This window comes from Ipomoea nil, unplaced genomic scaffold, assembly GCF_001879475.1.
Source record: "Ipomoea nil cultivar Tokyo-kokei standard unplaced genomic scaffold, Asagao_1.1 scaffold2975, whole genome shotgun sequence".
Lineage (NCBI taxonomy): Eukaryota > Viridiplantae > Streptophyta > Magnoliopsida > Solanales > Convolvulaceae > Ipomoea > Ipomoea nil.
In genome coordinates, this window is record NW_017619403.1 from 1,667,904 (window position 1) to 1,734,282 (window position 66,379).

Consider the following 66,379-nt stretch of genomic DNA (forward strand, 5'->3'; position numbering starts at 1 on the left):
ATCCATAATCATTAACCGAATACAAGCATGGCTCGCAGGCCGACTAACTAAGCTAATACTACTAAGCCAGGAACCGCAGCTCCTTTTATCGCGCTCTCGGTCCACTAATCAGTACCTGAAAAACATGCGGTATCACAACCGTTAGCGAATAATGCTAAGCAACCCACTTCCACACATTGAATATAATACATATAGATATAAGAAATCACTTTGAGACTTGGGAATACATAATATAGTCCTAAACGACTCTCGCTTTAAAACCAGGAATCAGGCTCAAGGCACACCAATAGACTCGACACGACAAGGCACATAAAGACACAGCATGCATCAAGATCACAAAGCAAGACAACAATAAGACTCGACAACAATAAGTAACACAAACATGTCCATGTTCCAACCTTATACCAAGTTCCAACCTTTACGCCTCTCCAACCTTATAACAGTTCCAACATGTACGTCCAGGCCACCCTACACACCACATCCTTATCCCTCCGAGGCACCGCATGCCCCCCGCCTACAAAACCTCCTACATAACCGTCGAACTCATAGCATCCGCGATGCCTTTAAATCACACACTGGTACCGTAGTACCATCACACACAAGCACGCGCAATGCATCAACCACCAATCATAGTTCTTACCACCAATCTCATATCTCATATCTTTTCTTTTCATCATAGATAACAACACATAAGCAAGACTCGTCAATGACTCCACAATGGGATAATCGGGAAGGGCACATCATGCACATTGACTCTCAACAACAAGCGCCCTCAAGGCGACCATAAGACACATAAAGACCACTTTAGACCATATTCTGGCACCACACAATACGAGTATGGACCACATGCAAAGACACGACTCACAATTCACATTTCGGCACAAAAGACATCATACTTGACCTGAAAACATTAACGAAGACACCATGGGTACGGGGTTTGACCCACGGAGACCGAACGAATCGCACCGGCCCGTACCCGCGAGGGTTACGGCGGGAAGGACAACCTCCCGCCGGCGGCGGTCCACGGTTCCAGCTAGAACACTTCCCACTTCCGGCGGGTGATTGAGTGGGGGTTCGTCCCCCCACCGACTACCCGCTGGAACATGTTCCTTGGCCAATTTTCCATCCCGTGAATTTCTCCAATTCCACCTAAAATCAAGTCCCAACACGCCCAAATACATATCAACAATTGTAGGGACTCGAACACATAGAATAAGCCAAGAAACAACACAATCGATCCCTAAACGCAAACTCTAAACATGCCAAGACTCAAGGATAAACACATAATGGTTCAAGAGTATCAAGAACCTCAAGAACATCAAGAAACAAATCATACAAAGACCTAATGACAAGCCCTAAACCTTGAATAACACCCGAACATGCATAAACCCACCCAAGAACGCCAAGAACGTTACCAATAACAAGATTCACAATATAAATCCTAAGGACAAGCTCTAAACATAATTAATTTCAAGAACATGCCAATATCTCCATGAATTATTACCACAAAAGACATCCATCTGTTTTGAGAATATACAGTATTAGTAGTCCAAGTTCAGAGAATAATTGTGTTGTAGTTTTTGAAGCAATTCATAGCAGGGTGAAGAAATGGATGGAGACGCATCATCCAACGACATATCCTATCAGGTTTATTTATATTATTATATGTTTTATGTTTTATTGTATGTATTTATTTTAAAATAAATATTTAAAAAAATGACTTCCGGAAAATGTTTTCCGAGTTTTTAGTGTTTGGCAAGAGGAGAGATAATGAGGTCAATGGAAAATGATACATTAGTCAAACGAAAATAGGTATGTTTTGGGGGAAAATGACTTCCCCTTGTTTTGGGGGAAAATGACTTCCACATGTCCGTTACGGGAGGGGCTATATGTGCACCGTTTTGATAATTGAGGGGCAACATTTACACCACTCATAATTCAGGGGTGACATTGATAATTGGCATATTATAGAGGGGTATTTTTTACAATTTTCCCTATATATATATATATATATATATATATATATATATATATATATATATATATATATATAGTGAAAGGTTCCCGTGCGGTTGAATGCTTCCCGTGCGGATGTGCGGTGGATTAATATGCGTGAGATTTGTACTCAATGTGCGTGAGTGTTGTTCTTAATATGCCTGAGATTTGTACTTAATGTGCGTGAATGTGTAAAATGCAGCAAAAAATATTGATGTCAGCTTCTTCTCCATCCCCAGTAGCCATTTCCTCCTCCCTGATGATGATGATGCGGAGGCGAGCTATGGTGGTTAAAAATTATGGGAATAATACAACAGAAATCCATACTTAGCTGCTGTGCAAATTTTACTGTGTGTGCGTCATTTATATAAACATTCAACTGCACTGAAGGTAGCTGATAATCCAGAATCCATGGCCAAATTGAAGGATGAAGTAACAAGAAGCTTGGGCGTTAATGTGCGTGAGTTTCTGTTCTGCTTCCTTCTGAACTCGTAATTCTGAAATACGCACGCACATTAAGTACAAATCTCACGCACATTAAACATAATACTCAGGCACATTAAGTACAAAACTTACGCATATTAACATGACGCGCATTAAGTACAAATCTCAGGCACATTGAGTACAAATCTCACGCACATTAAGTATAAACCTCACGCACATTAATCCACCGCACATCCGCACGGGAAGCAACAAATGCACCTGATCCCTTCACTATATATATATATATATATATATATATATATATATATATATATGTATATATAGGCGGGTTCAGGTGCGGCAGTGTCTTACGGTGCGACAACACCAATAGTTCACCAAATATGCACCATCAACGTTAGGAAATACACCACACAAAACAGAGTAAACAGAGCCCTGCATCACCAAACACACACCATTTGGTGTGAGTAAAAACACCATACACTGTTCGGAAATACACCATTGGGGGTGGTGAGTTATATGGTGTGTTTTTTTGAGTCTGTGGTGTATTTTGTGATGTTTTATTACATTTCATTGGGGTGTGTTTTTATTACACTGTTGGTGCATATTGTTAACACTGTTGATGTATTCTGAAATTTGACCGCACCGTAAGACCCCGCCGCATATGAGCACTCTTATATATATATATATATATATATATATATATATATATATATATATATATATATATATAAATATATATATATATATATATATATATATATATATACATACTACATGCAGTACGTAATATATAGACTATATATATCAAAAGAGTGCTATTCACAAAATAATTTTATCAAAAGTATCAAACAATTAAAATTTTGAAGTATTCAATTCTTTTCATTTTTCTACTCATTTTCTGAAAAACGAACCAAACATACAAAGACAGTTTTTCACTAGTGTCTGTTGTAGAAGGCAATAGGCGTCTATCGTACAATAGACGCCTATGAACCAGACGCTAAAAGTTACCACTTTAGGCTGACGCCTAAAGTCAACTATAGGCGTCTGTCCTTTGTCTTGAACTGACGCCTTCTTCGTTTTTAAGAAAAAAAATTATACTTAGGCGTCAGTTCTAGGCAGCATTAAATTCAATGCAGTTGTTGTTGTTGCGGTGTTCGGATAATATTGTAAAAGTCTGGAATCCAGTGTTGCAAAAGGTGCAGACATTATTGCCGAAGTCCTTGTCTTTATCTTCCCTTTCCCTGCACTCCAATTTTTATCAGCCTTCTTCCTGTTATTTGATGTGTGATGATAAACCTTATTTTTTTCCCATTATTCACAAGCAGAAGTAGGCTGAAATATAAAAAAAAATGTAATCAAATGATCAGTTCGTCCTTTTAAAAAAGAAAAAAAGATTATAGATAGAAATCATAAAAATTTTAGATCGAACAATACAGGGGAGGAAGATCAATCATATTATTTAATAATATGTTGCGTGAATTACCGTTTTGAGTAGAGGTGACCCTGGATTCTGTTTCGTGTTTAGTTGATTCTAAACTAGTTTAGTATTGGGTCGACTTTATCTTCTCTCAACTCACGACCAATTTAGGATAGATCAGACTTGGACTCACATTAGCCCTATATTAGGTAGTCTAGTCTTTCCTTATGATCAGAGACCAATAAAAATAATTTTCACCATTTAAATTGCCAAAAAGGTTTGAAAGTAGTGATTAAAAAAAAAATCAGTAGAAAATGAATTAATATCAATTGACAATTTAGAATTTTTCATAAACATATTATTTGTAAATATTGTAAAATTTCAGATTTCCCCAATATTGGTTTAGCAAGTATGAGAAATTGACAAAAAGATAAGGTGGGTACAACTATATATTAAACTACAAACTACAAATATCTTCCATCTTATATATCTCATAATATCCAAACGTTTAAACCAACAAAAAATGGCAACCTTCTTTGGATCCCCAACACTTGTACCTCGCCCAGCTACAAGAACCAACCACCTCTCCTCATCCTCACAGCCGCCGCCGTCTCAGCCACCAAACCAAGCCTCACCACCGCAAGCTCCTCCTCCTCAGCCGCCGCAACAACTGAGCTCAGCTTCTGCAGAGCCACCATTGGCGGCCAAGCCAGAGCAATTAAAGCCTAGCAGCAAGCCTCAACGCTCAACAACTGTGGAATCCACCGATTGGATTGCCTCTAGCTTGACTAGGAGGTTTGGGCTCGGCGCCGGCCTTGCTTGGGCCGGATTCTTGGCCTTTGGAGTCATTTCTGAGCAGATCAAGACTAGACTTGAAGTGTCTCAACAAGAAGCAAATACTAGGTATATATAGTATGTATACACAAAAAGAATTTTAATCTAATCTAAGAATATATATATAGTGAAGATTTTAATGTATGGCAGTTGGATTTGATCTTCTTCTGGATTTGTGATGTTTCTTGTTTAATTTATGTGTTGATGGCTTTGAGGCACTCTAACTGTTTGATTATTTTTCTCAGAGACGTTGAGAAGGAAGAAGAAGTGGTCTTGCCTAATGGCATAAGGTACACTTCTTTTACAATATAATGCAATTATAATTATAGGATTTTTCGTCCAATCATGTATAGTATACTTAATTGTACTCATACTATTTTTTGTATAATGATATATGTTGATAGTATCATATAGAATAAAAATAATACTCCGCGTATGTAATTGTACTCTATACTATTAACATTAGCACCCAATTAATGAAAGCAACATCATGAGGAGAAAGTTTGGAGGTAAAAATCAGGAGGGAAAAGGAGTATTTTCCATATATGTATTACCACAAACAGCCAATTTCCTATGGCCCTGTTTGGTAAATGGCCGTTAGCTGTTAGCTGATTCTGTTAATTAGAGAGTATAACTAGTTGATAACATTAGCTGTTGTAGAAAAGTGTTTGGTAAATTAACTGTTAGCTGATAGCTGTTTGATATAATTTCTTTTCTAAAAAAACTAATTTAAAAAGTTGTTTGGAGTAGTTTTTTTAATTTTAGCATTTTGGAGTTACAAAAAGCTAATTAACCAAACACTTACAATATTTTAACTAAATCAAACAATTAATAGTGATTAAAAAAGCCAAAATTGGTCTATAGGCCAATTTTTTACCAAACAGGACTATAATATACCTTTCTACGCACTTACCAAATATATCGGTACGTATGGAAATTAAATTTTATTTGAAAATTCGTCGGTATTCCAATTTAGCGAGATTAGTCCAGCTAATAACTTTAGACATATGAAAATTCATCGCTAATGATCTTTTTGACAAAATTTAACTGGTTTCTGACATATCAAAGTAGGTTAGAAATATGTTTTTTTTTTTTTTTTTTTTGGGGGGTAGGGAATTAGGAATGATCACTAGTAAGAGCTTAGTAGTAACTTTGGATTATTAGTCTTTATATTTCTTGCCTAGTCTTTATATATGCTTGTGTAATTATTTAAAATGTTTGTATTGTAATAATGGCAATTAAGGTACTATGAATTAAGAGTGGGTGGTGGCGCAATACCCCGGCCGGGGGACTTGGTGGTGGTTGATATCAAGGGAAGTGTGGAGGGCAGTGGAGAAGTTTTTATAGACACATTTGGTGGTGAGAAGAAACCTCTTGCCCTAGTAATGGGGTCAAGACCTTATAGCAAGGGCATTTGTGAAGGCATAGAATATGTTCTTAGAAGTATGAAGGCAGGAGGGAAGAGGAGAGTGATCATTCCTCCAAATCTAGGGTTTGGGGAAGAAGGGGCAGATTTGGGACCAGGACTTGAGATTCCACCATCTGCAACCCTTGAATATGTTATTCAACTTGATAAAGTTTCCATTGCTCCAGCTTGAATTTTTTTCATTTTCATTTTCATTTTCTTGGAAATATACTACATACTAACAAGTTTAATTTTATGGTAAGTCCAATATTTTTCAGTATTAAATTCTCTCTTATTATTAAGTTGATAGATGGAACTTTTCTATCTGTAAATATGCCATTCAGATCACTTTCTGTCTCAATTTAATCCCAAGTTTTGATTTATATACCACCCAAAATTGTATATATAGTCATTTGGAATGAATAACAAGTTCATTTGATGTTTACATATTCACTCCAACATTAATGCTGACATTAGTTTGTGACATGCTATGCCCATTTTATAAAATGAATTGTATATTGTATATTGTATATGTTACATATAATAAAGCTATATGGTTGGGAAGTAATTAATGTTACAATTAATTACCAACATTATTATTATTACTAGCTATAAATATAAAATAGCCACAACATCTTTTACTATATAAAAAAAAAAAAAAAAACACAACATTTGAAAAATAAAATAGCTATTTTTTTTCTCGCCCATAACAAAGGATTACATTTATTGAATTAATGGAGTTATTAAATGTTATGATATTAGGATTAAGGATTCCGATTCCCGATTAATAGAAAATATGAAACGATGCAATATTAATTAAATCTCTGGCTTTACCATGAAAGTCTATTTGATATGCTTTTGTTATTCATGATGGTCCTTGGGATTACAATATTAATTAAATTTTCGATGAAAGCCTATTCGATATCTGAAAAATGCAATTAATGCAAGCCTCTACATATAATTTTTCTCCCTCTCAAATGCTTCAAGAAAATGGCAGAAGCGAGAAGGGATGAAGAAAGCAAATGTTGCGGGCCGTGGGTCAATTATTGAACTTCAGAATAAAAAAAAATCATTTAAGCCATAAATAAAAATTTAAATATATATAAATGTATATATCGTATGTGTCTTTAATATTTTTCTGGATGTCTAAACTTAGGACTTTTAAAAAAAAATACATTTGAATTATCTCCACAAAAGTGGTCTTGGACTTATAAAATGACATTTGAGTTTATGAAATGCCATGTGCATAAAGAATATATTATATAATCATATAAAAAAAATGTGTTCAATTAGAGTTTAAATTTACTCATACAAAATTTGAAATTTGCTTTCTAAATGTAATTATCTTAGTTATTATTCGTATTGTGAAAATTATAATATAGATGAAATACAATTAAGAATAAATCAATGTAATTATGTAAATTCTCTCTATAAGTTTATTTGAATATATACATAATTAGAGATTATATTAACCATACAAAAATTTAATTATAATTTTGTATTCTATAAAAATAATAAATATTTGACCAATGGAAGCTCAAAAATATTATTATATTAAACAATTTAAAATATTTTTAATTTTTCTATTTTTTATTTATATTTATAATAACATAATTTTTTTCCCCGTGAATCTCACGGGTGAATTACTAGTTGTTGGTTATATCATGGGCTTAATTATTCGATGGCTCAAAGAGCAAATTATACCATGGATCAAGTCTACCTTGCATTATAGACTCTCACTCAAAATGACGTTCAGATTATGAAAATACTTGGGTGAATATGATGTATGGTTTCATAAAAGTGTTGATTCATATTAATATGTTTTGATCCCAGATTACTTGGTATTATTTTTTTTGTTGGATCACGAGATGTCTTAAGCAGGTCCTAACTGTACTCAAATTAATCTCTATTCACATGGGGCGGTCCAATTAAGGGGCAAAGTAGTGGTCAATTAGTTTTTCCATGCAAGATGGGGTTTGAACTCCCGATCTCTTTCAATGGATGAGAGTGCACGGTCACTCACGCCAACCAAGTGGGTTATCCTAGATTAATTTTTATTAACAATAATTTTATTAGTAAAAATTCAATAGTATTTTATAATGATATATTTTTAATTATTTAAATACAAATTTTTTTGATAGTCAACTAGAACCATACAATGAGACTAATTCTATTCATATTTTTCAAGATGCGAAAAACCTACATATCTTGACATGTCATTCACACTCCATATGTGTATTGAGATTAATTTAATAAAGTTACATTTTGTTTTAAGTATTTAATTAATTGTTTTTATATCACAATATTTGTAAAATATTACAAAATGAAGATAGATGGTGGCATAACACTATGACTAACGAGGGAAAATGACTCATTGAATGGGTTTTTTTAACAGTTCTTTAACAGTTGGGACTTGGGAGGTGGGTTTTTTTTTTTTTTTTTTTTCTAAAAATTTTTTCTGCTGCAAATTCAAGATTTTTGTAGGACACAAAGGAAAAAGTATAACAAGTTGTAGGTGTGCGTTGGGGCAACTGGACGTGTAATTAGCATTGGCAGTTTTTTTTTTTTTTTTTTTTTTTTACTTTTTGTATTTTTTCTTTTCTTTTGAGAGTTTGTTCATATACAAAAGTCAAAAATAAGGAGGGGTTTTTTAACTGCGGGGGAGTGGGGTGTTTTTTTTTTTTTTTTTTTTTTTTTTTTCAAATTTATTCTTCTACAAATGCAAAGTTTTGTGGAACCCATTATATTAAAAAAAAAGTGTAAGGTAATAGGAGGATTTTACACAGATTTTAAGAAAAAAATGATAAGGTGAAGGAGAAAAGAAAGAGTAGAAAGAGGAATAGAATTGTTATGTTATTTAGGAGATTTTATTCGTGGTGGGGCCCATTGTATTAAATAAACAATTACAGCCAAGGCTACGTGAAGGCCAAGTAGCGCCCAGTCTGGCGCGTGCACTAGCGGGGTGTGTTAATTAAAGCTGTGACTGTTTGTTTGTTTTTTTTTCCTTTTTTTATTTTCACATCATTTTCTCTTTCCTAATCATACATGTAAAATTCTCTCAAAATCTTCACACTATTAAGGATGCCCTAACAAGCTCCTACATGCCTATAATTAAACTTGATAATTTTTTTTTTAAAATACTCATAATTTTTTACAAAATAAAATCTGTTTTATACTTTGTAAATTATTTTCAGTTCAAAGCTCCATCATTCGAGTTCAATCTTGAACCATCCCTTTAGAATGGTGAAAGAGGTGCATCCCACCATAAGTAGAAGAAAAGAAAATTATAATCTTATCCTAAAATTAAGAGGAAATAAGAAGATATTTCATATTTCACACCAAATTCGGTCGGTCCATAAAATTATGGCAAGAGGTAATTGAAGTTGGAAGAAGATGATGGCCATGGGAGCCGTTTCTCATTTCTTGGCACTCACTGCCATTGTTACTGTAAGCACTCTTTTTGCTCTATCCTATATGGCATGCGACCCGACCCGACTTCTGTTATGGGTTTGTTTACTGTAATTGATAAGTGTTGGTTCTATTTCTTGTTGTTGCAGGTTGCTTATCAATTGTTGTTCTTCATAATCACAGCGATTCTCAAGTTCGATAAACTCACTGACTTTGCAGGTAAACTCATACTATTACTTATCCTTTACTTGTTTGGTTTCTTTCTTAGCTTGCTGTTGAATCAGACTATATCTCAAGTTCTGAGCTATATTTGGTGGATTCCTATTTCCTAATGCATAAGTTATAAATTTCTTCTTCTCCAATATGTATTTATGTATATATATATATTAGTATATTTGACAAATTCTGTCCTTAAAGCTCAACTTTTTGGTGGTTAAGCCTATTACTTTTTTGACGAGCTCTAAGCAACATGGATCATAGTTTCTTTTATCGGATAGAGGTGGGATTTGAACCCATGACCTCTTGTATGGGGTTGGCTCTGGTACTAAATTGAATGAATGTTGTGTCACAACTAAAAGTTGAAGCTGATAGTTAGATTGCACATTTATGTGTATATATGGTCAAACAGTTAGTTCTGAATTTCTGCCAATTATTAGTGAAAACTAGGTTGATATTCGGCTTGCTTTTGTTTTGGTGTAAATGTTGGACTCAATGCAGATATGTCAAACATGTCTTTTGGACCTGTCAAACAAATATGGTGTCTTGATTTATTTCTGCTTTTGTGGCCATAAGTTATTCGGTGATACTTTATAATAAGATCACGACTTTCGTATCATTGTTTATCTGCTTTCGTCCTTCTACTTTAACAGGAACCACAAATTTCATCCTACTTTCAATATTAACCTTAGTTCTTAAGGGTTCTTGGCATTTTCGACAGGTAAGCATTTCATTTGAATCTTCAATTCCCTCAATTGACTTTCCAAACTTAAACTAATATTTTCTTTAAACTTGGTATAAAGTATAAATCAGCATCTAGCAATTCTCAATTTACAATTACCCCAGATTACTCTTTCAGGTGATTTTATCTGTGCTGGTAGTAATATGGGGTCTTCGGCTGGGACTGTTTCTTTTAATGAGGTAAGATAGTGATATTTTGAAATTTTAGCATAACTTGCAACTGATGCTAAATAGGTTTTTGGTCTTTGCTTCTTCTGAAGGATATTGCAGTGGGGAGAGGACCGACGTTTTGATGGAAAGCGTGATCAGTTAGGGAGATTGGCAATATTTTGGACATTTCAGGTTCTATTGAGTATTTCCCCAATGTGAAACTAAAACATGTAAATATCAGCTGGTTAAAAAATGACCGGTAGTGTGATACTGAAAAAAATTGTTTTATTCTTGCAGGCCATCTGGGTGTGGACTGTTAGTTTACCTGTGACAGTCATTAATGCAAGCGACAATCAACCGTCTCTTCATGCTGGAGAAATTATTGGTTGGATTATGTGGTCCCTTGGAATTTTAGTCGAGATTATCGCTGATCAGCAAAAGTTGAAATTTAAAAGTTCGCAAGAAAACAGAAGAAAATGGTGTAATGTTGGACTTTGGAAGTACTCTCGTCATCCTAACTACTTCGGTGAGGTTAGGCCATACATTATCTTTTATTTACTACTTAATGTAAATCTGTTTTAACCATTCCTCTATTATGCTGCTATGATGAAGGGTAAATCTACAATTTCCCTTTTGGTTTCTTCTTTCTGCTATAACTTCTAACGACCAGGTAGAGAATTGTTACGAGTCCCACATCGAAAAAAAATATAAGAGACCATATAGGTTTATAAGGTCATGGTTAGACTAATTAATTGATTGGATTCAATTTTTTAGTGTGGTTAATCTGTTTTATCCATGCCACTATGTAACTCGATTTACATTTTTCCCTCCATAACATTAAGCATAGAATGTTGCTTCTTGTAATATACCTTATTACATGTTCTCAGATCATTCTCTGGTGGGGAATTTTTGTGGCTTCTACCCCAGTGCTAGAGGGTGCTGAATGGTTAGTCGTGTTTGGACCAGTTTTTCTTACGCTGCTACTGCTTTTTGTTAGCGGCTTACCATTGCTTGAGGTACCACTATTGGCTTTTGTTGTTGTATTTAAAGCGTTACATATATATCACAATCACACTCGTGAAGACCGAAGACGTGAACTCATTGTTATTGTCACACAGGAATCAGCAGACAAGAAGTTTGGGAACGTTGCTGCTTACCTCTCATATAAAAGAACAACAAGGTGACCATAGTTATAATAATTCTTTACTCGCCTCATAATTAGTGGAAACTTGAAATATAAGTGCCAAAAAAACAATTTTCAGCCCACTCGTTCTGCTGCCTCCGGGAGTATATGGGAATCTGCCCCAGTGGTTCAAAACATCTGTCCTTTTCGAGTTTCCTTTGTACAACAACAATCTCTCCAAGAAGAGCTAAGTTGATAAAGGTTTGTTCAAATAAAGACGACGTCTATTCCTTCCCATACTTGTTCATTTTTCCACTATCTGCAATTGTTGTCAAACTGGGCATGTTTACATGGGTTCTATCTTCAACTAACCAACCCTTTACAATATTGCAAATATTGATATATTGACCTACTATATATATATATATATATATATATATATATATATATATATATATATATAATCATAATTAGGTGATAACCAACCTTAACTTGCGAACATGCGAACTTCTGTGTGGCTGTGTGGTTTGCGCCTTTGCCGACTGCGTAGCTTTACATAGAAGCAGAGAGTTAATATAGTGTACACTCTCCTTAAATTCTTGTCACTTCTCTAATACCTTAATTTTATTGAAAAAATCTTCATTTTCTAACCACTAAAATGAGATCATAAAACAAGAGTTGTGGGAAAAAAAAAAAGTAAAAATGGTAATAACTCCTACCAAACAAAGAGGCTAACCTATTTCTCTATCATACCCTGATTTTTCCAAGGAACTCTTTGGTCCCCATCCTCTATCAAAACTTCAATTCATAATAAGGCCAATGTGTTGTGGCATTTTGCATCCCTGTTCAAAAGGGATATGAGAGTAAGGGCGTGTTTGGTTTGCTGGAAAATATTTTTTATGAAAAATGTTTTCTTAAAAGTGAAGAAAAATAGTGTTTTATATTGTTTGGTTGGATAAAAAATATTTTTCATTGGAAAAAGTTTTCTTAGGTATTTTGTTTTCCATAGAAAATTAGTATGACAATTTTGCCCTTACCATATTTTATTATTATTATTATTATTATTATTATTATTATTATTATTATTATTATTATTATTATTATTATTATTATTATTGTGTAGGGTTATATTTGTCATTATACCCATTATTTTACCATTCTAAATCCAACCAAAGTACCAAACAATAAAATTCATATCCTTAGTAATTTCTTTTCCACCACCCAACCAATAGAATTCATTTTCTTGAAATTTATTTTTAATGAAATTTCAATTTCATTCCTCTCCAAATAAGAGTCTCAAAATGGATTGGAGCACTTGAACTATCTTATAAGGTGGGTATGGACTTACGAAAAATAAAATGGCAAATTATGCCCTGGACCCGTGTCCAGATTGAATTGTGGACACGGGCCCAAAACGACGTCGTTTTTTAAAAAAAAAAAACGCGTCATTTAGTTAAAAAAAAAAAAATCGCGTGCGTTTTGTCGTTAACGGCGTTATTTTTTTTTGGATTATGAATGTACAGTTATGCCGTTATGAATATACAGTTATGCAATTATGAAATTATGAACACAGAGCTCTAACATTATGAACTTACAATTATGAACATATATAGTGATAAAATTATGACCATGAAGCTTTAAAATTGTGAATATAGAGCTTCGAAGATTATGAATGTACAGTTATGGAGTTATGAATGTACAATTATAGAGTTATGAATCTACAGTTATGGAGTTATGAATGTACAATTATAGAGTTATGAATCTACAGTTATGGAGTTATGAATCTACAGTTATGAGATTATGAATCTACAGTATGGAATTATGAATGTACAGTTATTGATCGAATTATGAACAAAGAGCTCTAACATTATGAACTTAGAATTATGAACATATAGTGATAAAATTATGAACATAGAGCTCTAAAATTGTGAACATAGAGCTTCGAAAATTATGAATGTACAATTATGGAGTTATGAATGTACAGTTATGGAGTTATGAATGTACAGTTATGGAGTTATGAACGTACAGTTATGGAGTTATGAATGTATAGTTATTAACATATATTAATAAAATTATGAACATATACTCTTACAATGAAGCGGTCTGAAATTAAAAAAAAAAAAAAAAAAAAAGGAGATAACAGTGCTTAACGGCACTGTTACCCGTGTCCAGCAAGTATGCTGGACACGGGTCCAACGCATAACGATTGAAATAAAATGTTGACTTGTGAAAAAATGGATTTTGCAAGCTCAACTCATGTGGCTTCATGGACAGTGGGCCAAAATTAATTTGTTTTCTTAAAATATGAAATGTTGTAGGTACATTATTGTATTCATTCATAATTTCATATACCTTTCAAATCACATCATATAATGTATTATATTATATATTATTCGAGTTAATTTCAACAATGGTCTTCCGATTATGTTGATTTTTCACAATTGATCTCCAACTTTTAATTTGGGCAATTTAGACCACCGACTTCAAATTCTTTCTAATGTTGGTCCTTCCGTCAGATGAAGGTTAAGTGGACGTCAATTTGAGAGGTAAAAACGTCCTTTCAAGTATTGAGTGTATATATATTTCCTCTTTAATCAGTTCAGGAAATTATAAATTGCAAGAGAGCAAAGGCCAGAGGTCGCCGGGTCTCCTGGTTGCTGCCTTCACCGGAGGTCGCCGCCGCTACCGAGCCTTGTCGCTGGAAGAAGTCTCTCTCTCTATCTATCACCGCCAACTGGTAAAAACACGAAACCTCTTATGGAATCTTGGTCTTAAAACACAGTCCTAAAATGAAGTCAAATTTAGTTCCTTTTGTCAAATCAGACTCTGTCGAACTGGGTTTTGGCTATGGTTGAAAATTTGGCTTCCGGAATTTTCTGTTTCTTCTTGCGACCGGAGATATCTTGCGATGGTGGATGAATTTTTCTGCTCTTGCCGCACAACCCCCTGTGAATCTATGGTTCTGCTACTATAACTTGCAGCAGTGTTGCAAAAATCGCGCCTAGGCGCTAAGCGGTCGGCTTCCTAGGCGTTCTAGGCGCCTGCCTAGGCGTTCTAGGCGGTCCCCAGGCGCCTAGAGAGCGCCTAGCGATTTTTTCAACATTGACTTGCAGGGTGATTAGCGGCAATGGTGAAAAAGTAGGGAGAAGAAAACAATGGTGAAAAGTGAACAATTGGGATGGAGATTTGTGTATCCCTATGAATCTATAATCTACTGCCACTGGGTAAAAATCCCACTGTATTTACTGTAATTTTTTTGAAATCTGGTGTTTTACAAGGGGGATTGCCGAGTATACAAGACAAGAGAGGTCTCACCTTTAGAAACTAGGTTTACAGATTATTGGCAATTTACGGTTCAACCAAGTAGATTCTCGTAACCACAAGATTCCAAACGATGTCTCCGGCGACGTTCTTAGCCAAACGCTCTTTAGTCCTTGTCCTCGGCCGAGTCTTTTTTCAGTCCTTGTCCCAATGATGTCTCCGTTGACGTTCTTAGCCAAATTTTGGTTCAACGAGTCCAACTCGAACTTTCCGAGCCTGAACGGGTGGAACCCATAATTTAAGGTCCTGAGCTGGCGCTTACTTCCATAAATCCTTGGTTTGACCTCCCGTAGTGGTCCTTGCTTTTAAGAAAGCTTTAGGGGCCAATTTCTCGAACTTTCCGAGCCTGAACGGATGGAACCCATAATTTAAGGTCCTGAGCCGGCGCTTTGGTCGAAGAACAAAGCCTAAACATAATGGATCTGAGTAGTTGAAATGACTACTTTACCCTTTAATTTAAGGTCCTGATACGGTATTCAAGCCAAGACCCTAACTCCACCATAAAAGCTAGGACTCTTCCCTCCGCTAGGCTGGCACCGGATGAGTGCCCTTTGAACTTTATCAAGCACCCGGTAGCCCTCTTCCAGGTAGCCCTTTTCCACCACACTCTGACCTCTCAATGAGGTTTGGCCCCGACTTAAGTGCCACTCCACAATCTCTTGTGGAGCCGATGTGGGATCGTATCACGTTCACTTAACTTTCATCTAACGAAAGGACCAACATTGAAAGAATTCAAAAGTCAAGTGTCTAAATTATCCAAATTAAAAGTCGAGGACCAATTGTGGAAGATTAATATAGTCAGAAGACCATTGCTGGAATTAACTCTATATTATTCATGGTGTATGATAAAAATTAGTATTTTTTTTAGTACTATTGACTCTGTTACAATGTAGTAGTATCATAACCTCCCATTTGGGTGAGTCACTTCATGCCACTAGATCACAAAGTCATTGGCATGATAAAAATTAGGAGTTAATTCCAGCAATAGTCCTCCGACTATTGTGAATTTTCAAATTTGATCCTTATCTTTTAATTTGGACAAAATAAACCCTTGGCTATCAGAATTGTTCCACCCATTGGTCCTTCTCTTAACTAAGAGTTAGATAGACGTTAGTGAAGGGCTAAAAAGGTCATTTTCTCTACTGAGTTTCTTCTTCCTGATCTCTTGGGCTTTCCTGGATACTTGTAGTAGCAGATCAGAGCCGCAGAGTGATCTGCAGCAAGAGTTTGCAAGTCACGTTGAGGAACTCCAAAAGAATTTGCAAGGAGCCCACAAATCATCTCATTTTCAAATGCATGGATTGTGTCTTGATCAAAAACTTCATTGGAGCCCCAAAACTGCACAATTTTCTGTAGTCGTGACTGGTTTTCTTCCTTGTTTTGAGGATTATGGTAAATCCTTGATGTACGTACATTTATTGCTACCTATATATACTATATCAACATTTCATTAAGTTTTACCAAACTAACAGTAAACTAAACTTTTTTTTAAAAGCCACACTGTGTTTCTGCATATATCTATCCTTGTTGTTTTCAAAATATACATTAGTGTATCATCATATCTGAATTGCAAGGCCAAATTTTGGATTGTGCAAGCTGCGGGCCCAGCTCAATATTTAGTTTTTACTTAGCTAGTTTAGAAATAAAAACTAAAAGTTTTCAATTAAACTTAAAAAGGCTCCATGAAGAAATGGTAGGAATGTGCGTTTATTATATTTTAACTTGGAGGTCAAAGTTTTGAAACTTGCATGCTGCTTCGACTTTGGAGTTTGGACATCTCCTTATTTTTTTAAATCTTTTTGCATTGCGAGTTTGCGTACATTATTATTATTATTATTATTATTATTATTATTATTATTATTATTATTATTATTTATTTATTTATTTCATAATATGTCTTTTGGCTTTTTCTTTTAGCAAAATAACATTTTCCCACATTATTATTAGAAAAAATTAGGATATTTGTTTTAAAGATTGTGAGTTTAGTAGGGCCTCATTTATTTACTAGAACATGACTATAAAAATCTAAAACCTGACCCTGCTGAATTGCATAACTAAAGTTTTTGGAAAGAATTACAAAGTTGTCTGCCGATGCACAAACCATGTTTCCTACCGCATATTTACATCTCCGATTTGATGTTTCCTACAGCATATCTTCAAATTGGTACTTCAATTACTTCATTTGCTCTCACGTGCATGTGCCTTCTACAGATCCACGTGATTTAATTTGGGTCTAGCTGATATCCACTGCTCGTGCGGCAGCGGCAAGTGGTCACCTGTGTTGGAGTTGTAAAACCCTCCGGTCGAGAAATGGATATACATTAGGGGGGCTCTGATCTAGCGGAAGCAGCTTTGGCCGTCCACAACAGCATGGAAAACTGTGAAATCGAAGATTGTCTGCAACGTCACTGCCGTGTAGGTTTTCGCGAAACCACTTCCAGTTGCTTTCTCAAACCAAGATATCAGTAAGTGCATTTGCTGATGATATTGTCTATACCTCTACTCTACCTACAAAAATTATGAAATTTAAATGATCAAGATTGGAATGAATTTGACTTTTTTGAGTGACGAGGATGATTTGAATGTTTACGAGCTTAGTGCTGCAGTTTTTGCTGCTACTCTCGACTTTGGTTTGTCCCACGTCGGTGACTCGAAGGAGTCTCGGCGATACTTTGGCTTGGGAATCAGCACCTTTGGGTGATTCAACGTCAGCTTTTATTCCTTTGCTGACATTAACTACCTCCTTAAGGAGCTCGTATGCTACCTTCAAATACTTGGAACTAAAAATCTTGCTTTGAGCGCCATTCACGCCATTGAAACGAATGGGAAGAAGATATCCATTATATGAATAGACACTTTTACCCTAGCTTTTAACACCTAACTAACGCTAGGTTCACAGGAGGACTAATGGTGAAACGATTTTGATAGTCAATGGTTTAATTCGTCCAAATTAAAAAACAATGACTAAATTTGAAAAATTACTATAGTCAGAGGGCCATTACTGGAATTAACTCAAAAAATTAATATTTTTTTTTTTGAAAGTGGCTGGCATGGCATTTATTCAAAATATTCCGAAATAGAGTCGGGAGGAACATAGTCCGAATACATAGTAGTAGCGTGAATAAAAGCAGAAGAAGCTAAACTATGAGCTAAATAGTTCTCTAATCTAGGAATAAAAATTACTGGGCAATAATCAAAAGAGACGATGCGTGCTCTATAGGCATCAACGGCATAGCCAACATAAGTTCGGAGTGAGGTAGTTGCGTTTGACAGGTATTGCTTTAACGTTAAAAAATCTGTGAATAATTTTATCGATTGTTCCCCACGACCCCATAGCCAAGACAAGGCTTCTTTGCATGCAAGTGCTTCGGCCATAAGCGGAGAAAGACAGTCCGGCAAGAGTGCACTGAATGCCGATATATATCCCCCCTCTTCGTCGATCAGGACCGCCCCCACCGTGGCTTTTCCGGTGGTTGGCATAAAACCAACGTCGAAATAGCATTTTCGTGCTGGCTCGTGGTGATCTGGCGGCACTGACTCGGCTTCGACAAGGGTTGTTTGCTGCTGTACGGGCGTCGTGGTAACGGCAGAGTGGTGCGCCCCAGGGGCCGTCGGTCCATGCAGGTTGTGCCGACACGGATGGACCTGACTCCATGCATGCACCACGGCATTGGCCGAAGCAACCACCTTTTGCGGCCACGGCAGGTACGCATCCCATACCGCTCCGTTTCTGGTTCTCCAAATATAGTATAAGATTGCAGCTGCGTGAATAATCTGGTCAGTGTCTAAAATATTTAATAGATCACTAAACCAAGTATAAAAAATATGTGTTGTAATCATGGGGATTGGAAGGTGAGATTGAGCCCAAATGGAACTAGCATAATTGCATGTTACTAAAGCATGCATTGTATCTTCATTCATAATCCCACACACGGCACATGTAGGTTGAATTTTCACTCTCTTTATAATCAAATTTGCTGTGGTAGGGAGAATATCATTCAAAGCTTTCCACAAAAATGTTTTCTATTTGGGGGGATTTTGAGCTTCCATAAACTCACCCAGTTATCAAACACAGTTGCAGTGTTATCATAATTTCCAACAATGTGCCTGTAGCCACTTTTCACAGTATAATTACCTCCCTGATCCCCATGCCAATACCACATGTCCTCATAGTCCGGTGATACTGGTATTTTGGATATACGAGCTACACCGGGTTAAAAATATCCGCCAGAATATTCTGATCCCAGGTTTGTATTTCCTTATCTATCAGTCCCATAACAGTTGCATCGTTCAAATAAGGGGGCTTTTCTGTGTGGATCATTGGGTCCTGCTGGTCTTGGAGCCATAGGTGATCCTAAATAAGAGTTGTTTCTCCATTCCCAATTCTGCGCCTGACACCACCACAAACCATATCCTGTGCCGCCATAATACTGCGCCAGCAGAAACTGGAATTATTTCCCATACTAGCATTATAAAAGGTCCCTTTTGGGTAGTACCTTGCCTTATAAACCCTTGAGACCAAAGAGTCAGGTTTACCTAGCATTGCTATGTTGAAAGCATGTAACTCCTTAAAACCCAAACCTCCATACTTCTTTGGTATACACAATCTGTCCCAGGCCTTCCAATGGATACCCCGATCATTTCCAGTTCCCCACCAATACCGGTTCATTGTCCGCTCAATTGCTGTGCAAATCCCCACAGGTAATAAGAAAACACTCATTGAGAAGGTAGGCATAGTTTGGGCCACACTTTTCAATAAGGCTTCTTTGCCAGCTTGTGACAACAATTTTTTATTCCATGACACTATCCTCAATATATGAAAAAGTTGCCTTCTTATTTCTCCCTATGAAAGAGGGGAGACGCAAATATTTCCCAATGAAAGAGGGGAGACGCAAATATTTCGCAAAATTGGGAGCCTGGGCAACTCCCAGAATCTGTGCCACATTATCTTTGTCCTCCTCCTGCGTGTTTTTGCTATAGCATATACTAGACTTGTGGTAATTCACCACCTGCCCAGAAAAATTTTCATATCGTGCTAAACACTGTTTTATCACATCTGCCTCCTGAATATTTACTTTAAAGAACAATAAACTGTCATCCGCAAAAAAACAGATGAGAGATAGGGGGTGCACCTCTCGCAACTCTACACCCATGTATCAGTCCTTGTGTCTGTGCCTGCTGTAGTAGTACAGAAAGTCCCTTTGCACAAATAATAAAAAGATATGGGGACAAGGGGTCGCCTTGTCTCAGCCCACGGGTCGGGATGATAGGCGTGCTTCTAGAGCCATTCAACTTTATATTGTAAGACACAGTAGTTACACACATCATAATTAGATCCACCCATCTATTATCAAAACCCAATGCTATTAACATACTACGCAAGAAGGGCCACTCCATGCGGTCATATACCTTTGCCATATCCAACTTTAAGGCACCCCACCCAACTACACCACACTGCTTTTTGTTTAAATAATGGTCAACCTCTGCAGCAATTAGAATATTATCTGTAATCAATCTGTCAGGTATAAAGACACTCTGTGTATCAGAAATTATTTCATCCATTAATGGCTTCATCCTGACTGTAATCATTTTACCCATAACCCTGTATATCACATTACTCAAAGTTATGGGTCTAAAATTTGAGACTAGCTCAAAAAATTAATATGATTCTTCGTATTCCTCAAAAAATACATATATATCTTAACTTTATTTTTTGAATATTATATCTTAATTAAATGAAGCGAACTTCATTATTAAAAATCCAAATTCTGGGCTTTCATGTAAAAAACGAATACAAACTGTGATTATTAAAAAAAACCATTACCATTAAAAATATAGTTTGTATAAGTTAAAAATTATATATATTTTTTAATTTATACGTTCAATTATAAAATGACATGCAATATAATCATCTTATTTTTCTATTTCTTACTTTTTAAAATATGCACTTTTTTCCATTTCAAAATAAGCGCATAAAAAATCGATATTAAAGAATTTTCATTCTTTAGAGTAACCTCATTAGATGTGGATTTTATTTGATTTTTGCAAAGATGACTAGGAGAGAGAACTTAGAACGCGGAGAGAAGGGAAATGACTAAAAAAGAAAAAAAAAGCAAAGGAACTAAGGCGCCTAGTTGGTGCATGCAATGCACGCGCTTGCTGGGCGCGCATGAGTTACGTAACATTGAGCCCCAAAAATCAATTTTTACAAGGCAACTTCAACCTTCTCTCCACTCTCTAATCTCTTCCACATGAGCAAAAATGCTACAAAAATCTCCCAAAAATGACAAATGAGGAGTCTCTTAATTATGGAATTTTTAATTTAATTTAGGAATAAGGGTCAAATGGGCCATCGAATTGCACCCAATAATGCAATTAGGTCACCGAACTTTAAAAAGCAACAATTAGCTCCCTGAACTAACTAATTCTATTCAATTAGTCCAATTTGTAGGTTTTGAAGGTTGTTAGCAGGTCACCCCTAATTTATAATATTTTAAAAAAATTATTATTTAAAATAATTATTTTAAAAAAAAAAAAAAAAGAAGAAGATATCGTCTCCGGCCATGGAGACGAAGACGGAGAAGGTTTCTTCGTCTCCGTCTCCATGGCCGGAGACGAAGAAACCTTCTTCGTCTCCGGCGTGTCGATCTGTTTTTTTTTTTTTTTTTTAATTATTAATATTAAATAATTATTTTAAATAATAATTAAAAAAAATTTTTGAAAAGGGGTGACCTGCTAACAACTTGGAAACCTATAAATTAGACTAATTGAATAGAATTCGTTAGTTCAGGGACCCAATTGTAGCTTTTTAAAGTTCGGTGGCCTAATTGCATTATTGAGTGCAGTTCGATGGCCTATTTGACCCTTATTCCTTTAATTTAATTTTATGGTCTACAGTGGATCGCTATTTATGGTAAAAATACTCAAAAAAAAAGTTTTGAACAGAAGTCAAAATACTCAAATATGTATTCATATCAAAAGACAGAAGTGAGGCTGTTATTATTGCAAGTCTCAAAGGAAAATTCTATTCACACCACCTATTTTGCTATTTGCACCACCTATATAATAGGTCAAATAACTTTATAGGTGGTACAAATAGCAAAGTGCTATTTGACCACCATTAATAAATGTGGTCAAAAAGTAATATTTATTATTATTTTTTAAAATCAACATTAAAAAAAATAAAGAGAGAAAAAAGAAGGAGATCCGTCACCTTCTCTGGTGAGAAGGCGACGGACTGCCTTCTCACCGAAGAAGGCGACCCAGGTAGATTTCTACCGGGTTGCCTTCTCCGGCGAGAAGGCAGCCCACAGTGGGTTGCCTTCTCCGGTAAGAAGGCGACCCACTGGGTTGCCTTCTCACCGGAGAAGGCAGCCCAGTTACCTTCTCCGGTGAGAAGGCAGTCCGTCGCCTTCTCACCGGAGAAGGCGACGTTTCATTTTTTTTTTTAATTAAATTTTGAATTAATTAATTATTACTTGAATCTAATAAATGCAGTTTTATTATGGTGGTGCAAATAGCATTTTGACCACTCATTAGGCTATTTGCGCCACCTATGTATTTATTATAAATTATCATTTTTTTTATATTTTCAATGTACTTTATACCCCATTTTAATCAAAGAGTGGTGCAAATAGCAACACTCGTCTCAAACGGGGACAAAATGAGCTGCTGCTCTTCATGTGAATTGAAATTCACCCACTTTTATCACTTCTACAATTTTACCAAGGAAAAAGATTAAAGCGACCGAATAGTGTAATTAGGTTCATAATTAAAAAAAAAAAAATTCAATCAAATCCCCTAAATCTGTAAAATTATCTAATTAAGTTCAAAGTGACTTGTTTAACACTTTAACCGGTTAAGTCTTCACATAGTTGATACATGTATTTTTAAAATACTTTTTTTTTTGGTTTTTTTTTTTTATATAAATTTTATTTGTTTATTGAGAAAATTGCATCTTTAGTCCTTGAGTTAAAATCAAGTTTCGACTCAGTCCCTAAGTTATGACAGTATCCTAGTTTAGTCTCTCAATTATGAGCAAAGTGACGAGTTTGGCCCCTAGCGTTAATATTCTATCTGCAGCTAACGGAAAATTTAAAAACAATTTAATAATAGAGGGGTAAAATAGGAATTTCAAATTATAATCTATTTCTCATGTTGAAACCCATTGTGCAACCGTCATTATTTTTTTCTTATATCTATAATCGAAGGTCTTTTTCTTCCCCAAGCTCTGAAGTCTCAAATTCATCCACTTCCAAGTTGCGAAATTCATAGGCAAGTTGTTTCTCTATTTTATATGTTTAAATAAATAATCAATATTCTCTATTTTATATCAAGAAAAAAGTAACTTGGATATTGATTATCAAGAAAAAAGTAGTCAATATTCTTTATGAAGAACACCTCCTCCAAGTTACTTTTTTATTGCTCATAAATACAATAGAGAATATTGATTATTTATTTAAACATATAAAATAGAGAAACAACTTATTTATGAATTTAGCAGCTTGAAAGCATACGAATTTGAGATTTCAGAGCTTGGAGAAGAAAAAGACCTTCGATTGAAGGTATAAGAAGAAAATAATGACTGTTGTGTAATGGGTTTCAACATAAGAAGGGTATTATAATTTGAAATTTCTATTTTACCCCTCTATTATTAAATTATTTTTAAATTTTCGTTAGCTGCAGACAGAATATTAACGCTAGGGACCAAACTCGCCACTTTGCTCATAACTGAAAGACTAAACTCGGATATGGCCATAACTTTGGGACTGAGTCGGAACTTAGTTATAACTCAGGAACTAAAGACGTAATTTTTCCTTGTTTATTTATTAAAATATATATTATATCTTCTATACTAATAAGAGCCCAAGAGAGTTAGGCCTATATAATGGGTAGAAAAAATGGCGGTCAATTTTTTTAATCAAATGAATGGCCCAGATTGATCAGATTTTAATTTTTCGTTAAAATTTCCTAATTTATCCCTAATGAATATGATTATCCATTAACTTTTCCGTTAAATATTATCTTTTCCGTTAATTTCTGTTAGTTCACCGTTTTCATTGATTTCAATAAGAAAGGTCTTAGGTTCGAACCCCATCCCAATCAAAGTTGGCATAATTAGTACTCTATTTTACTCTTATTAAATTAATAAATAATAATTTAGTAGCTAAAACAAAAAATAATACATATGCATTTCTTTAATTTAGAATTATGTGTCTACAATGTCTTTATTCAAAAAAAAATTATTCATTATCAATAAATTAAATAAAATAAATAATTCCATTAGTTATATTGTCTTTTTTTTTTCTCCAATATAAAAATTCTTTACATTCAAATTCATCAATTGATTATATTCGCTACATTATTCCTACATTGTGTTTATTAAAAAAAAAATTAATCATTATCAATAAATTAATTAAGAGAAATAATTTTATTAGTTATATTGTCATTATTTCTCTCCAATGTAAATATTCTTTACATTCAAATTCATCAATTGATTATATTCACTACATTGTCTATTATCTTTTTTTGTGCACTATTTTTTAATTAAATATCAAAGTTATAATACAAAATAATGCTATATATTTATTTACCAAGTATTTTATTAATACCATTAAAAAATTAAAAAAAATTAATTAATAAAGCGAATCATAATAACTACTTGAGAGATTGGTTGACAAAGATATTATTCAAATCACACAAAAAATTGAAGTGAGAACTACCTCGCAATGTCCTTGTTTGACAATCAGCAGTTAGCGGTTAGTGTTAGCGGATTATATTAACAGATTTGACCAGCGAATTATATCAACGGTTGGAAAAAAAATATTTGAAAAAATTTGTTGTTTAGATTAACATGTAAAATGACTTAGGTATAATGATAATGATAATGATAATGATAATGATAATGATAATGATAATGATAATGATAATGATAATAATAATAATAATAATAATGATAATAATAATAATAATAATAATAATTGTTTTTTAAAATAAAATAATATAATATAATATAATTAAATTAATCATATTAACTATTTGGGGGATTTATTGACAAAAAGAGTATTCAAATCACACAACAAATTGAAGTGAGAAACTATCTCGCAATGTCCAGGATGGTGGCAAGAAATGGCGAGGATGAATGGAAATTGCATAAAAAATGAGATATTTTGTAATTTTTTCCTTTTGCTGGAATTCATGATTGTGCAGAAATTGAGATCTCCGGGCTGGCCTGCGGCTTCGTCCCGATTCACCAATGATGGAATTGCGAGAGGCAGATCGAGCCAGTGTGGATTGCAACGGTGATTATAGACAAAAAATAGGGGCACACACGAGCTTGATATAATTAATTGATATGATAGTTGATTGTGATAGTCCTGTTAGACCAAAAGCATAGAGCACGCTCGAGCTTGTACAGCAACTCTCAACAAGAGCACCAATGATAGATTTAATTAACTCGGAGTGGCCCGAATTATTAAACCCGGATAAGAACACGAATAGTAAATCCAATGATGTATTTAATTAACTCGGGGTGACCCGAATTATTAAACCCGGATAAGAACACGAATAGTAAATGAACAGATAGACGATGTTGTAAGGTCGCGGGGACCGTATATTGTATTATGATCGTAGTGATCAAGCTATTACAAGGGGAACGTAATGCTATTACAAGTAGTCGTTTAGGACAAAAGGTAGAACATGTCCTTCACAAGACAATTACTAGGCTATTTATGCAAAGGAAATTCCCACCAATTACTGCTAAATTCGTGGAAGGCCATGGGACTAAATCCAAGCCCATGTGGTGGGCCGTGGGACTAAGTCAAGGCCCATCATTTTAGGCTCGGAGGTAAGCTCCGGGCTTGAGACTCTTCTTGGGCTGCTCGGATTACATTCCCGGACTCGGGTCTCTATTATTATTGGGCCATTTCCAATATATCCATCATCAGTCCCCCCCACTCTCTAAGTTGCGAGAAGTCGACAACGAGAGAGAGTAAACATTTGGCCTAATCGAAGCCGCTTCGAGGCTCCATGCTTGGATGAATGCTTCAGCGCGCGTCAACTTGAATAGAAATATTTTGCTTATTCTGGCCAACACCTGTAAAACTTTTAGCCTTGTACTTGAATCCGTGATCCGAGTCCTCTCCGTTCGAGAACGGGCTGCCGGGACGACGCGGGGTCGTTTATTAGATTCTTGCTTGCGTGATTTTGCTTTGTTTTTTTTTTTTTTTGGGTAGTATGTAGTTATTTGGCCAAGAGTACTCTCAGTCCAAAACTCTTCCGTCGGGGTTGGTACGCGAGGCCGGACCTCGTGCCCCCTTAGGGTAGCCCTTCGACCCTAAGTCACCGGACTTAGGCCGTTAAGCTCTTCCGTCGGGGTAGTACGCGAGGTCGGGCCTCGTGCCCCCTTAGGGTAGCCCTTCGACCCCAAGTCACCGGACTTGTGCCGTTAAGCTCTTCCGTCGGGGTTGGTACTCGAGGTCGGACCTCGTGCCCCCTTAGGGTAGCCCTTCGACCCCAAGTCACCGGACTTGTGCCGTTAAGCTCTTCCGTCGGGGTTAGTACGCGAGGTCAGACCTCGTGCCCCCTTAGGGTGATGTTAACATTTTTGTGCCCGAGCTAGAGGCTCGGCCACGGAAAGGTTCTTCTGTCAGGTAGCTAGTGGGTACGGATCCCGTGCTGACCCTTAGGGAATGCATTGAGCGAGCAATATATATGTTTTTTTTTTTTTTTTTACAATCGGAATTGGCCCGTAACTCGGACTAATTTTGCAATCGGAGGAACACTTCTATATCATAACGGATAGTTGGGCAGACCAACGTAAATGTAATAACCAAAAAATTGGCTCTCCACCAGGTAGTGAGCGAGGACGGGCCCGTATCACCGTTAGAGAATGCCAAAGTCGGGGCACACGCGCACGGCCACGACCATATATTAGACCAACCATTATATTTAGCTAAATAATTCAAAGTGCCCACATGGCATTCCAGTGAGAGGCAATCATATCACAATTCTTCTACATTTATATCGCATTTCAGTCTCCATTGAGCTGTTGTAGTCAGGTGACCAGAGGTATATTATGAGTACTCTTTTTGTGTCATATGTAAACTTGGGATACGAGATGCATTGCATGCATTCAGCTTAAATAGTTTAGGTCTTGAGAGTTTTGATGCATATCCAGCAAGTATAATAATTCTTGTAATTTGTAGGTAGAGTCTAGGAACAAAGATAAGATAAATTAAACTTACGTGTCAAATTTGCATACCATCATGATTCATGACCAGCACCGTACCACACCTGCATTGTCATGCAGATCGAGACCCCTCAGCATCTTCATAATTGAATATTCCTGTATGTTCATCATCCTCTTCTTACGAAACAGTACAGTGTCTTCTTCTTCAATTCCCCAAGAGAGCGAGAGAGACAAGTTCATCTTTACAAATCATCTTGTAATATTTGTCCTCATCCTGGGCGATTATTGACTGCAACTTTGGATACGGCCCAGCTCGATCTCACAACAAGCGTGGATTCCTGCTTGCTTTTATGATCGAGTTGGATAAATAATATAATATATGCAGCAGCCTGGAAACTTTTAATTTGGACCTCCCAAAATTGCTTCGTAGATCCCAATGTTATGTTAAAGTGAACAAAAATTAATGAATGAAAAATGGTATATGTTAGTTCATGCATTTGCGATATTGGCGCCCGCAGCGGAATCATTTGGCTCATTTTGTTGGAAGATTTCACTGTACACTAAAAACGTAAAGCCAATCCAAACATCTACGTGAAATGATGATCTCCAATAAAAAAGCTTGGATCTGTTATAATTTGCGAATCCCATGCGATAGGAGCAACATCGGACGCATATTCCCCCGGTATGAACCTTCTTCTCACGGTCAAATGCACGTCGCTACTGCCGCCGATCTGGTTCATCCATCATTCTCCGATCCACGACAAGGCTAAGGCTTTTCTGATCTGCCATCCGGGTGGCCGAAATACGAACGATGAGGATTCCAACGTAACCGCTGGAGCAAGGAGCGTTGTTAACGAGCGCTGCTTCGTTTACATGTAATCTGATCTGGATAGCCAGGCGAACGTACAGAACACAACAACGCTGCGAAACTCCGATGCTGTATGGCGTTCCCAAAAAAATCTCACGCCAGGCCACCAAGTCGCTGATCCCCGGCTTCCACTACTCTTCCCCTTCGTCCTTCTTGGCGTCTCCAGTCTCATCAGCTTGGACTAATCTCAGACTTCCGGCCGCCGACGGTGGAGGAGCAGAAATGGTTTAGTGATCCCGGCGCCCAAGGAGCCCTCTAAGAAGATCGAGGTGTTCTCGCCGGCGTTCTATGCCACCTGCACCTTCAGCGGAATCCTCACGCACACAGCCGTCACCCCTCTTGATGTTGTCGAGTGCAACATGCAAATTTACCCCTGCCCAAGGAGCTTGCAAATATGGGTTCTCGCCGGTTTTGCCGGGGAATTGCAGTGGTAGCGGAACGAATTGCACTAACTTCTCACCTTCCTCTCTCCGTCACGGGAAAATCGCAGGGAATGAAGGAAAAACATCACAGATCGAGCTCGGACCAATCGCCTGCATTGATCGAAACGTGGTAGGGAGTTCCTGGTGACGCAGCTAGCTTTTGCGTTTGAGAAAGTTGCTAGGATTTTGCTTCTGTTTAAACGCACCACTACTCCAATCAGATTAATTTTTCAATCCGGCATGCCCATTCATATGACCATGTCGCAGGAAATATAGGACTTCATGGATTTGAGAAGATGGCGGGGAGGCATGCAGCTCTTAAATACAGGATCACTGAAAATCTTCCTGCGTCGCGCGGGCCGGCCTTCTAGATAACAACTGGTGAGGTTGAGAAGAAGAGTATGGATCCTTAGTACATAATACGCAAGGTTTTGTGCTGCGGAGGCCCGATGTATAGTCCAGATCAGATCAAATAATGCGATGGAGATCGATGGGAACCCATTTGTCCCGAATTCGAATCGGAGTGAATTCAAGAAAATTGAGACTCCAGGATGGTGGCAAGAAATGGCGAGGATGAATGGAAATTGCATAAAAAATGAGATATTTTATAATTTTTTCCTTTTGCTGGAATTCATGATTGTGCAGAAATTGAGATCTCCGGGCTGGCCTGCGGCTTCGTCCCGATTCACCAATGATGGAATTGCGAGAGGCAGATCGAGTCAGTGTGGATTGCAACGGTGATTAGATTATAGACAAAAAATAGGGGCACACACGAGCTTGATATAATTAATTGACATGATAGTTGATTGTGATAGTCCTGTTAGACCAAAAGTCGAGAGCACGCTTGAGCTTGTACAGCACCTCTCAACAAGAGCACCAATGATGAATTTAATTAACTCACCCGGATAAGAACACGAATAGTAAATCCAATGATAGATTTAATTAACTCGGGGTGGCCCGAATTATTAAATCCGGATAAGAACACGAATAGTAAATGAACAGATAGACGATGTTGTAAGGTCGCGGGGACCGTATATTGTATTATGATCGTAGTGATCAAGCTATTACAAGGGGAACGTAATGCTATTACAAGTAGTCGTTTAGGACAAAAGGTAGAACATGTCATTCACAAGACAATTACTAGGCTATTTATGCAAAGGAAATTCCCACCAATTACTGCTAAATTCGTGGAGGGCCATGGGACTAAATCCAAGCTCATGTGGTGGGCCGTGGGACTAAGTCAAGGCCCATCATTTTAGGCTCGGAGGCAAGCTCCGGGCTTGAGACTCTTCTTGGGCTGCTCGGATTACATTCCCGGACTCGGGTCTCTATTATTATGGGGCCATTTCCAATATATCCATCAGCAATCAACCGTTAGCTCTTCAATATTAGTATATATTTAATATTGTATGCACTAATTTTTAGTTGCTCTTGCTTATGTCCCGTATTTGGATTCAATACAATTATTTTATTGACAATTATAATCAATCTTGAATATATTATCTTGCATTTGTAAACTTAGAATTACCTATTTAAATACACAAATTCAACATTCAATTATCTATGCATGAATAATTCTAATATAATCTTGTCTTTGATATACTTTAAAGTACTTATTTAAAAAAAAAAAAAAAACATTGGGCATTATCTCAATCGCCCAATGCGCCTAAAAAAACTAGTATATATAATAAAAACATAAAAAACTAGTATATATAATAAAAACATAAAACACAACCACTGACTGTCCAGCAGTGAGGAAGCTGGTGGTTGAGACGGCCATGGCCTTCAAATCTGGAACGAGAGCGCCCATGGCCGCCTCGACGCCGCCCTCGTTCCAGATCGGCCATGACTCTCTGGAACGAGGCCCTCATCACAGCCAGATATCTGATGTGGTGAGTTCTCTTGGAGGGGAATTTTTGAGTTCCGGTAATAACTGTTGGGTGACTGAGTTTGAGCGCAAGAATTTTCTGTCACTAATCAGAATATTGGGGTGGAGCAGAGCTACATTTCCGTTGTTGAATTTGGGTTTTGCACTGCTGGAACTCCTCTTGTTCTTTGATAGAACTGACTGGAATTAGACTAGAATGGTTGAGGTAGAAATTTTTCTCAAGAATTTTTTGTTTGCCATTTTTAAGCAGAACGAGTTGGAGAGGCAGAGATGGAAATACTGTTTGTTTGTGTCTAAGTTGGTTTTTGAGGCAAATTTTCAATAAAGTACTGTTATATATCATTTTTTTTTTTCAATTGAAAATGTACAACTACTCCAGTAAATAATTAATTTACACTTACTTAAAGCAGATATTCATTCATATGTTGATATACTACAACTGAATTATAACTACATAAATTGTCACTGAATCCATACTTAGGGTGTATTTAGTTTGCACATGGGAATCGGAATCGGAATGAGTATCAAATATTTAGTAATGGTAATGGGTTTTGGTAAAAGTATTTTGCATGTTTGGCAGTAGGGTGGAATGAGAATGATTAGGCTAAGGATGAATAATGGGATGAAACCCTTATAAAATAAGGGAATTAATTTTTCTATTAATGGAGTATTCCAAACTCATAGTAGTGTTTTAAAAACCAGTCAACCAAACAATAACAATCATTTTCATAACCAAACAATAACTCTGAACTCCTCTTGCCTAATGGATGTACAGAATTAATCATGTAAAAAGTATCAAAAAAAGACAAGTACAGAAAATTAAAAAAATTAAAAAAAAAAAAAAAGAAAAGAGAAGAAGTTGCAGTTCAAAGAGTTCAAAATCATATCTCATCACCAAAATAATGGTGCTTAGTAGCAACAATTCTTTCTTTGAGATATTGGCATGGATATAGGTTCTCTAGACATTTGTAATTAAGATTAGATTAAAGAAAACACTTCTTGTAATTCTTGTAATCATAAAATAGATAGTATGAAAATGGAAAACTGATTTCAGTAGCATAAAAAAATAAAAAATAAAAAATAACACTAAATTGAAAAATTGATTTGGCATCCTCTCATTTCTAGTACTTCATATGTTTGAACACATCTTATTGCTCACTTGGTGTGCAGTGCACTGATATTCTTTACACTTCACAGATACATATTGAGAAGGCATTGTTTAAGATACATAGAGGTAGAACTGAATATGGACTGTTAAAGAAAAAGGAAGAATCATGCTTTGGAACAATGAGAAATAATGATTAAGATTGTTGCATGTGTTCAATTAGATGTGTATCAATTTAAATTTGTATTTTAAACATGCAGCCAATTCGCTTTCCAAGGCAATTCGAATAATGTGTTGTTGCATTAATTTAGTCGACTAATACATCATTAACTTAGACTAAACCTGATTAGTGCAGTGGCGGTAATCCAATGTGAACATCACTAATAATATGAACAAACATATATAAAACGACGTTGTTTTTGTTGTGTGGGAAAGTGAAAATCATGAAGCTATTGATTTATTATAGAGGTTGATACTATAGCCAGAATGTCCCTTTTAACTAGTACATTCTTTTTAACCAGGACTATGTGGTCTAATGGTACCCGGGTTGGACTCTTCCATTTGGAAGGTTGTAAGTTCGAGCCTTAGTGGAGGCGTTATTGGCTCTTTGTATTTCAGTAGGTTGAGAGAGTATATGAACAGATACTACAATGTAATAGAGCTAGTAACATTCAAAAAAAAGTACATTCTTTTTAAACTTGTAAGGTCCTGACATGATCACAATAATAGCCAAGAAGTAGTTTAATGATAACATTCAGGTCAATATAATGACATGGAGGATATTCAAAGGAAGATTGTTGGAATTGGGCACCCAACTTTACTCCAAACTGAGTGGTTTCTAGACCTAGGGTCACCTAGCTAGCTCCAATGATCTCTCCTTCCCTTTGCTCATAGAAGAGGAAAACTTGTTCAACCAGAGGAAAACTTGGAAAGCGAATTGGCTGCATGTTTAAATTACAAATTTAAATCGATACACATCTAATTGAACATATGCAACAAACTTAATCATTATTTCTCATTATTTCAAAGCGCGTGCCTGCGACTAGTATATATATATATATATATATATATATATATATATATACATATATATATATATATAGGCTTTGGTTCCCATGAGGTCTCTACTAAAAATGAGATCATGAGAACCCATCATCACCATAGACTCGTTTAAATTTGATGGTTGAGATTAATTGAGTTGTATACATTAATTAAGTACAGATTTGCAGCATAAGGATAAAAGAGTAAATGTGTTTGTGGAGTTATTTATGGTGAGAATAATCTATTAATATTTAGCATATTAATAGACTAATTATGAATGGTAATAAATAATATATATTAGTGACTGGAGAGCAATATCAACGGAAAATAACGCAAGACCGGTGAAGCATAGCTTGTCCATGGCGGGAGACAATACGTGTATGTGTTCCTGCCCTGATTTTTGTATTAGTATTCCAACGGAAGTTATTGCATTACTTAGTAACGGCGTATGCAAAGTGTTCGACATTGACGGGCGGTAGTAGTTGTCATTTTTTAGTTGAGAATGGTGTTGTTCATTTACGACGATGTTTGTTTGTTTTTGTTTTTGTTTTTGTTTTTGTTTTTGTTTTGTTTTTTTTTTTAAATTTTATTTTTACGATGGTAGAGGAAATAATAACACAGTATAGTGTATGTGAGATGGGGGTTAATGCATTCTGCAGACATGCTGTGTGCCTGATGGGGGTTTTAGGGGGTATGGCAGTGACTTTTAAGAGTAATTGTGGGGGGGCATGTGCTTAAATTTCGGTAACTAGTTGGGTCTTTGCGTGGTGATGGTTATGAGAGTTGAGTAGGTGGAAGACATCCTAGTGTTGTTAAGGATTGCCTGTGCGTGTGAGTGAAGTGGATTGTGCATGTCTGTGCCTGAAACAATCAAGTGGTGCGCGTTTGGGAGGAAGCGAACAGTTTTATTGTTGCCATTTCACGGCCTGTGCGTTTAATTGTATGGGTGTGTGCATGGATTAGGTTGGGGAGGGATTCCACGCGGTGGAGGGAAATTAAAGCGACATTGTTAATCCATAGTGCACGGTGTGTGCGTGAAGCTAAAAGGGTATGTGCGTGTAATTAAAAGCGTGTGCGTGTAGACATATGGGTCTGTGCGTGTTAATCATAGTAATATTATAATTAAAAGCGTGTGTTTGTAAACATATGGGTCTGTGCATGCATGTGTTTGGGATTGGAGTTACGTGGAGCGGGGAAGCCTAAACGTCGTTACGTAATGTTAGACGATGGTGTGTGCGTTAAGTTGGTAGAGTAGGTGCGTGAGGAGGGTTTGAATGGGTGATCAGCTGAATGGCATTCGAATATTATAAGTGATGGTGGGTGCGTTTAAATATATAGGTTTGTGCGTGTGTTTGGCGATGGGTTGTGTAGTTGATTGGCTGACATGCAGTCGAATATTATAATTAAAGGCGTGAGGGTGTAAATATATGAGTCTGTTCATGCATGTGTTTGGGCGTGGAGTTTTCGCAGAGTGGGGAACCCCTAATGTCGTTGTATAATGTTAGATGACGGTGTGCGCGTTGAGTTTGTAGGGTATGTACGTGAGGACGGTTTCGATGGGTGAAGAGCCGAATGACATATGAATAGTATAATAGACGGTCTGTGCATTTTAATATACATGTTTGTGCGTGAGAGTGCATGTAGCAGTGTACTTCCAAATTAGTAGCAGGATTCCAACATGCTACAAAGAAAATTCATTAAATTCATTAAATTAGGAAATAAATGGAAATGAGGGGTAGGTGTAACTGTGTGTAGATTGTGTGGTATTTTTTTGAAGCATGATCATGAGTATAATCAGTTTGTTAGTGTTGTATCTCAAAGCATAAGTACGCGTGAGGGTATTCGTTATTTTAATTGTTTAATATTAAATGAACGGATTAAGCTTAAATAGCAGTATGGGTTGGTGCATTTAAGCGTGCGTGTTTATGTGTTGGTTAGCCTAAGTATTCCGTGTACTAATCTATGCATGTAAATGTATTATATAAGTTGCAGGTGGTGACGGTACAGTCTGGAATGCTGAAAATACGAATGGACAGACTTGTGTTATGGATGTCTCTCCTGGAGGTACTAAGTCGTGGCTACCGGAATGTGACGCATGCTTGAAACCATATGTAGGGCAGATATTCGATACAGTTGAAGATGGGATTAAATTCTATACAAAATATGCTATTGCGGTTGGATTTGATGTGCGTCGCAGCTCTGATAAAAAAAAAAAAAACAAATACGGTAATGTTTTGAGAAAACAAGTGGTCTGTAACCGAGAAGGGTATAAGGATACGCACAAGGTGATTACCATTTTATATAAACAGACACACCAAAATTAAACAAAAAGAAAATATTAATCCGAGTGTTATGGATTTGAAGAACCATGCATCCGTACCAAACATCTACCCAACCCCCCCTAAACCAAAAAAAGAATGGAATTGTAAGAACATAAACAAAAAAGAAAACAAAACCCAAAAAAAAAAAACCCGAACAATATCAAAAATAGCTAGACCGTAAAAAAAAAAAACAAAAAAAAAAAAAAAACAAAAAAACAAAACTACAGACGCAGACGGGGAAACCCTAATCGACCACCCACCCCACCCCCCCCCCCCAAACAAACCGAACAAAAGGGAACAAAAGTGAAATTAACTAAACTCTTTTTCGTTAGTTTCTCACTATGATGTTTGAAACTTTGAATAAACATATAGACTAACACAAGTATTAAAACAAACAAAAAAATAGACTAACACAAAATTTAATGTCACTGAGCTGGAAAACTTCTAAAATATTCAAGCATGCTGCTTATACAGTTGCACTTTGTTTTCTTCTCATCCCAAACAAATCCATGCACCCACCCATACAATTAAACGCATCGACTGTGAAATGGCAAACAATAAACACGAAAACAACACCCAAAAAAAAAAAAAAAAAACAAAACAAATACAAAATTCGCTAGACCGTAAAAAAAAAAAAAAAAAAAAAAAAAAAAAAAAAAAAAAAAAAACAGATGCAGACGGGAAACCATAATCGACAACCAACACCACTCCCCCCCCCCTCGGAATAACCCCGGCAAACCCCCAGCTACACACCACCCGTCGCCGCTCCAACCCCCCTTCACCAACACCACCACCGCCCCATCTATCTCCCCACATCACAGCCAAAGCAACCCCTACATCCATTGAATGTCAGACTTACACAGCCTCACCAGCAATACTTCAAACACAGTCGACGCAACCCCCCGCCCCCCACTCGAAAACACAGACAACACCCCACTACCATGCAAAAACCCCAACAAACCAACCTAAAACCAAAAATCATAAAAAAAAAACACCATAAACAAACACACAATTGCGAATACAGCACCTTGAACAACCGAGGAGGATGAACCACGTGGACGCATCGACCGCCTATTTGATGAGCAGTCCATGGAGGATGAGGAAGATGAAGACCACCGGCTACGAGAGAAAGCGTACGAGATGGGAGCCGGATGTTTCTCTACTCCGATGCAACCGAGAAAAGCGCGTAGAATGGTAATAACACAGTTGCGAAAGGAAAATAAAACTGGCGAATCGACTTCTAATCGGCCACTAATTAATGCGTAGAAGAAAATTACCTGCTTACCCCCAACAATTTAACGCGGCATATTATTCACCCAAATACATCCTACAAAATCATAACCATCAAAAAATATAAATGGACGCTCAGGATCGGTTCTCACGTCCTCACATAACTAATGTGTCCTCACTAGATCCAAAATATATATATATATATATATATATATATATATATATATAGGCCAAAGACCTTGTACTCTAATAACACCAGGTTACTCACTTAAGTGGGAGGTTGTGGGATAAAGTCCAGTGGAGGAGGCGATATTGGCTCTTTATGCTTCAATTGGTTGAGAAAGTAGTTATGAACAGATACTTTAGCGATATTGAGTCTTTGTGCTTCAATTAGTTGAGGAAGTAGTTACAAACAGGAGTTTTTACCCATTTTGGTCCCTTGACTATATATATATATATATATATATATATATATATATATATATATATATATATATATATATATATATAGGCCAAAGACCTTGTACTCTAATGACACCAGGTTACTCACTTAAGTGGGAGGTTGTGGGATAAAGTCCAGTGGAGGAGGCGATATTGGCTCTTTATGCTTCAATTGGTTGAGAAAGTAGTTATGAACAGATATTTTAGCGATATTGAGTCTTTGTGCTTCAATTAGTTGAGAAAGTAGTTACAAACAGGAGTTTTTACCCATTTTGGTCCCTTGACTATGGCTCATTCTCAATTTTGCATTCCGACTTTTAATTGTACCCAATGTGGTCCCTTGACTTTTAAAAATTACCCCAATTTGGTCCTCCGTTACCTTTTCCATCAATTAGGCGTTAAATTGGGGGGTATTTTGGTCTATTCACGGGGGTGCTCACCTGCGTCTTCTCCGGCTCGGAGGATGCGTTTTTGGAGAGCCCAAAATCCGCCATATTCGCTGATCAATCCATAGAGCAAGTGAGCGAATTCCCTGCACTATTTTTGAAGCTTGGCACATTGGACCCCAGCCTGATATCTATTCTTCACCGAGCATTCAAGCCGTCATGGATGACCTTACCGATCGTGCCGACCAGATTCTGTGCCAAACCATCGAGCATCACAGGTTTCATCAGCGCCCCGATCGATCCAATTCCTACCGGGCCTTCTCCTAGTAGATTCCCCGAGTGAATTTCTTGGGCAAGTCTGTCTTACAATATTATGTACTATGCATATAAAAGTCCACGGCCAATTGTGTTCACACTCACAGGGTTCGACTGATCAATTCATAGAGCAAGTGAGCGAATTCCCTCCACTACGACCAAGTTTTCGTCGAGCAAGATGTTTTTGCTCTTCACGTCCCGGTGGATTATCCCCTACGCTGCGTTGGTATGCAGTTCCCTGGCTACTCCAATGCAGATTTCCAAGCGTTGTTTCCATGAAGGCAATGGGAAATTCTTGCCGGGTAAAGATGGTCCCGTAAGGGGCCATTGGACATGTATTCATAAACCAGAATCATTACGTTGTTCTCTCGCCCACCAACCCCAAATACACGTTGCCGAAGCCTCCGATGCCGATGATTTTGGTCGTCTCCCAGTTGTTGGTAGCCTCCTGCAATTCTGAGAAAGAGAAATACCTGTCGAATTCGGATGTTGATGAGAAGAACAGGTTGTTCTGCCACGATCCTAACGGAGTTTTGTTGTTGGGGTTCGTGAAAGTTGTGTCTCCGTCGTGAACAGGAAGCAACCACGACGAGAAACTGCTTCTCCTCCGCCAGTCTTGCGGCTGCTTCCGCCACTTGATGGCCATCTCCCCCAACCCCACGAACGAACCGAACATCATGGCGAATCCGGCAGCCGCCACCGTTTCACGGTTACTGTTATTACCCTCTGAAACTCTCGTGTCATCGACGCCGAATTCTCCGTCCAGGCTCCCCACGAAATTATTCATCTTAAACACTTCGAGCCCATTAAAGATGGCATTTCTCGTGCCCTGATCTGGAGTCGGCGAGTTCTTGTGCCGATGCATAAACCGCCAGCAAGACATGATTACCCATTTCCTTAGGGTCAAGCAGATGAATGGACCAAAATATCCCCAACTTAACGCCCTAATGGATGGAAAAGGTAACGGAGGACCAAATTGGGATAATTTTTAAAAGTTAAGGGACCACATTGGGTGCAATTACAAGTCAGAATGCAAATTTGAGAATGAGCCATAGTCAAGGGACCAAAATGGGTAAAAACTCTTACAAACAGATACTGCATTATAATAGAGTCAGTATTGTGAAAACAAATCCCTTCAAAGCAATCGTTATACCCTGCACCACGGTGCACATAGCAATGTGCGTCCCACGCCTCCTCAAATGACGTCGTTTTATTAAGTTGTGTGGGAAGTCGATGCGACAGAGTGTATGTGTATTCTGTTATATAATTATGTACATTATGTTATACAATTGATAGTACTAATTTCCGGTTGTCGGTTGTATGTACGTGTGTATATGAATGTATAAATAGAGAAGAGGAAATATAGAGTAAATATGCCTCTTTTATTAATCCATCATTGTTCTTCATGTTCTTGTAGAGAGAAGCTAGAGAAAATGAATTTAGAGAGAGAGAGAGAAAGCTCATGTCCAAAGGGGGAAAAGATCCATCAACTAGAGGGCCAAGAGTCCTTTTTATAGGGGAAAGGAGGTGGCGGGTTTGACCCGTCACCTTTGACCTCGACCCGTAAATCGGGACCGAACCGCTTGATCCCGACCCGACTATAAGTGGGAACACGGACCCGGGGTATATAACCTATCATGAAGTCCCCCCACCCCCATCCCGTGCTCTGAGGACGAGTTAGCGAGGAAGGGTTGGGGCTGGAAAAACTGATTACACGGTCTGTGACGTGTGTCGGTTGCCTCGTTAAAAACCTTAGGCTAACCCAAATAACCCAATGGGAAAAAACTTCAACCAAGGGAAAAAGTACAACGCTAAACACAGTCTGGTGGACTAAAAAAGGTTGCCCAACCTAGGGGTCAGACTTGCAACGCGACTTGCTAGATTTACTTTACCGATTACGGGATTGAATTTTCTTATGATCGACGGATTGAACTTTTACGTGATAAGGGAAACTCAACTGCGCCGATCTTAGGGACCGGTTTGATGCAATCGGGAGATTGGACTTTTACCGCGGTCTTAAGGATCAAAAACCGATTCGCGTTCGGCTGGTTTTGATTACTATACTAATCACTTTGATTTGCTTTTGAGAACTACGAGTTACTTGGTCGGGTGTTTTCCCCCTTTTCAAACTCGGTTTACGAATTGAAATTCCCAGGCGGAGGGACACTAAGAGACCTGATGGTCTAACGATGACGAGACCACGGAGGTCATTTGTTGATCGAGAGGTTACGATGAGACCGGAAAAGTCAGTCAACTTAAACAGCGCTTCGGTAAACGAGCTAAGTCGGTCTACTCAGGAAGTGCTTTTGGTGAAACGAATGCACTTCGACCGATGAGCGAGCTAAACGCTTTGGTGAAATGAACGCGATTCGACTGACGAGCGAGCTAAGAGCTTTGGTGGAATGAACACGATTCGACCGATCCGCTCGGGAACACTTTAGGGAAGCAAACAAGAATTCGACCGATCCGCTCGAGAACACTTTAGGGAAGCGAGCAAGAAGCGAACGAGCTACTCTACCGATACAACCCCCCACTCCCTTAGGTGCGAAAATCGTCAGCATAAGGGAGTAGATACAATGGATTTTCGAGTTCGCCTTGCTAACTTAGACTGCGATTAGGAAATAACCCGACCGGACTCGCGGTGCGAATGCACCGCGCATGCATTGTTTTTTTGCTTTGATGGTAGGAAAGGCAACTCTTTGTCACGGTCCCCACATACGGCGGCAAGATGATAGTACTAATTTCCGGTTGTCGATTGTATGTACGTGTGTATATGAATGTATAAATAGAGAAGAGGAAGTATAGACTAAATATGCCTCTTTATTAATTCATCATTGTTCTTCATGTTCTTGTAGAGAAAAGCTAGCGAAAATGAATTTAGAGAGAGAAAGCTCATGGCCAAAGGGGGAAAAGATCCATCAACTAGAGGGCCAAGAGCCCTTTTATAGGGGCTAGGAGGTGGCGGGTTTGACCCGTCACCTTTGACCTCGACCCGTAGATAGGGACCGAACCGTTTGACCCGATCCGATTATAAGTGGAAACACGGACCCAGGGTATATAACCTATTTCAATAATTATGTACATTCTAGTATATTATTATGTACATTATTTTATACAATTATATAAATTTTTTATACAATTATGTATATCCAAATACGCAATTTTTTTAACAATTAAAAATTTATGTATATTCTGTTATACAATTATGTATATTCTATTATATAATTATGTATATTTTAAGATGCACAACATAATTTGCCGCCCCCATCTGCGCCAATCGCCAGGCATTCACCGTCACTCCATAAGCCATCTCTCTCATCGCTCACCGCCGTAACCATCTGCGACTCTGCCTCTCGCCCTCCAGTACCCCCAACGACCACTCCGCTCCAAGTCGTCGGTCAGCATAGCCATTAGCCAGTCAGGTCTTTTTAATTTTAATTTTATTTATTTTGTTTAATTATTGATGTTCTATATTGTTTAGTGTTAAAACTTTATTATGCGTATATCTGGGTTTTTTTTTTTTCTTGTATTTATAATTATTAGTTTTGATCTAATTATATTTGTTTTTTTAGGATGGCGGAAGTTTCAGAATTCGTATATGCTTATTTCATCAGCAAAGAAGCAATTGTTCGGATTAAACTCCCTAAGACACTTAATAGATCGTTCGAACACAAACCCAAAGTTGTTTTCTGTAATTTACATAAAACTCTTGCAGAAGATATGGGAGTCTTTAGCCACAATCACATTGTATATATGGTTGGGGGCTTTCATGGATGGTCATCACCATATGAATATGACAATGTTTATATGTTTGATCCAACCCAGTTTGACGAGCGGGATTTTCCGGTTCCGGTTGAAAATATTGAACAACTTCCTTACTCAAAACTTGCACCCATGGTTAATCCTTTTGTCATTCACATTGAGGCTGGGTTTTACTTGCTCACAATTACTGATAGAATATGCAAGTCCTCTGGCGTGCCCTTTCCCTTGCGATTTCAACACTTTGATCCAACCCATAAAGTGTTTGAAACCTGGCCACCCCCACCACTTTACCCACAGGATTGTGAAACCTCCTCTCTTTTTCCCCCTCTACGCTGTTATTTTTTAATTAGAGGTTATATCTATCTATGTATGGGAGGTCAAACTCGTACGCATGCATTTAAGTTCAACACCATGAAAATGGAATCAGAATGGGAGTGTTGCAATGCCATGTTGGATACATTTGACACGAAATGTATTTGCTTTCCCTTCGGTCATTTTGGCAATGTGGGGATTTCAGATGAATTTGCTGATGAGACTTGGATTCTAGTCTTCCTTAATTACGCTCAGCCCACTACATACTATGTTACCCTTCATGATGATGGTTATATTGTGCCTATATCTTCCAGATTTTGATATTGATATGCCTTACTCAAAGTCTTATCTTAGACATTTATCTGATATGGGAGGTGGAAGATTTTGTGTGATACGCAATTCTTTTTCAGCTCTTTTTCACTTGAATATGAGATTCAAACTTCTCAAAGTGGAGTTGTCAGTTCGTCAATTATTATTTTCTCAATGAAATTCAATCCTAATGACACCATCCGTAACACCATCCGTGACACCCGTGACACCAACACCATCCATAGCGGTCGTGGTCGCGGTCGCCCTCGCCCTCGCCCTCTGAGGTTTCTATATACCGGTCTCTGTATAGCGTAAGTACACCCCACCACATTCATTCTTTTCATTCATGTTTCTACTTGTGTGAAAAATCTTAATTGTCTGTATATTTATTTCCAGCTCTGCTCCTCCTCCAGCATCTCCCGTCAATGAAGACCAAGACAGGGGTGATAGGAAGATGAAGGGAAAATGGGAGAGTAGTGGGACCCACTGTGGCATGCATAAGAACAAGAGCTGTTGAGTAAGTTTTCTTCTTTTTCTTGTGTTGTTGGGATGTTAACTTTGCCTATTCTGTTTAATGCAACTTGGAAAAACTTTAAAATTTTCACTTTAGTATGTTGTATTTGCTTAATATAGTAATTAGCCGTGTTAATTTATTGGGAAAAAATGCTTCTTTATTTCTTACTGAAACATTGATAAATATGTTTCATTCTTTCTTATCTGGCTTTATTTAAGTTGTTCTTGATGGCTTATACATTATACATATACTTAGTATAATGTGGTAAATTTAAAAGCCAGCTATGGAAGAGCTTGTAAAGACGAATACATGAAACCTGCCTTTCTATACTATACTATATAGTATTTATTGGAGGCATTATATTATATTCTTCCTTTTGGGGCTGGCTGTTTTTCATCTTGAAAACCAGTTAGTTGTTCTACTATCTTTGGTTTCCATTCATAGTTTAGTTTTCCTGATCACATGTGCAGAGATAAGTGTTGTGCTCTGCTGCTTCTTGCAGTGAAGACTATTACTATTATCTGACTGCCGCTTCCTTCGTCCACTCTATTTTCAACCTCTGATATTCACCAAGCAGCTAGTCTCAGGCAGGCATGTTATATTTCTTTTGGGTACATGGATGTTGATTGAGTCATATGGCAGCTATGTTTGTTTTAACCAAATGGGACAATTTCTGGTTTGTTTCTGTGAAGATTGACTGACTTGTCTGATGGCAGGCAACAAAGTACATACTCAGTTATATTTCTTGTCTTAGGATTTGTGAACTTGTGGATTAATTATGAATTTTTTTTTTTTTTTAATTTCATTTCTTTAACTATTGCATTGCATTTAAACTTGAAATGATACTAGTACTTTTTAGTTTGTGTTGATACCCTGCTCTATGGTTTTGGAGGAACCAACCATCTCCTTTGGTCCAAAAACGACCACGACCGCTATGGATGGTATCGGTGTCACGGGTGTCACGGATGGTGTTACAGATGGTGTCATTAGAATTGAATTTCATTGAGAAAATAATAATTGACGAACTGACAACTCCACTTTGAGAAGTTTGAATCTCATATTCAAGTGAAAAATCAATACTGAAGACGTATATCACAAAAACATTTGGAGCTGAAAAAGAAATGCACATCACACAAAATCTTCCACCTCCCATATCAGATAAATGTCTAAGATCAGATTTGGAGTAAGGCATATCAATATCAAAATCAGTTTTACATTCAGCTAGTACCCTTTTACATTCAGCTAGTACCCTGGAAGATATAGGCACAATATAACCATCGCCATGAAGGGTAACATAATATGCAGTGGGCTGAGCGTAATTAAGGAAGACTAGAATCCAAGTCTTATCAGCAAATTCATATGAAATTCCCACATTGCCAAAATGACCGAAGGGAAAGCGAATACGTTTCGTTTGAAATGTATCCAACATGGCATTGCAATCCTCCCATTTTGATTCCATTTCCATGGTGTTGAACTTAAATGTATGCATACAAGTTTTCCCTCTAATACTTAGATAGATATAACCTCTAATTAAAAAATAACAGTGTAGTAAGGGAATAAGACGGGAGGTTTCACAATCCTGTGGGTAAGGTGGTGGGGGTGGCCAGGTTTCAAACACTTTATAGGTTGGATCAAAGTATTGAAAATGCAAGGGCAAGGGCAAGCCAGAGGACTTGCATATTCTATCAGTAATTGTGAGCAAGTAAAACCCAACCTCAATTTGAATGACAAAAGGATCAACCATGGGTGCAAATTTTGAGTAAGGAAGTTGTTCAATATTTTCAACCGAAACCGGAAAATCCCGCTCCTCAAACTGAGTTGGATCAAACATATAAACATGATTGTCATATTCATATGGTGTTGACAATCCATGAAAGCCCCCAACCATGTATACAATGTGATTGTGGCTAAAGACTCCCATATCTTCTGAAAGAGTTTTATATAAATTACAGAAAACAACTTTGGGATTGGGTTTGTGTTCGAACGATCTATTAAGTGTCTTAGGGTGTTTAATCCAAACAATTGCTTCTTTGCTAGTGAAATAAGCATATACGAATTCTGAGATTTCCGCCATCCTAAAAAAAAGAAAAATAATTAGATCAAAACTAATAATTATAAATACAAGCAAAAAAAACCCAAATATACCCATAATAAAGTTTTAACACTAGAACAATCAAAGTATTTAACATAGAACATCAATAGTTAAACAAAATAAATAAAATTAAAATTAAAAAGCAGCAAAATAAATTTATAGACTTGACTGGCTAATGGCTATGCTGACCGACGACTTAGAGCGGAGTGGTCGTTGGGGTACTGGACGGCGAGAGGCAGAGTCGCAAATGAGGGTTCGGATGGTTACGCCGGTGAGCGAATTATTTATGAGTTAGAATAATGAATTTTATGTGTTGGAATAATGAAATTTTTGGCATAAAATAATATATTTTATGAGTTATAAAAATGTACATTATGCTTTAGAATAATGTACATTATGAAGTATAAATATGTATGTTGCAGCGAGTCGCGTGAAAAAAAAAAAAAAAAAAGTAAATATAAAATGTCATTTTTGGACCGTGGTCCAGGGTCCACATAGCATTATTAACATTGAATTGAAACAACGAGATACAGAATTCATATTCGTAAGGTACAGAATTTCATAACACAAGACACATACACATGTTACATATTTACTTATTTTCCAAATCCAAACACACCATAATATGTCTAACAAAATGTGACCCAGAACACCAAAAATAGTAGAAATAGATGCATTAGATAAAGGTTATGAGGGCATTCTTAAACAACCCATTATTTGATAGACTGAAGAAAAATCCAAAACCACGGACAGAAGAACATACTATAGTAAATTAGTAATACATCTAATTAAAAAACATATAAAAACATTACGATGTCTAACAATATGTGATCCAAAGCATAAAAAATAACAGAAACAGATGCACCAGATAAAGGTTATGGGAGCATTCTTAAATAGACCATAAAAGGAAAAGATCATATAATAAGATATTACTTAGGAATCAAACTAAAAATAACCATTCCACCATTAAAAAAAAAAACACTATCAATTGTTTGATGTGTTATCAAATTTCAAAATAATTTATAAAATCAACAATTTATCATAAAAGTATATTGTAAAGCAGCAAAAGATGTGTATCTTAAAGATGTTAAAAATCTTTCAGCAAAACAAATATTTGTTAGATGACAAACTTTATTGTCTGTCTTTGATTTCGATATATATATATATATATATATATATATATATATATATATATATATATATATATATATATATATATATACCTAGGTGATGGATTTAATTCCCCGGGGGTATCCCGAATTATTAAACCCGGATAAGTATACGTACGAGATAAATAATTGGACACAAAGATATAATAAGGTCGCAGGGACCGTAGGTCGCTGGGGACCGTATATTTGTATTGATTGCCGCTAATAAGCTATTACAAGACTTAATAGGACAATAATGCTAGAAGATAGCAATTTAGGAATCTGTTGTGTAATAATCAGGTAGTGATCCGTCCCCTTGATAGGACAAGAGGGAGTTCTTTTATATCAGCTCAAAACTCCCCAACCGCACCCCTAGGATCGGCCCGCTTTGACCGGGTCCCCCCGGGACCGGGTCCAAGGCGGGCCGACTCGGCACGGCCGAGCTGCCGAGCTCGGCCTAGCCGAGTCCATCCGACTCGGCATGGCCGAGCTGCCGAGCTCGGCCTAGCCGAGTCCACCATGGACCGGCCCGTCAGTGGCCGAGTCCATGGTGGTGGGCTCGGGTGTACCGAGCCCACCCGTGGCTGGACTCGGCCCAAGGCCGAGATGCCTTGGGCCGACTCGGCCACGGCCCACTTGACTGGGCCGGGGGACTTCTCGGGTCCGTCTCCCCGGGTCGGTTCGCTCCGGGTCCAATATATCCATCACGAGTCCCCCACTCTCTTCGTTGTGATAAGTCGACAACGATAGAGAGTAGACACCTTGCGAGCCGACTCCTGTGCGCTTGCCCCGAGTTGATAATTAGCCGACCTTCTGTGACCGAGCTCACCATGTCCGAGGCACCTTGGGCCGAGCACGGGGCCCAACCACTTTGCCCCGGGTCTACTCCATACTTTCTTGTTCCGCTTTCCCGGGTCAGTTTGCTCCAATCATAATATATCCATCATGAGCGAGACTTCTTCTCTTCCGCATTCCTCTTCGGCCGACTTTGGTGTGATTCCATCGCAATCGGGACTTATTCTCTTCCGTAAGAACACTAACAAGTCTTGGACTCCCTGGCATCGTGTATGAGACTTTGATTTCTGAGTTCACTTTTGGGCGAGCTCATGAGGTAGTTGTCCTCCTCCCGGGTGAGCTCATGAGGTAGCCCCTCTTGGGCCGAGGTGCCTTGTGTCGAGGCGTCTTGGACCGAAGTTCGTTGATGAAGTAGAGTAAACACGAGTCGCACTCCATGGGTCCGAGCCCCACACAGCCGACCCCAACGTGGCCGACCCCAACGTGCCCGACCCCAACGTGGCCGACCCCAACATGGCCGACCCCTCAACATGGCCGACCCCAACGTGGCCGACCCCAACGTGACCGACCCCAACGTGGCCGACCCCAACCCCAACGTGGCCGACCCCAACATGACCGACCCCAACGTGGCCGACCCCAACCCCAACGTGGCCGACCCCAACGTGGCCGACCCCAACGTGACCGACCCCAACGTGGCCGACCCCAACGTGATCGACCCCAACGTGGCCGACCCCAACGTGGTCGACCCCAACATGACCGACCCCAACGTGACCGACCCCAACGTGGCCGGCCCCAACCTCAAGGACTAGACTTGATAGCGGCTTGATTAGTGTCATCCCTTCATTATCATATGGGTCTCGTCTTCCGCTCCACGACTTTGTACTTTTCCTAACATGCCTCTCCCCCTGGAGGTAGGCACATTTGTGTCTCTCCTCCGGGAGGCGGGCACATTTTATGTCTCCCCTCCGGTAGTTGGGCACATTTTATGACTCCCCTCTGGGAGGTGGGCATATTTTATGGCCCCCTCCGGGAGGTGTGTCCTTTTGTACCTTGCTTCGATAAGCATGCTTCCCCTCCCGGAGGTGGGCACATCTTATGCTCTTGCTTCCGGGAGGTGGGCACACCTTACGCTCTTGCCTCCGGGAGGTGGACATACTCTATGCTCTTGCTTCTGGGAGGTGGGCACACCTTATGCTCTTACTTCCGGGAGGTGGGCACACCTTATGCTCTTGCCTTCGGGAGGTGGGCATACTCTATGCTCTTGCCTCCGGGAGGTGGGCACATTGTATTGACTTGGCGTTTTGAATGGACAATCAGCTCTCCCTTATTGATTCTATTTTTTTTTTTTTTAGCACAATGCCTTATGTTAACCGCTTGAGCCTAGTCCTCCTATACTAAGCCACCGGGCTCCTCCGTCGGGGTTGGTACGCGAGGTCGGACCTCGTGCCCCCTTAGGGTACGTTAGCCGCATGAGCCTAGTCCTACCGGACTATGCCACCGGGCTCTTCCGTCGGGGTTGGTACGCGAGGTCGGACCTCGTGCCCCCTTAGGGTGCGCCATCCGCATGAGCTAAGTCCTGCCGGACTAAGCCGTCGGACTCTCCTGTCGGGGTTGGTACGCGAGGTCGGACCTCGTGCCCCCTTAGGGTGCGCAAGCCGCTTGGGCCGAATCCTGCCGGACTTAGCCACCGAGCTCCTCCGTCGAGGTTGGTACGCGAGGTCGGACCTCGTGCCCCCTTAGGGTACGTTAGCCACTTGAGCCTAGTCCTATCGGACTAAGCCACCGGGCTCTTCCGTCGGGGTTGGTACGCGAGGTCGGACCTCGTGCCCCCTTAGGGTGCGCAAGCCGCTTGGGCCGAGTCCTGCCGGACTAAGCCACCGAGCTCCTCCGTCGGGGTTGGTACGCGAGGTCGGACCTCGTGCCCCCTTAGGGTATGTTACCCGCATGAGCCTAGTCCTCCTGGACTAAACCATCGGGCTCCTCCGTCGGGGTTGGTACGCGAGGTCGGACCTCGTGCCCCCTTAGGGTACGTTAGCCGCTTGAGCCTGGTCTTGCCGGACTAAGCCACCGGGCTCTTCCGTCGGGGTTGGTACGCGAGGTCGGACCTCGTGCCCCCTTAGGGTATGCTTGGGGAGGTCGGGTGAGTACTCGATTCTTACAACATCGTCGGGGGGACTTGAAACATCGTTGAAGGGGACACTCCACCTCTTAAAACGTTGTAGGAGAGGACGGGCGACCTCTTGAAACATCATTGGAGAGGACAGACGACCTCTTGAAACATCATTGGAGAGGACGGACGACATCTTGAAACATCATTGAAGAGGACGGACGACCTCTTGAAACATCATTGGAGAGGACGGACGACCTTTGAAACATCATTGGAGAGGACGGGCGACCTCTTGAAACATCATTGGAGAGGACGGACGACCTCTTGAAACATCATTGGAGAGGACGGACGACCTCTTGAAACATCATTGGAGAGGACAGACGACCTCTTGAAACATCATTGGAGAGGACGGGCGACCTCTTGAAACATCATTGGAGAGGACGGGCGACCTCTTGAAACATCATTGGAGAGGACGAACGACCTCTTGAAACATCATTGGAGAGGACGGGCGACCTCTTGAAACATCATTGGAGAGGACGGACGACCTCTTGAAACATCATTGAAGAGGACGGACGACCTCTTGAAACATCATTGGAGAGGACGGACAACCCAGTGGACCGGGCAGGTCCCTTTGTGGACCTCCTCTATGACTGACACCTAATGTAGCAAGGTGTCATTGGAGGACTTCTTGTAGTGTATATCACGGGGGACTATGTAGGTTCTCCCCACCGGCTTGGCTTCGTCCTTGTCGAGGGGCAAGTAACCCATAACATGTTCTTCCGTTAGGTAGTGAGTGGGGGCGTCCCCCCTGTACTACCGTTAGGGAAATGCCAAGGTCGGGGCCGGCGCGAACAACCGCGACCATGGGGAACATATGTCAATATTTGAGCTCCTAGGGTTCGGGGGAGCCTGGTGCTCGACCTATCACTCCCCCTTGGGAGGGCCGGGGTAAATGTAGGCACCCCTCGAGAGACGTCGGGGCCAAGCAAGAGGGTTCGGACATCTCTTTGGAGCCCCTCAATGGGGTGGGTCAACAAGGTGGTAGCTTGTTGGGGCGCGACCATTCCCTCTAGGAGCTCGTTCATTCGCTTACGGAGCTGCTCGGCCTCGTCACGATTGGTGCTTGGAGCTCGACCACTTGTTTCCCGACCTCTCATCTCGGGAGGCCTACTCGCGTCGCCGCGGAGCTCGGGGCCCGCGGCTTGGCGACCTTCGGGGACATGATTCCTCCGCTTGTAGTACGTTAGGGGTTGGTGGACTCGGCATGGCCGAGCTCGGCATGTGCCGGACTCGGCCTAGCCGAGTCCACCATGGACCGGCTCGGCAGTGGGCGAGTCCATGGTGGCGGGCTCGGGTATACCGAGCCCATCTGTGGCGGATGTCACCCCCTCCCCGCGTGTCCGATGGTCGGGGTGAGTTGACATCCTCTTCGATTTGAGTGTTGAGTGCCCGAGGTAGCCGGGTGCTTGGACCGGTGCGCCCCTTGAGGGAGGTGGAGGCGGGGTTGGCATCCTTTGTGTGGCCTCCAGACCGTCGTGCGCACCTCCTTGGGGACCCTCTGTGAGGTGAGCCAAAGTCGTAGAGGATTGCTAAAGGGTAACCGCCCCCTCCTGTAGCGGGGCAAGATTTGGAGGAGGGGCGATGGAAGCTGGCAGCCCACCGCTGCGATGGTTGGTGAAGTGATCTCTCAAGTCCCCGACCTGGTGGAGGTGGCCGGTTGGAGGCTGGGGGCCCCGTTGGGGCCGTTCTCGGTTGCGTCGAGCTGGGTGCCACGGGAACCGTTGGTGTGGTCGAGAGTTGGATCTCGACCTTGTCATGGTAGCTGGTCGCGGTAGACCACTTGGATGTAGAATACGCTTGAGCTGGTACAGCAGCTCTCAACAAGAGCACCAATGATGGATTTAATTCCCCGGGGTATCCCGAATAAGTATACGTACGAGATAAATAATTGGACGCAAAGATATAATAAGGTCGCAGGGACCGTAGGTCGCTGGGGACCGTATATTTGTATTGATTGCCGCTAATAAGCTATTACAAAACTTAATAGGACAATAATGCTAGAAGATAGTAATTTAGGAATCTGTTGTGTAATAATCAGGTAGTGATCCGTCCCCTTGTTAGGACAAGAGGGAGTCCTTTTATATCAGCTCAAAACTCCCCAACCGCACCCCTAGGATCGGGGTTAGTTGGATCGGCCCGCTTTGACCGGGTCCCCCCGGGACCAGGTCCAAGGCGGGCCGACTCGGCACGGCCGAGCTGCCGAGCTCGGCCTAGCCGAGTCCACCATGGACCGGCCCGTCAGTGGCCGAGTCCATGGTGGTGGGCTCGGGTGTACTGAGCCCACCCGTGGCTGGACTCGGCCCAAGGCCGAGATGCCTTGGGCCGACTCGGCCACGGCCCACTTGACTGGGTCGGGGAACTTCTCGGGTCCGTCTCCCCGATCGGTTCGCTCCGGGTCCAATATATCCATCACTAGGAATGAAATTTTCATCCCTGGCTTTCTTACTAAAGAATTTTTGATGGATAAGTGTTTTGAAAGTTCAAGATGACGGAGGAACATGACAAAAAACCCATTCTTCAACCAACTACTAATCTAACAATATATTTAAAAACAATTTTCCCCACGAGACAAGTTATTCATTTGGTGTATGTTTACTACAAACGTTAACAGTTCTATGTTTTTAAAGTTTTTATTTATTTATTTATTTATTTTAAGTTTTTCATTTGGTGTTACATGTTATTTTTAAGTGATAGACTTATGTCATCATGAATTAAGTAACTAATTGTACTCCTTCCGTTCCAATTTTATAGAGATGTTTAATAATTAGCTATTTATTGTAATAGTTATTTTGACTAGTTAATAATATTTGTGATTTTTTAGTACAATAATTTTATTAGGGATTTGTATAAAAATGTTTGATAAATTAGCTCATTACATGTAAAATGATTTATAAGGACATGAATTTATTGACTTACAATATTGCAAAAAAAAAAAAAAAATATATATATATATATATATATATATATATAGAGAGAGAGAGAGAGAGAGAGAGACTCGCGTGCTGCGAACCGCGCGTCCAGGAGAGAACTGCGAACTATTCAGTGCGTGCCAGTCCAGATCTAGGTGCATCTAGAGTTATAAGTAAGTGCACCTAGATGAAAGTAGGTGCACTTGTAGATGAAAGTAAGTGCAAGGTGAAAGTAGGTGCACCCGATCATGTTAACAAAGCAAAATTACATGCATCCACTTGTATGTGAAACTATGTGAACTTGTAAGTGATTTTACCTGCACTTTTTACTTGCGTGCACAAACTACTTGCACATATAACACATTTACATGCACTAAAGGACACATGGCGCGCGCGGGATAGTTCGCAGTTCTCTCCTGGACGCGTCATCCTGATCGCATATATATATATATATATATATATATATATATATATATATATATATATATATATATATATATAGGCATGTGGTAGAACAAGCTATGGAGGGACAGATCTGAAGATGAGTTGAGTTGGTGGCTTCTGGAGGATCAATTAGTCATGTTTTTTTCCTGTAATTTAGAGTCTTGATTTCTCAATCCTCCATTTTCAGGCTTGTGATGTGATTTTCTAAAACCTTGTATTCATGTTTGTCATTGTAAATTACATTGTTTCATCAAGAAAGTAGCTGACAAGTTGAAGAACTATTATACCTCAAAGGAAATAAATGCTCATTAAATTTGTATGCAGTGTCCATTGCAGTTGTTTTAATGTTCATTGCATTACTATTTATTGCTTTTGGAATTGATGATGTTAATCAATGAGTGTGTTCATTTCCTTTCAATTAAAAGTTCAGCACTACATTAAAGTTGAGGGTACAACATGTTTGGTGCACCATAAGTTTAATTTATGGTACACAAATTGGTTAAACAGAGACCATACCCATTGCTTTTGAGGGTGTGTTTGTTTGGTAAGTTTAGCACTCAGGTATGAGTATGAAAGTGATTGATATTGTTTGGTTGATTGGTTTTAAAACATTACTATGGGTTTGGAATATTCTATTAATGGAAAAATTCATTTCCCTTATTTTATAAGGGTTTCATCCCATTATTCATCTTTAGCCTAATCATTTCCATTCCACCTTACTACTAAACATTTAAAATACTTTCACCAAAATCCATTACCATTACTAAGTATGATATCATTCTTATTCCAATTCTCATGTGCGAACCAAACACACCCAGAATTTTCCCACAAACATGATTAGGTAAATTGTACATTTCCCTTGAAACTTCCTTCTCTTTTTGTTCATTAAGTTAAGTTATTTAAAGATTAGGTTATAGAAATTTATTGAATATATGAAACTCAAAAATGAAATCAATAAAAAAATATAGATGTGTGTCCAATATACTACTCCCTATTGGGATAATGGGAATTTTTTTTTTTTAAACAAACTTCAAATCTTCAAAAATTAAAACAAGGTGGGGGCAAAGATCCCCTGTCATAGTTATCATATGATATACACAAACATATCAAATCCTATAGCCAAAAAGGAGTATATATATACTTATAGAAGGGTAAGTGATGATGATCATGAGGATTGCGGTCGATCCCCACAGATCGTGCCAATGTTAAAAACGCGTTTCAATTGGATTAAAAGAAGCACAATTTAGAAGGTGATGCAAAATTCTAAGCTTCAATGTAAGCAGCAAGTAGAGGTGTGCTTAGTTGCAGTGACTTCATCAATGTGAATAATTTCCTTTCTTCCCTGCAGGCTTGAAGTGTGGCTAAGCCTTCCTCCATTAATGGCCTTAGCTTCAAGGGCCTTCTGGCTCACAGCTCGATGAATCTTGGTGATCATCTGCAGAAACGCCTCTTCCACGTTCAGATTCTCCTTCGCAGACGTTTCCAGGAAGGAGATGCCCTCCAGCTCCGCCAGGCTTTGCCCGTCTTCTTGGTTGATCTCTCTCGAGTTTTCCAGATCGCATTTGTTGCCCACCAGGACAATCACCATGTCTGAGCTCCCTTGCTCCCTCAGCTCCACCAGCCATTTCCTCAGGCTCTCGAAGGTCGCTCTTCTTGTTATGTCGTACACCAGTAGCGCCCCCAGCGCTCCCCTGTAGTACGAGCTTGTGATGGCTCTAAACCTGCAAATTCATGGTTCCTCAATGTTGAACGGAGGTCTGAAGGGTCAAATCCAAGCTGTCCAGCACTAAACCGCTAAGGAATTGTTGGGTGGTGGCCCAAGGACTAAGTCTAGCACCCCTCTTTCGAAAACGTGACATTAGCTGCTATGTACGTATAAAGAAATATAATTGTTTCTTGGCTAATAGCTTTCGGCATGGTGATAAGCATTTGATCAATAGTTATGCAATAGACCCGGGTCCACCTTGCAAGATGGATTCCAGTCAAAATACACAATTTACCTACTGAATGTTCACAATTTACATATTAAATGATCACATTCAGTATATAAATTGTGAACATTACGTATGTAAATTGTAAATATTTTGTATATAAAAATTGTGAACATTTAATATGCAAATTTTGAACATTCAATATATAAATAGTATATTTTTGGACCCGGGTCCACCTTGCAAGATGGACCCAGGTCCACGGAAAAATTTGCCACGTTTGATCCTAACAACTTTAATTTTGTGCTAGGGAATTGTTGGGCAAGACCTAAGTGGCCCAGTTCACTACTAGGTGGCTAGAGAATTATTGATCGATGGTCTAAACGCCAAGTCTAACAAACGTGGCGCTAACTGTTATATATGTATAAAGAAATAAAGTTGCATCTTTGCTATTAATTTTTCGCACAATATATACACTTTATTAATATACACTTTATACTAATAAATTTAATTTAATGTTAGGAGATTGTTGTACTAGATGAATGGCTAGAAAATTATTAAGTGGAGGTCTAAAAATCAAGTTTAGTCCTCAATATTTCAAAAATGTGTAAACTAGGAAATAAAGTTATCCCTTCAATACTAGGATCCCAACAAGTATAATCAAACAAACAACCTTAATTTTATGCTCACAAACAAAAGGTATGAATTGGATTGTTTGAAGAAGATAAGGATGAATGAAAGGATACCTTTCTTGGCCAGCAGTGTCCCATATCTGAGCCTTGATGAGCTTCCCACCCACCCTAATATTCCTGTAAGCAAATTCAACACCTATGGTGGGCTTGGAATCCAGATGGAACTCATCTTTCGCAAATCTTGACAGCAGATTAGACTTCCCCACGCCTGAGTCTCCGACAAGAACCGCCTTGAACAGGTAATCACACTCTTCATCAAACGAATCTACGGCCATGATTCAACGCCACAAAACATTAACCCAAAACCTAAATATAGTATTCAACTAAACCCCACCCTGCTGTCATGGGAGAGAGAGAGAAGAGAGAGAGAGAATTGAGGAAGAAGAAGAAGAAGAAGCAGAGGGTAAAACATGGGCTTTCTATCATAGTCACTTACCTAAAATGAGGAAGCGAGTTCATGAAGGGAAAAAAATGTTAATGATGATCTGGACCATGGGTGTTTTAAGTGGACAAATCTGAACCGTTTATTTAGACCAATATATATATATATATATATATATATATATATATATATATATATATATATATATATATATCTAATCTAATAAAATGGTAGTATTAACGAAAATGGATCAGGAACAATATTAGGTATATTTGGTTGTATTCTTCAATGGGAAACCATTGATTAATGATACGACATTATGGCGGTTCCTTAATTATTGGTAATACAATATGTCTTTTCCCTCCTCAATATATTGCTCACCTCTTAAGCGCGTATTCAACACCAGTTAAATTAGTCTCGTTCTGCGATACATATCTATACATTAGAACTAATGTTTCAGTAAGACAATATTTTCCATTGTAAGATACAATATAAATGTACAAACATTAAATTGTGTGCATTCAAGTTGGGCAAATTGCACACTCTAGACTATGTGTATTCATATTGTGTCTCACAATCTCACGAAAATATATTTTCTTATTTGATTATCTATGTATATATTACGATTAGTAATTCTGATCCCAAATTAACTCTTATTAAATAAGAACTTTTTAAGGTACAAAATTAAAGGTGACTTCTTCATGTAAGATCTTCTCACAGATCTTTATTTTTTAGATGACTCAGGTTTAGATGAAAAATGTAGTACTTATGATAGAAATGTAATACTACTAATTAGGGATAAATTGATTTTTACTATAAAGGAATTAGCGTAATTAATGCTTGTAAGGAAAAAGTTATACTTTTGAGAAAATGTAATACTTTTAAATCAAAATGTAATGTTTAAGGGTTGAAGAGTTACTTAGGAGTAAAAATATAATACTTATAAGGAAAAAATTGGGTATATTACTTATAAGATAAAATGTGATACTTATAAAAAAGAGTTAATTCCATTTTTGGTCCTAGATTTATAGGTGACAATCCACTTTTAGTTCTTTTTTATTATAACATTCTCATTTGGTCCTAGTATTATTGTGGTATGACCATTTTTAGTCCTTTATCTTCAAAATTATTGAAATATCGTTAAATACAAAGACATTTCAATCTTTTTTATATAAAGTATGTTGAATCGCTATATTTTTTATGTTTATTTTTTTGAAAACATTCATAATTAAAAATGTCCTTATATTTAATAATATTTAAACTATTTTGTTGATAAAGGACTAAAAATGGTCATGTCACGATAATACTAGGATCAAAAGTTAACGTTCTAATAAAAAGGACTAAAAGTGAACTGTCACCTATAAATCTAAGACCAAAAATGAAATTAACTATTATAAAAATGTAATATTTAAAAGGAATAAGGTTCAAATTGGCCACGGAACATAACCTGAAAATGCAATTGGGCACTAAACGAAAAAAAAACGTGCAATTAGGCCACTGAACCCTCCAAATGTATGCAATTTCACTGGATAGCAGGTTACCTGCTTATGTGGTAACTGAGTTGGTATTTTTAATAATTTTTAATAAATTTTAATAATAAATTTTAAAAAAAATTGAAAAAAAATTAAATAAAGGGGGGTGGGGGAAGGGGGTGGCCGGCGGCCACCTCGTCTGATTTTTTTATTTTAAAGTTATTATTAAAATTTATTAAAAATTATTAAAAGTGTCAACTCAGCTACCACGTAAGCAGGTAATCTGCTAAAATTGATGGTAACCTGCTATCAGGTGAAATTGCATATATTGGAGTGTTTAGTGACCTAATTGCAATTTTTCTTTGTTCAGTGACCTAATTGCAGGTTATATTCAGTGACCAATTTGCATATTATTCCTATTTAAAAATTAAAGAGTTATTTAATTAAAAAATATAATAGTTATGAACAATTCGACCAATCCTACATATGATGATCGGTGTAACACTCTTATAAGAGTCTTTGTCCAAAATTAAAGTCAAATATATTATAGAAAACTAACTACTACTCCAACCTACTAGTTTGTTTCCCCACACTAATAAATTGGTACTGTACAATACGATTATAAAAAATGAATAAATAATATAATAATTATTAAATATAGTAGATTAAACATCAACAACTAATTAATTAACAATAAAATAAATATTAAGACAATTTAAAAAATAAAAATTATTTTGGTTGGGATTCAAACATTGGGTATGAGTCACAACTGGGATGTCACGTATCATTGGCGGATGATACAGCACATTGGTAAGTAGTCTGTCAGTGACAGTGAAAAGTGACAACCAAATCATACAAATGATACTATGATTGTATTATTGTAATTTAGGCATGACTCCATGTTTGTCGATTTGTGTGTGTTACCAAACTGTGGTATTAGCAGGGAGGGCAACCTTGTCAAATGCTAACAGATACCTTAATAATTACGTATATTAAAGCGGTGGATAGTGATTTGCATATCCTATATATTTAGTTTGGTCCTACTTTAGATGAAAATTTGATCTATTTCTAAGATTCCATGTAGTTGGTGATTATGGGCATCAAATTATTAAAAAGAAAAATTAATTGGGTATATTAAAATAAATTGAACCTGCCTCAAGATAGTGATTGAGTGGGTAGAATATAACTCTCCTATCTAAAAGTTACAAGTTTAATTTGATCTTGTCAATACTCAGTCAGTTGTCCTCTGTGGCTGTGTGGTTTGCGCCTTTACCAATTGCGTAGCTTTACACAGAATTAACCAGAGAGTTAATATAGTGTACACTCTCCTCAAATTCTTGTCATTTCTCTAATCTCTTAACGTTATCGAAAAAAAAAATCTTCATTTTCTAATTATTAAAATGAGATCACAAAATAAGAGTTATGGAAAAAGTAAAAATGGTAATAACTCCTGCCAAACAAAGAGGCTAACCTATTTCTCTATCATATCTTGATTTTTCAAAGGAACTCTTTGGTCCCTATCCTCTATGAAGTGAAAAAAAAAAAAAGGTAAAAATGGTAATAACTCCTACCAAACATAGAGGCCTATTTCTCTATCATATCCTGATTTTTCCAAGGAACTCTGATCTTTGGTCCCCATTCTCTATCAAAACTTCATAGAAGGGGACAAGCTAATAAGGCCAATGTGTTGTGGCCTTTTGCATCCCTGTTCAAAAGGGATATGAGAGTAAGGGGTATTTGATTTGCTGAAATATATTTTTCATGAAAAATATTTTTTTAAAAGGGAAAGAAAATAATGTTACATATTGTTTGGTTAGATGGAAAATATTTTTTATTAGATTTTTTTTTAAAGGTGAAGAAAGTTTTTTCCTAACTCATTTTAGGTATTTTATTTTTTCATATAAAAAATTTTCTATGGAAAATTAGTATGACAATTTTGCACTCACCATATTTTACTAATTACTCTTATTGTTATATTATTATTGTTGTGTAGGGTTATATTTATCATTATACTTATTATTCCTTATCATTTCAGACCCAAAATAGAATTCATATTCTCAGTAATTTCTTTTCCACCAACCAAACAATAGAATCCATTTTCTTAAAATTTATTTTTCATGAAATTTTAATTCCATTCCTCTTCAAATAAGAGTGTCAAAATGGATTGAAGCTTAAAAACGAGACTTGAACTATCTAATCAATCATTATTGCATGGACCATAGATAAAAAGTACATTTTTAATATACTAAAGATACATTATTTGTATACTAAAAATACATTAATTTAGTACTAAAAGTACATTATTTTACATATATTATCAAATAATGTGCCTTCAAGTACATAAATAATGTACTTTTAGTATATTAAAATGTACCCTATATTCATGTTCTCCATACAATAATTTGCCCTATCTTATAAGGTGGGTTACAGGCGTACGAAAAATAAAATATTGACTTGTGAAGAAATGGACTTTGCAAGCTCAACTCATGTGGCTTCATGGACAGTGGGCCAACATTAATTTGTTTTCTTAAAATATGAAATGTTTGTAGGTACATTATTGTATTCATAATTGCATATACCTTTCAAATCATATAACATATTATTATTATATTCATGGTATATGATAAAAATTTAGTATGATTCTTTGTATTCCTCAAAATATACATATCTTAATTTGGGCCAACTTCATTTTTTGAATATTATATCTTAATTAATTGAAGTGAACTTCATTATTAAATATCCAAATTTTGGGCTTTCATATAAAAACGAATACAAATTATGATTATAAAAAATAATTACCATTAAAATATAGTTTGTATAAGTTAAAAATTATATATAATAATTTATACGTTAAACTATAAAATTACATGCAATATAATCATTTTCTTTTTCTATTTCTTACAATTTAAAATACGCAATCCTTTTTCCATTTCAAAATAAGCGCATAAAAGAATTGATATTAGAAACTTGTAATCATTAGAGCAACTTCATTAGATGAGGATTTTATTTGATTTTTATAGAGATAACTAGGAGAAAGAACATGAAACGAAAAAAGAACGAAAACGAAAAAAAAAAAAAAAGGAACTAACACACCTAGTGGTGCATGTAATGCACGCATTTGTTGGGCGTGCAATTGAGGAGAAAGAAATTGTTTTTTTTTTAGTGAGACAGTGAGGGGTCGTTTACTAACTAAATTTCCGGAAACTGGAAAATAGAAAACATGTTTACTAATACAGTTTTCTATTTTGAAAATTGAAAATAATTTTTGAAAATTTCTGTAAAATTGGAACACACTTAAAAACTGTTTTCAAAATGAAAAATAGAATCATCTATCATCTATTTAGTTATATGTCACTATAACCACATTACTATGATTACATTCATTATCATCTTATTTTACTTATCACTATCTTCTATCTTTTCTACTTACTTTACTTATTTAAACATATTTATTTGCTTACACTTTAAAGTTAGATATTATTTACATTATCAAAATTAAGAATTAAACTATATATAATGTTTTAGATTTTGATTGAACTCAATAGATTATTAGTTCGAATATTTTTAATTATGTTACATCATAATATAAGTTCGGTCCAGATATCGGATGTTGAAATCTCACATATATTGAAATTCAAAGTAAAAGTTATATATTCATATACATGTCATTCAAATGAATATATCAAAAAAAAAAATTTAAATATTAGCTAAAAAAATCTTAATATTATCTAAATTAAATTTTAGGTGAAAACTGAAAAATTAGAAAACAGAAAATAGAGAACAATTTTCTGTTGGTAAACAAGTTTTCTAAAAAGAAAACAAAGAATGAAAACTGAAAAATTAGAAAATAGAAAACAGAGAACAGTTTTCTGTTAGTAAACGACCCTGAGTCTCACCAAAAAAAAAAAAAAAAATCAATTCTTGCAAGGCAGCTCCAATCTCTCTCTCCACTCTTCGGCAATTTATATCTTGCACCACGGCGCGCGTGCATTGTGCGCCCAGATGCAAAACGACGTCGTTTCAATTTTATTTTTATTTTTTAAAAAATTTCCCGCCCCAGTGTTTGGCAGTTAATTGTTCTTTAAAAAAAAAAAAAAAAACCCATGTTCAAAAATGTACATAATGTTATACTAGAATACACATAATTGTATACATGAATGTACATAATTATATAACAAAATATACATACTCTTTTTTAAAAAGATAATACACATAATCTAACATAATACATAATAAACATAAACTTTTAACATAATACACACAACTCTTAACATAATACACAAAAATTTCCTGATTCGAATGTACATAATTGTATAAAAAGAATGTACAGAATTGTATAAAAAATGTACATAATTGTATGAACAAATATACATAGTTATATGAACAAATATACATAATCACAACAACTTCCTACCGCGCCTCCCAAAACGACGTCGTTTTGGGAGGTGCGTGGCGCACAGTGCTACGCACACCGTGGTGCAGGGTATAACGATGGCCACTCTTCTCTTTCTTTTATATAAGTAAAAAGCTACAAAAACCTTACGAAAATGACAAATTAAGAGGCTCTTAGTTATGGAGTTTTTAATTTAATTTAACTTTGTGGTCTACAGTGGATCTCTATTTATGGTCAAAAATCAAAATACTCAAATATGCACTCATATCAGAAGACAGAAGTCTGGCTATTATTATTGCAAGCCTCAAACGGGGACAAAATGAGCTGCTGCTTTTCATGTGAATTGAAATTCACCCACTTTTACCAAACATTAGGACATCTACAACCATAGCGATTAAATGAGAAAAAGGGGAGAAAGATGGTTCAATAAAGTAATATATAATTATATATTGTGTAGCAGTTAGAAAGAGTAGGACCCACACAAAAGGGAGAAAAGGAGAGAAGAGTTGAGAGAAAATAAGAGAGGAAATTAAAAGGGGTGAAAGAAGAGTTGGCTCATAAAATGGGCAGATAAAGAAAAAACATTGTGGATGCCATTAGAAATCTTAAATCAAATCATTGCACCAAAAAGAACACTTCTTTAACTACACTACAAATATTTTCTTTAGCTGGAATAATAGTTGCTCAGTGCTTTATTTTAAAGGGAAAAAGTAAAAATAGGTCATTGAACTATTTAGGATTGCAATTAAGTTATAGAACTCGAATAAATTTCAATTGATTTATAAACTTGAAAAAAAAAATGCAATTAGCATTTTTAGCAGGTTATCAACAAGTTTTTACTGATTAAGATGATATGTGTATATTTTAATTTTAATTTTTTATTATTATTATCATCCTACTAAGCATTTGACCCTTAAAAAAAAAAAAAAAAAAAAAAAAAAAACTAAGCATTTGAACCTAAGTCGAAACCATGCTGGAGTTGCATAATAAAATATTTTCATTAAGCAAAGTTAGCAAAATTAGAAAGGACAATGCAAGAAAACACTGTCCAAATATTTGTTTCGACTTTGCTTAATTGATAACTTTGCTTAATGAAAATATTTTATTATGCAACTCCAGCACTTAGGGTCAAATGTTTAGTTTTTTTTTTTTTGTTTTTTTTGTTTTGTTTTTTTTTTTTTTTGTTTTTTGTTTTTTTTAAGGGTCAAATGTTTAGTAGGATAATAATAATAATAATAATAATAATAATAATAATAATAATAATAATAATAATAATAATAATAATAATAATAATAATAATTAAAATATACGCATAGCATTCTAATCAGCAAAAACTTGTTGGTAACCTGCTAAAAATGTTAATTGCACTTTTTTTCTAAGTTCATAGATCAATTTGGAGCTTATTCGAGTTCGATGGCTTAATTTCTATTCCCCCAATAGTTTAATGGCCTATTTGTACCTTTTTCTATTTTAAAATTTCATATTTATTAATCATTTGTATAAAAAATTATAAGGGGTGATCATATATTCATAGTTAGTATTATCATGTATGATATTATATTATTAGGACTCTATATTTTATGCACACTAAAATTCATTTTCACTCTCTTATATTACTAGGAATATTAATATTTATCATTCCTATCATAAGACTCTTTGTATCCGTATAAATACATATCTTCATCATGTACTTTAAATCATCATGGATTGATCGATAATAACATCATTCTCAGAACTATTGCTCTCATATGATATTAGTAAACCAAACGATCCATGACTACAAACCCTTACAAAAAAAATAAATAAATAAAATAAAAAAATAAACCGCCGCCACTAAACCCCATTGTGGCGCTACTGCCGACCAATGACACCACCTCCTCTTCATGCAACATCTTTGATATTGTTGATCCAACCATAACCCCGATAAATACCTTACAAATAGTTCATCAATTTATCTCCATTAAATATAATTCCTCAAACTATCTATTAAGGCTCAAAATGAGTGTCTTGTTGTAATCGTGCTCCGGATGAGTATTATGTTGTAATCGTGCTCCGGATGAGTGTTTCGTTGTAGTCGTGCTCTAGATGAGTGTTCCGTTGTAGTCGCGCTTCAGATGAGTGTTCCGTTGTAACTGCCTTTCTGGATGAGTGTTCCGTTGTAACTGCATTTCTTGATGAGTGTTCCGTGTAGTTGCGCTCTGGATGAGTGTTCTGTTGTAGTTGTGCTCTGTATGAGTAGATGTGTCAACGGGGCAGGGGCAGGGCGGGGCTATGAATATACCCTCCTTCCCCGTTCCTAGAACCCCAACCCTATCCCCGTTCCCAACCCCATCCCTGCCGAGGATGGGAAATCTTTCCCCATCCTCATGGAATCCCCCTCCCTAGTCAGCCTTTAATTAAATTAGTTTTTTGTTTTGTTTAAATAATAGTCAAGCTAGTATAATTCACAATATTTATATATAAAAAACTTAAATATTAAAATTTTAATCTTAGAATAGTTAAATCTTCATTAATTATCAATAGCAATCAAAATGTCAAATATTAAATTAATTTTCGTACAAAATATAACACATCCATCCAATATCCAAATATAATGCAACATATCTAAAACTTTAATAATAATAATAATAATAATAATAATAATAATAATAATAATAATAATAATAATAATAATATTATTATTATTATTATTATTATTATTATTATTATTATTATTATTATATTTTAAAAAAATCGAGGACTGGACGAGACGGGGCGAGGAGGGGTATCCCCATCCCCACGGGGAATTAAAAACATTCCACATCCCCGTCCTTCTTCGGGCGGGGATCAGCGATCCCCACCAGAGACGGATAAAATTGACATCCCTATGGATGAGTGTTCCATCATAGTCGATCATGCGGTCAAAAATTTGGCTGTCAGGATTCTTTTATTTTAATCGTGACAAAGTAGCATTAGACAAACATTATCCATGCAAATCTCTTTCACGTTCAAAATTGGGTTCCACTTCCACATCACCCAATTTGCAAAAATTTACTATACACACCACATCCCTACAAATCCAATCAACTTTCAAAAGTGGGTCCCAATATATTAAAATAACATTAATAATTTATATTACTTATATTAAAATAGAGTTAATTACCGAAATGGTCCCTTGACTATAGTGAAATTATCAATTTGGTCCTTTGACTATTTTTTTTACCAATTAAGTCCCTCAACTTTAAAAATCTTAACCAATTTGGTCCTCCGTTTGTTTGACCGTTAGTCAACCATTAACTTGGGACCAAATTGGTAATTCGCTATAGTCAATGGACCATTTTGGTAATTAACTTTAAGGGTGGGCAATTCGGTTCAGTTTTTTCAAACCGAACCATACCAAACTAGTTAGATTCCGTAATATACCGAACAACCGAATTGTAATAAATTCTTGTATACCGAACGGTTCGGTAAAAATTCGAACCGAACTGAATTGTTCGGTAAAAACCGAACCGAACAGAATACCGTTTGGACTTTGGATTGCTATTTTGTCATATATTAGACTTTGGATATGGACTATGTAAACACCATAACACATAATATAGAACTTTTGATAACAAATCATAAAGAAATCAAATAAAACATTTACAAGAGATACCCGTGAGAATATGAACTGAACGGCAGAGCAAGCAGCAAGGGACTTGGATTTATTTATTTATTTATTTATTTATTTATTTATTTATTTATTATTATTATTATTATTATTATTATTATTATTATTATTATTATTATTATTATATTTAAAAAAATCAAACGGCATTCGGTTCAGTTCAATTTTTTACCGAACAATTCGGATTGGTTTTTTATCGAACCATTCGGTATACAAGAATCCAATACCGTACGGTTGTTCGGTATATTACCGAACCAAACTAGTTCGGTTCAAGAAAACTAAACCGAATTGCCCACTGTCAAGCAGTTAGAATAGTCCAAGTTGTTAGAGTTAATCCAGTATTTTGTTTCCTGTTGTTTAGGTTAGTTTCCTAATCTTTGGGTTCTCTCTGTATATATATTGGGTGCTTGCTATCATTAATAATACACAGAAACTATTCTCCCAAAATAGTGTTGCTTCATTTGGTATCAGCCTTCTTTCGATCCTATGGCCAACAACCAAGAGCCCACTGTTCCACCTTCCCCTACCGATGTTCCGGCCGTTGCTGCCGGTCAGGCTGCGGCGGAAACCGCCCCTGAAACTCGATATCCAAACATGCTTCATCAGGCACATCATTATGTGTCAATCAAGCTGACCGCCACAAATTTTCTTTTTTTGAGAGCGCAGCTGGTGCCCTTTTTGAGGGGGCAGAATCTTTATGGGTATGTCGACGGCACTACGGCATGTCCGCCAGAGTTCATGGCCAGTACCACTGCTGCGACTCCGGTACCGAATCCCCTGCATGCTCAATGGATCCAACAGGATCAGTCTATATTGAGCATGCTGATGTCCTCCTTAGCGGAGGAGGTTCTCCACCTCGCCATTGGCCACTCCACTTCTCGCCAAGTGTGGTTGGCAATTGAGACGGCACTCGGGTCCACATCGCGGGCTCGTTCTCTCAGTTTACTTACCCAACTACAGAACCTCCGTCAAGGCACCTCCTTCACTGCAGATTACCTCGGCCGCGCTAAAGTCCTAGTCGAACAACTAGCGCAGGCTGGGCGACCGGTGGGTCTTGACGAGCAGAACTTACACATCTTCCGGGGCTTACGCCCGGAGTATCGCGGATTGGTGGCATCCCTGACGACGAAGAGCGCCCCTCTTTCAATTCCAGAGGTGGCAGACTTGTTGTCCACCCACCAATACCTCTTCCCTGAGGACTCTCAGTCGGTGTTGCTACAACCACCGTCAGCATTAGTCGCTCGTCAGCACCAGTCGGCGGACGGCGGAAGAGGACGCGGCCGCACACACCGAGGGCAGCGAGGCCGTGGTCAGCGAGGTCGTGGAGGTATTAGATGTCAAATATGCGACATTCCTGGACATACGGCACTCACCTGTTTCCGCCGGTTCACAGACGCCGCTCCACATCGTCCGATTCCGCCGCAAGGTAATGCTCGGGTTCCGGCCCCACCGCAAGCCCACATGACGTATAATCAACCGCAAGATGATTTTTCCAGTGCACCGTTCAACAATGTTTGGCTACCTGATACTGGGGCGAACACTCATGCCACTCCAATGGCCGATGGGCTACATGATGTTGAACCGTACACCGGTGTAGACACACTGCGGGTGGGAGACGGGACCGGCCTAACTGTTGAAAATACAGGTTCTTTATCTATTCCTTCTAAGTTACGGTCACTGTCCCTAAACAACGTCTTACATGTTCCCCAGTTACGAGCATCGTTACTTTCTGTTCATAAATTTACTAAGGATAACGATGTATACTTTGAATTTCATCCTTCGTTTTTTACTGTGAAGGATCGTACAACTCATCAAATCCTGCTTAGGGGTCCCAGCGAAGGAGGAATGTATTCTCTCAATGCGTTTCCTCCGGCTGCGTTTGTGTCTGCTCGGGCGTCTCCACAGGTGTGGCACCAACGTCTCGGTCATCCACATGTTAAAGTTCTACGTCAGGTTCTCTCTAAATGTCCAGTTTCAGGATCCCTCAGTTCGTTGAATAATATATGTACTGCTTGCCAAATGAGAAAGTCTGCGCGCTTTCCGTTGGCTCGCGTCGAGCATTCTAGTAGGTCACCCCTAGAGTTAGTCTTCACAGATATCTGGGGCCATCCTCCGTTGCATCAGATAATAACTATAGTTATTTCGTGTTATTT

General features: G+C 37.7%; 6 protein-coding genes and 2 long non-coding RNA genes across 8 annotated transcripts; 5 read left to right on the forward strand and 3 right to left on the reverse strand.

Moving 5' to 3' along the window:
- Positions 1 to 4,324: 4,324 nt before the first annotated feature.
- On the forward strand, positions 4,325 to 6,418 carry LOC109163208 (peptidyl-prolyl cis-trans isomerase FKBP17-2, chloroplastic-like). The gene is made up of 3 exons (XM_019311970.1): positions 4,325 to 4,759; positions 4,936 to 4,980; positions 5,934 to 6,418. The coding sequence occupies exons 1-3, from the start codon at positions 4,380 to 4,382 to the stop codon at positions 6,286 to 6,288; spliced, it is 780 nt and encodes a 259-aa protein (XP_019167515.1). The 5' UTR covers positions 4,325 to 4,379; the 3' UTR covers positions 6,289 to 6,418.
- Positions 6,419 to 9,396: 2,978 nt separating this feature from the next.
- Positions 9,397 to 12,150, forward strand: LOC109163207. Its single transcript, XM_019311969.1, has 9 exons — positions 9,397 to 9,542; positions 9,653 to 9,722; positions 10,373 to 10,440; positions 10,579 to 10,640; positions 10,721 to 10,802; positions 10,908 to 11,141; positions 11,498 to 11,626; positions 11,729 to 11,790; positions 11,873 to 12,150. Exons 1-9 carry the CDS (start codon positions 9,489 to 9,491, stop codon positions 11,982 to 11,984), a joined length of 873 nt encoding a protein of 290 aa, XP_019167514.1. The 5' UTR covers positions 9,397 to 9,488; the 3' UTR covers positions 11,985 to 12,150.
- Positions 12,151 to 14,249: 2,099 nt separating this feature from the next.
- On the forward strand, positions 14,250 to 17,600 carry LOC109163051. Its single transcript, XM_019311772.1, has 4 exons — positions 14,250 to 14,255; positions 14,337 to 14,470; positions 16,244 to 16,446; positions 17,266 to 17,600. The coding sequence occupies exons 1-4, from the start codon at positions 14,250 to 14,252 to the stop codon at positions 17,289 to 17,291; spliced, it is 369 nt and encodes a 122-aa protein (XP_019167317.1). The 3' UTR covers positions 17,292 to 17,600.
- Positions 17,601 to 31,962: 14,362 nt separating this feature from the next.
- Positions 31,963 to 32,443, reverse strand: LOC109163209. Its single transcript, XR_002051218.1, has 2 exons — positions 32,213 to 32,443; positions 31,963 to 32,036 (listed from the first exon to the last, which is right to left on the reverse strand). It is a non-coding gene; the product is annotated as an uncharacterized LOC109163209 (long non-coding RNA).
- Positions 32,444 to 40,529: 8,086 nt separating this feature from the next.
- Positions 40,530 to 41,743, forward strand: LOC109163007. Its single transcript, XM_019311729.1, has 3 exons — positions 40,530 to 40,580; positions 40,635 to 40,683; positions 40,834 to 41,743. The coding sequence occupies exon 3, from the start codon at positions 40,835 to 40,837 to the stop codon at positions 41,654 to 41,656; it is 822 nt and encodes a 273-aa protein (XP_019167274.1). The 5' UTR covers positions 40,530 to 40,580; positions 40,635 to 40,683; position 40,834; the 3' UTR covers positions 41,657 to 41,743.
- A 9-nt stretch (positions 41,744 to 41,752) lies between these two features.
- On the forward strand, positions 41,753 to 42,881 carry LOC109163008. The gene is made up of 3 exons (XR_002051191.1): positions 41,753 to 41,955; positions 42,041 to 42,120; positions 42,851 to 42,881. It is a non-coding gene; the product is annotated as an uncharacterized LOC109163008 (long non-coding RNA).
- A 91-nt stretch (positions 42,882 to 42,972) lies between these two features.
- Positions 42,973 to 44,522, reverse strand: LOC109163053. The gene is made up of 2 exons (XM_019311773.1): positions 44,415 to 44,522; positions 42,973 to 44,233 (listed from the first exon to the last, which is right to left on the reverse strand). The coding sequence occupies exon 2, from the start codon at positions 44,230 to 44,232 to the stop codon at positions 42,973 to 42,975; it is 1,260 nt and encodes a 419-aa protein (XP_019167318.1). The 5' UTR covers position 44,233; positions 44,415 to 44,522.
- An 8,191-nt stretch (positions 44,523 to 52,713) lies between these two features.
- LOC109162975 (ras-related protein RABA6a-like) lies at positions 52,714 to 54,792 on the reverse strand. Its single transcript, XM_019311682.1, has 2 exons — positions 54,388 to 54,792; positions 52,714 to 53,434 (listed from the first exon to the last, which is right to left on the reverse strand). Exons 1-2 carry the CDS (start codon positions 54,606 to 54,608, stop codon positions 52,984 to 52,986), a joined length of 672 nt encoding a protein of 223 aa, XP_019167227.1. The 5' UTR covers positions 54,609 to 54,792; the 3' UTR covers positions 52,714 to 52,983.
- Positions 54,793 to 66,379: the final 11,587 nt, after the last annotated feature.

What these genes read in the sequence shown, in the direction of transcription:
- LOC109163208 (XM_019311970.1), top strand. Translation starts at nt 4,380, where the DNA reads ATGGCAACCTTCTTTGGATCCCCAACACTTGTACCTCGCCCAGCTACA. An exon ending in CAACAAGAAGCAAATACTAG is followed by an intron (nt 4,760 to 4,935) that starts GTATATATAGTA and finishes TATTTTTCTCAG; the next exon opens with AGACGTTGAGAAGGAAGAAG. An exon ending in GTCTTGCCTAATGGCATAAG is followed by an intron (nt 4,981 to 5,933) that starts GTACACTTCTTT and finishes ATGGCAATTAAG; the next exon opens with GTACTATGAATTAAGAGTGG.
- LOC109163007 (XM_019311729.1), top strand. Translation starts at nt 40,835, where the DNA reads ATGGCGGAAGTTTCAGAATTCGTATATGCTTATTTCATCAGCAAAGAA.
- LOC109163051 (XM_019311772.1), top strand. An exon ending in CTATCTATCACCGCCAACTG is followed by an intron (nt 14,471 to 16,243) that starts GTAAAAACACGA and finishes GGATACTTGTAG; the next exon opens with TAGCAGATCAGAGCCGCAGA. An exon ending in TCCTTGTTTTGAGGATTATG is followed by an intron (nt 16,447 to 17,265) that starts GTAAATCCTTGA and finishes TGCCTTCTACAG; the next exon opens with ATCCACGTGATTTAATTTGG.
- LOC109163053 (XM_019311773.1), bottom strand. Translation starts at nt 44,232, where the DNA reads ATGGCGGAAATCTCAGAATTCGTATATGCTTATTTCACTAGCAAAGAA.
- LOC109163207 (XM_019311969.1), top strand. Translation starts at nt 9,489, where the DNA reads ATGATGGCCATGGGAGCCGTTTCTCATTTCTTGGCACTCACTGCCATT. An exon ending in GGACTGTTTCTTTTAATGAG is followed by an intron (nt 10,641 to 10,720) that starts GTAAGATAGTGA and finishes CTTCTTCTGAAG; the next exon opens with GATATTGCAGTGGGGAGAGG. An exon ending in CAATATTTTGGACATTTCAG is followed by an intron (nt 10,803 to 10,907) that starts GTTCTATTGAGT and finishes TTATTCTTGCAG; the next exon opens with GCCATCTGGGTGTGGACTGT.
- LOC109162975 (XM_019311682.1), bottom strand. Translation starts at nt 54,608, where the DNA reads ATGGCCGTAGATTCGTTTGATGAAGAGTGTGATTACCTGTTCAAGGCG. An exon ending in GACACTGCTGGCCAAGAAAG is followed by an intron (nt 53,435 to 54,387) that starts GTATCCTTTCAT and finishes ATGAATTTGCAG; the next exon opens with GTTTAGAGCCATCACAAGCT.